This window comes from Talpa europaea (genome assembly GCF_964194135.1).
Source record: "Talpa europaea genome assembly, chromosome: 2".
In the NCBI taxonomy this organism is placed as follows: domain Eukaryota; kingdom Metazoa; phylum Chordata; class Mammalia; order Eulipotyphla; family Talpidae; genus Talpa; species Talpa europaea.
This window is the reverse complement of record NC_140068.1, coordinates 89,615,817-89,686,060: the sequence shown is the minus strand read 5'-3', so window position 1 is coordinate 89,686,060 and position 70,244 is coordinate 89,615,817. Positions and strand designations below refer to the sequence as shown.

The 70,244-nt window shown below is 53.7% G+C and overlaps 1 protein-coding gene across 8 annotated transcripts; it reads left to right on the top strand.

Moving 5' to 3' along the window:
• Positions 1-26,556: 26,556 nt before the first annotated feature.
• Positions 26,557-57,365, top strand: FOXP4 (forkhead box P4; the record flags this gene model as incomplete). 8 transcript variants are annotated; one of them, XM_084228236.1, is made up of 16 exons in its annotated part: positions 26,557-26,763; positions 38,773-38,868; positions 44,793-44,915; positions 45,478-45,558; positions 47,049-47,196; positions 47,287-47,500; positions 47,777-47,881; positions 48,637-48,724; positions 49,691-49,774; positions 49,883-50,090; positions 50,173-50,249; positions 51,028-51,129; positions 54,479-54,600; positions 56,008-56,074; positions 56,557-56,726; positions 57,218-57,365. In XM_084228236.1, the coding sequence occupies 16 exons, from the start codon at positions 26,557-26,559 to the stop codon at positions 57,363-57,365; spliced, it is 2,040 nt and encodes a 679-aa protein (XP_084084362.1). The 8 variants fall into 8 exon arrangements, with proteins under 8 accessions (XP_084084362.1, XP_084084364.1, XP_084084361.1 ...); XM_084228238.1 differs by having other exon boundaries at positions 45,472-45,558; positions 47,290-47,500; positions 49,919-50,090; XM_084228235.1 differs by having other exon boundaries at positions 45,472-45,558; positions 47,290-47,500.
• Between the last annotated feature and the right edge of the window lie 12,879 nt (positions 57,366-70,244).

Here is a 70,244-nt window from a genome sequence, read left to right as displayed (position 1 = left end):
TTCCTGTCTCTCACCTCGGTTCCCCTGCTTTTATGGGGGTTACTAAGTCCAAAGAAGTCTGGTAACAGCTCTTTATATAATGCAAAAGCTTAGAGGGATTCCTAAGCCCCCAAATCCACCCTCTCCTTGTACCCCTCACTCAGTGCTCTCGTTTCTATCACTCTGAGTGGATTTCACCTTTTCCATTTGTCCTATGCCCTATAGCCGTTCATCACTTCTCTTTTTGTCTGAGATCCAGAGACTGGTTCCCATAGCCAGTGGCCTTCAGGGAAGCAGGGAGGGCTTCATGGCCTGGAAACACCTCCCACTTCTAGCCAATGACCCCTGATCAGCCCTGCTCCTCACCTCTTATTTCTCAAGGCAAGAAACCAAGGAGAATAACTTGGAATCAGATCTCTGGGATGGCAGGGGGCAGGGAAAGTCTTCAGATGCCACAGAGTAGAGCAATGAAGTGAACACTGATGTGCAACAAGCTGGAGTGTGAACAGAAGCACTTTGCTGATATAAGTGTGGAAGCTTGCACAAGTTTCAGCCTCTCTGAGCTTCAATGTTGCCATTTACAAAATGAGGATAGCAGGTAGGGGACCCCTAATTTGGGTCCCCCCAGGTGTAGGTCCTGAGACAAAGATTCTAGCACACATGGTTGTTTAGGGGGTAAAGGAAGAATCTGTAGAGAGGCGGGGAAGTAAGTCAAGGGAAGGAAGAGGCAATGAAGGGTGGGACCAAGCCTGATACCAGTGTGGGTTCATGCCAGCTGGGAAACCAGGATGTGCACTGAAGCACCATTATCCCCCTAGAGTGGCAGGGGTGGGGGCATTTATACACTGACCCCCATCTCATGGGTGGAGGGCTCTCCTAGCAGGGGCCTGTTCCCTGGCACTTCTGGCCTCTCGCACAGTGCCAGCATGGTTCCCACACCCAGAGGCGGGACTCAGGAAGGACAGGCAGGCACTGGTGATTGGAAACCTTAGGGATATAAGTGGTCAGCGTGAGGGCAAGCAGACGGGGCACCAATAGCATCTGTTAATCCCACTTCAGTGGGCTGTTGGGAGGGGAAATGCGGAATCATAGCTTGCATGGAAACACAGCCTGATCCACAGTTGCTTCTTCTCTAGTCAAGATCCAACTTCAGCCTTTAGAAGCCTGGCTTCAGGGACTTCTTACTGTACAACAACTGTGAGGGGCCAGAGGGCTGAGGGTCAAGAGCACAAGGGACTGAAGGGCACAAAGAAAAAGGGGGTGCAGGAGAAATGGAGGTGGATCCTGGCATTTGGGCCAGGATGAAATGGGACTCAGACCATGGTGTGGAAGTCGCAGAAAAACACATGCTCCCCACTCCATGGGGCCAGCCGATGACACAGGTAATGGGGACTCACATAGACTCTCCTCTGTCTTTATAGCCGTTCCCCATACATCACCTCTGCCATTTAGAGCTCTGCCTTCTCTAATAAAAACAAAACAAAATATTAGGACCATGTGGGTATCAGAGAGAGATATGAAAAGTGCCTGGCAGACAGTAGACACTTACTAGGCGGCAGATATTTTAGTTGTGAGCTACCTTGTCTTTGATTTTCCTCTTTCACATCCACCTCACCCTCCAGTGGGAGTGACTGAGACCCCAACCCCCAGGACTTCCAGGTTCCACAGAGGAAAGAATTCGCCCTGCTAAGCACAGAGTTCCAAAGGCACCCCTAGCGAACAAGCAGAAAGGGAGCAGGGAGGAATGATAGGAACAATGCAGAGCACAGCCCACTGGAGGACACCACGGCCAGCTGCCGCCTTGTCTCACTTTCTGTCTAAGACCTCCCTTGATCCCCAACTCTTTCCCTCTAATCACTGAAGACACAAGTTACTGCATATGTTCTCCAGCCCCAGCTGATATCTGCAGGGGACCCTGGGGACTGGTGACTGACTATCAAACCATAATCAAATCGAACCAAGGCACATTTATCGTGCATCTACTGTACAAAGCACATTAAGCTGGGTGCACCGGGAAATCACAAAATGAATGAAATCATGGTGCCTGACCTTAGGAATTCACCATCTAGTTGGAGGAGAGAGGAGGCATAAATGGCTAGACTGTTCACAAACAAGATACTGTGTTTAAAGTTACTGGGCGCTTATTAAGTAAGTTGCCACCAATACACTGTAACACCAACATGAGCCTAAAGAAGAGAAAGGTGGAAGTGGGCGGGGCTTGTCAAGAGTGATGATAGTCACCCCAATCTACGCAGGGCTGCACTGGGAACACCACCACGGCACCACTCCTCACCATCTCTCTGCCAGACCCTCATCTTTCTCCCCATTCTGCAGCCCAAGCAACAGAGATGAAGTCCCTTGTTTTAGGAGTTCAGGCTAAAAAGTCACAGAGAATTAGGATTTAAATCCCAGTGTCTTTATAAGGGAGGATGGTATGGGAGTAGCCCTTGAAGGGAGAAAAAATTAAAGGAAAGGAGAGGGTTCTTTTCTCTGACCATTGCTGGGCCTTTCCTTGGTCCTTTGCCCACCCCAGGGGGAATGGCTGGATGCAAAGCATAAGAGAGGGGAAGGGCTCTGGGTCTGCTCTCCTGGCCCATGCCTGTGTGTCCTGCTCTCTCCCTGCATGCAAACCCCACCACAGAGGGGGTTTTGAGCCCAAAGACACTTATTCTAATTGATGGAAAATTGTCCACCGCTTGTCAGGTTATTTTTCACTTCCTGATCCTTAATGACTGATTTTCCACCAATCAGCCTGGAGTCCCGGGCCCACCGGCCCGTGAACAAGGCCTGGGTCTCCAAAAGTGCCTGCAGAGGGCTCTGCAAACTTCTCCCAGGGTTCAGGCACCCAGCCAGCCTGGCACCAAGAGGGCAGCCCTGACCCACCCTCAGTCCTGGGTGCCCTTCCCTTCACAGCACCCGGGACAGCTTCCCACATGGCATGGTCGTCTACTCAGGACAATATGGTAAGCTGATAAGCCTCCCCAGGGTTAGGAGCCCCCCTTAAAAAGGGGGGAGTCTGGAGAATGCCTTGAAGGTTCCTGGCACAGTTCATTAAGATATCAACCCTTAATGAAATATTTCTTTGTTTAAGTCGTCATTTATCTTGGGGAACAGGGGCCTTCGTGGCAAAGGAAAAGGCCCCCTTCCAGCTCTCCTCTACTTCCACCCCGCATAGCCCCTGGGTCTTTCTGAGTTAGAAAGATCGGGATGCAGGGTGGGGAGAAACAGTTGTGATATGGGGGATGGGGGGACAGATTCCAGAATGGAAGATCCACAGGGGGAAAGAGGGACAACTTGACTGAGCAGGAGGCAAAGTAGGAGAGAGAAAGAGAAGGCCCAAGGTGGGGGGTGGGGTGGAGGGGTGGGGGGGTGGAGGGGCAGGCAGGGACGGGAGCCCACCACAGCTTGAGCACAATGGCCCACTGCAGCCAGAAGTGACCCGATTGTCCATGGAGGGGAAGCTGTGACCAGATACCCAGCACACTGACCATAGGATGCTGGATCTCAGGTGGCCTTTTCATTTAATGACCAGGAGAGATACATGGAGCAAATCCAAAGTAAACTCAGCAACCTGAAGTTGAGTAAAAAACACCACCAACAAAAAGTAAAAGCAAGTAGCAGGATGCCTTTTATTTAAAATTTCAGGATATTGAGCAATCCCAACTGATTAAGAGTATAAAATTTACTTGGGAAGGGCCTCCCTGGTGGCACAAGGGGTTAAGATGCAACCTATGAAGCTATCTGCAGCCACTGCAATACAAGTTCAATCCCTGGCCAGGGAGATACCCACATGGCACAGCAGACTTCTCCTGCCTCGCCCGCTGCTCCCCTCAGCAGTGTGTTTCAGCCCATCTGCCTGTTCTGTTCCCCACTCTGTCTCTGGTGAATCCTCTCACCCCCTCCCCCACACCTCTGGCCTATACACCAGTTCTTGTATGCATAAATAAATCTTAAAAAAAAAAACTTACTTGGGGAAGGCCTCCCTGGTGGCGCAGGTGTTAAAGACACAGTGCTATCAAGCTATCACCAGCCATTGCAGCATGAATTTAATCCCAGCCAGGGAGGTGACCCACATGGCAAAGCAGGACCTTTCCTCTCTCACGGCTGCTCCCCTCAGCAGTGTATTTCAGTAGATCCGCCTGTTCTGTTCCCCACTCTGTCTCTGGTGAATCCTCTCACCACCCACACCTCTGGCCTACGCCCCAGTTCTTGTATGTAAAATAAATAAATCTTAAAAAAAAACAAAAAAACTTACTTGGGGAGGCTGTTTCCTAACTTCAGGATGCTGGTCACCTCTGACAAGGCAGGGATGGAGAAAGGGAAAAGATACAGAAAGACCTCAGTATCAGTAACTATTTTTCAGCATAAAGAAAGATGCACTAATCATTAGTGTACTTCACTGCAATAAATTTTCTCCAAGAGAACACACCCATACAACCAAATTCCAAAACATTCCCAGACCCCCCAGGAACTCCTAGTTCCCCTCCCAGTCATGCCCCCACCCAAAGGAGCCTCTCCTCTGAGCTCTAAGACCAACAATTAGTTGAAGCAATTTTTGAGTTTCAGATAAATGGAACCATACTGTGAGTTTTCTTTTGTGCCAGACTTTCAGGTTCATCACCCTGTCTGTGAGATTTCCCCCTGTTGCTATGTACCCCGATGGTTTGCTCACCACCATTGCCCAGAACTAGACCATATATGAGAACACCAGAATTTATTCCACAGTTAATAGCTCTTATGAATAGTGCTGCGAAGAACATTCTAGTGTATGCCTTTCCTGAACACATATATGTAAGCAGTTTTGTTGGTATATATTAAGCAGTATTATGCTGGTAAAACATTTTTTAAAGGAGTTTCTTTAGGTGGGGGGAGTAAGGTTCAAGGCAATGAATGGAAACGTAAAACATGTGGGCCTACTTGTGTTGGGATCATGCAAGCAAGGAGATGAATATTTCTGGAATCAGAACCCCCCTCTCCAAGTGTCAGACCAGTAGTAGGAATAAGTCCACCCCCTAGTCCTTGCTGCATCTCCTACCAGCTGTGTGACCTGGCACCAGTTGCCTACCCTCTCTGAGACTTGAGCTCCTCATCTCTAAAATGCCAAGAGCCACCTGCCTGGGGTAATGAAGTTGAAGAGCATGAGTCAAGTCCTGGCACACAGCAGGCATTTGATAAGCATCAACTACAGAGGAGGAAACTGCAGTTTTGTGAGGTTGGTATGCCTCATACTTGGTGAGGAAACTGGGGTTCACAAAAGGGGAAAGCAGCATTTATGGAAAGCATTCAATGTTTAGGTCACCAAGCTAAGTAATTTTCCCATGCTTTTTCATGCTATCCCCCCAACTTCCCCAGGAAGTATTCTCCCAATTTTGTAGATAATGAAACTGAGGTTCAAACCTCATGTAACGTGTCCAGTTCATATTGGTGGTAAGTGACAGAGATTGAAGTTCAATCCAAGGCTGCCTCCCTCCTGCCCTGGGCTTGTAACTGTGGTCTCCCTAGTAGTGGCAGCCCCTGGGCCATGGTTCCTGCCACAGCCAGACTCACTAGTCTAGCCCCTGTGAAGGAACAAGGACAGATGAAGGACTCCCCTGCCCATTTTCAGTCACTCTGCCTTGAGAGCCAATGGCAACTCTTGGAACCTTCTCACAGAGCTCTTACACCAGAAGAAGTGTAGCTTTGATTTGGGGATATCTGCTCTTTATCTTTCTTTGGGGAGGTCTTGTTTTCTGCACTAAAATACCCTTCAGGTGAGGACAAGACATGATCTACAAGGATGCTGGGAACTGAGTTGGCTTTGAAATGAAGGGTAGCCATTTGGGCAAGGGAGCCCAGGAGAGAGAGGTCTGGAGGGCTGCAGCAGGAAGGTGACTGGGAAGGGATTCATTGGGTAGGAGAGGCAGCCATAAAAGACTGGAACAGCCCAGGGGAACCCATTCCACCTCCCTCTTGCAGAAATCCCCTCTTCCGGTTCAAAAATCCTTAGATCTTACCCCACCCTGAGCCTCCATTAGAAGGGTAGGAAGGGGACCTATGGGCCATGGGCATGGCTAAGCAGGACCTGCCAACTGCAGACCTGGCCTACACCAGTCCAAACACCCTGACCCCTGCCATGGCTAGCTCTCCATAGGAGAAAATAAAATCCCACCAGCATAGGCATCCTTTCTCTCAAAATGTACTCTAGGAGCTTCTTTCCTGTTCTCACTGAAGTGGCTCAGGTTGGAGTCATGCTTTGTCACTTACCAGCCTGAGCAGGAGACTTCATCTTTCTGTGCCTCAGTTTCCTCTTCTGTGAAATGGAGATAAGAGTATGCTCTGCCTCATTGGGTTATTGCAAAGATGAAATGAGTCCTATGCCCAGCACACTGGATGACTCAAATGTCAGCTATTGTTTTATTCTTAGTGCCACTGCTATGGCTATACCAGAAAGGACACTGTGGTATCCAAACAAATGGCACTGTGTCCCCCTAAGCCCCCATAATCACATACCAAGATATGGGACAGGCTTCAGCAGGACCTAGTAGGCCTGTCACACTTGCCCAGTAGGGCACACACAGGATCTGGGCCTGGACAGGCATCACTAACATTCCAGTGACTTCTGGCTATCTGCACCCTCAGGAAGGGAAATGAATAAGTGATGCGCAGTTCAAGAGGGTTCTCCTCGCCAGAAAACCTTTCTTCCAAGCAATCCTCTCTCCCAGGTGACTACATGGACTCACCCTAAGCACCAATTCCTGAAGGACACCCACCTCACATTATACATTAGGAGTCTGCCAGTCTCCACCTGTCTCAGGTGAGTTGGGCCAGGAGAGACTTCAAGAGCCACCGCCTTCCCGCCCTCATCCGGAACAGCAGGGCCTTCCGAGGGTCATGGCCACTCCTTGAGGATCCTTGAGGGCACCACAACACAGAGGCACAGGTGGGAGACAGTTGGGGTGGACGGTCTCGGAGGGTTTATTCAGATTTCCAGAGATCTCTCAGTGGAGCGTCTGCCTACCCAGACATAGCCCTCCCGACGGAACCTGGGCCTTTCCTCTTCTGGACTTCCCCTCCCAACCCAAACACACACCGCAGCTGCCACCACAGTCCTCCAGTCCCCGCCCCCCCACCCCAACCGCGCGCAAAAGACATCGAGTTTTGTTTACAATCGAATCTATCCGCTTAATAGTCTCGACTTTGCATTTCGCTTTGCCCGCGTGGATCCGGTTCTGGTCCCTTCTTCACTGGTTCGCAAAGCACTTTAAGGGAAATTCCCCTTCCGGAGAGGAAGGCAGCGCGCGCCCCAGGGACAGTTCACAAAGCCCCAGAGGAGCCTTCCCACCTCCCCCACCTCGCTTCAGCATGCCCACCCCCACTCCCACGCAGTGGGGAGCTGCAGAGGCGCGAGGACGGCCCCGGGCGGGACACCGGCTCCGGGCTCCGGGCCCCCGGCCACTCCCCGAGCCGAGCGCAGCCCGCCGGGAACCAATGAACCGTGTGGGAGCAGGGCTTGGCCGTACCTCCAGACTCCAGGGAAAAGCTGGGGTTTGCAACGCGCGCCGTAGGATCCCCGAGGTGGGGTGAATCCCGGGGGGTCCCTCCACCTCCCTCCCCCCTTTTCAGGTCGGCAGCCCCAAGCCCCCACTTTTCTCCCCCCTAAAGTTTGGTCCACGTGGTCTTCTCTCGCTCAAGCCGGCGCCTCGCGCGGCGAAAGCGGCTGCACCTGCTTTAGGCGAATTATGGTAGCGCTAGAAGTTGGGCGCCCTCCCTCCGCCGCCCGCTCGCCCGCCCGCTCCCTCCTCCCGCGTCCCCGGCGCTCCCTCCTTCCCCGCCCCCTCCCCCGCCCGCGCGCCCCGCCCGCGCGCCGCCCGCGCGCAGCCACTCGCAGCCCGGCTCAGTCGCAGCCCCTCGGAGTCCGGAGCCGGCCGCCCCTGCGGGCCGGACTGCGCGGCCGGCGGCCGGGACGGAGCCCCCAGCCCGCCGGGAGGGCGCGGCGCAGGCGGCGGCGGCGCGGCGGGGAGGAGCCCGGGCCGGAACCAGGGCTGGGCCGGGGGCGGGGACGCCGGGGTCCCGGAGCCCCGGAGCCGGAGCGAGCGAGCGAGCGTCGCGGGAGGACGGGGACGCCGGAGCGCGGCGGGAGCGAGTCGGGCGCCCACAAAGTGCGATGCCCCGCCGGGGCTAGGGCGAGCGGCGGCCGGCGCGGCGCGGCGCGCGGGGAGCACGCCCGGGAGTGCGCGGCGCCGGGCGGCGCAGAGGGGCAGCCCCACGGGCGGCGGCGGGCCGGGCTGCGCCCCGAAGGAGCCTCATGCCCCGCGCGGGCTGACGGGCCGGAGCCCGCGCGGAGCGGCCGGGCCGGACAGGTAGGTGGCGGGCCGAGCCCGGGGACGCGGGTGGGGGCTGGGCCGGCGGCCAGACCAACTCCCTCGCTCGCGCACTCGCGCCCTGCGCCCTGGCTCACTTTGTGTTTGCAAACTGCCCGCCGGAGACGCGCCGGGCGCCGGGAGGAGCCGGGCCCAGGCCGGCGCACTTTGTTCCAGCAGGGCCGGCCGCGGCGCCCTGACCCCGCGCGGCCGCGCCACCCCGCCCCCGGCCCGGGCCCCCGCGGCCGGCGCGGCCTGGGGAACAGGTGGGGGCTCCGGTGCGGCGCGGCGCGGGGGTGGGGGGGCGGCGGTCCGCCGGGGTGGGGGGGCTGGAAAGGCTTTGGAGGCCCGCCCTTCCCCAAGAATCCGAGCCCCGCCCCCTCCCGGCCTGGCCGCAGGGAATGGGGTGCAAGGGGGCGCGACACCCCCCACGGCGCCCCGAGTCAGACAAAGAATACTCGGCGCGGAGTTTTCTGAACTGGGGAGGGAAGTGATGAAGTTGGCTCCCCCAGCCCCCGTCTGTCCAGGATCCCCCAAGACGAGCTGGGGACAGATGGGGGCACCGCGGTCCCACCCGGCGCGGCGCGTCCCCCCGGGTGTGCGGGGGACTCGTTTTGTTGGGGTCGCACCTCGGCGGCTCGAGGCCAGTCAGCCGTATCCCCCGTCCTTGGTCAGCTTGGAGAGAGCGAGCGGAAAACTTCTTGGGGACTTAAGAGCGTCTGAAACCTGCGCCTGTGGGTTTGTTTTTTTTTTGTGTGTGTGTGGGGTTTTTTGTTGTTGGTGTGTGTGTTTTGCTTGTGTGCCTGGTTGGTTGGTTGGTTGGGTTTTTTTTTGTTTTTTGTTTTTGTTTTTGTTTTTTTGCGCCGGCGCTGGAGGTTGGGGGGGGACTGATCTGGCCGATACCTTTATTCATCCCCTTTGGGTAAAGTCCCTGTCCTGTGAGGGGAAAAGGGAGGGCGGCAGCAGGGCGCGGATGCCACCTGGGAAGAGCGCCCTGGAGTGACGAAGCAGGACACCCCCGCCTCAGATTGAGGATTCTAGTGTCTCCTCTAGACAGACCCCCAAAGACACTTGGAGCCGTGACCACCCCGGCGACGCGCCCCATCAACGCCGAACAAACTTCCGGATGCCCTGAGCGAAGTGGGGTTCAGGCTACCCCGCCAAAAGACGGTGTGATTTCGCCGGACGCGGATTCTGAAGCAGAGGCCCTTAGGGCCGCGGAATCCATCTCTCCTCCAACCCGGGCCACCTAGTGCACCCAGCCGCACCGCGCCAGGACTCTCTAGGCTGCGGGAAGAGAGTATGGGAAGGCGAAGACCTGGAGCCCCTAGAACACCCGCTCGCCTCTTTGCACCCCGGGCCTTTCTTGCCTGTTTCATAGCGCCTTTTCGTAGCACTTTCGGCGCCTGGGGTTAAGGTCTCCGGAGAGTCCCGCTTGTCTGCACCTCAGCGCCGAATTCTCTCTACAGGTTGACCACCCGGCCTGAAGCGGGAGTGGAGGAGGGGGGCCTGGCCTGTAGGAGCAAACCCAAATCCGACGCGGTCATCCCAGCGGTTCTGAGAAAGCCCAGGAACATTTTGGCCAATGCGGGTTTTTACTTGAACTTCTGCGTCTTCGTGCCCTGTTTTAAAGCACCCGCCTGGATTGTCCCACAAGTACTGTGTTGGCTCTGGGATTGAGTGCAACTCGAGAAGGGGCAGTTAGGGTGGAACAAGAGACTGACCCTAGTTCCCAGTTTTCCACTAGAAAAAGCAGCACGGTGGTCTACACTGCCGGGCCTCCAGCTGCGGGAGGGTCTGCCAGCAGGAGCACAGCGGGTGATGAGACCCACACCCAGAGAATTTGAACCCAGAAACCCATTTTCTGCGGAGAATGGCCCTGTTGGTGCCGGGCGTTTCAATTCCAGAGGCTGCTGTTGAGCCAGCGGGTCGGTGCAGTGGCAGAAGGCCTGGCCGGCCATCCCTAGCTGCCCAAAGGGGAGCGGCTGGCCTTGGAGGGCTGCAGCCCCAGACAGCTCTACCTAACACAGCCGAAAACCCGCTTCAGAGAAGGGGAAGTCTGCGGGCGGCTTGGGTCTTTTTTTTTTTTTTTGAGAAACTTATTCTTGCCAGGCAGGCTGTTGGGAGGGTCTTAGAATATGCCGCCGGCACCTGGACAGCTTGCTTGTTCATTTCAGGGCTCTTAGATCTGAGCTTCTCAAAAGCAGGGCTGTGCCTTGGAGGGCTCCCCATCTTGTGTTGTCCCACTCTTGTCACTGGAGCAAGGTGGAATGCAGTGAAGGGTCCCTCTGGGCCCCCTTTCTCCCCCCCCCCCACACCCAAGACCCCAGTAAGATCTGAATCTCTCCACCTTGGCTCTCTGACCACTATCTTGCCCTGGCCCAGCCTTGGCACCAAGTTGAAGGAGACTCTGGGAGTCTGAGTGGGGTTTTCTGTCCTCTTTCCAATCCTATGCAGCTTTCCCAGGAATTAGAGTTGGGGAGACCCTAAGTCCTGAGGAGAGAAAGTGCTGACATCAATGCTGGGGAGAGGGGGGTCAGGCAGGGCAGGTGGGCCCAACTTGCAAAAGGATTTGCCTCTCTTTTTGCCCTAGACACCCCTACCCTACATCCTTTCCTTAACTTTGGCCAGAAGTTTCCTTTCTAACTCTCTGGAAGGTAGATCCCTTCTTGCCAGGAATGTGCATATCCTGCCTGGGGGGTTGGGGGGCCTCTACTCTAAACACACCTCTTCCTTAAATAGGTGAAAGCAGGGGGACTATGGGGGGCAGGGGGGTTTCTTTTGATCCATTAACTCTCCAAATGTTTGCTGAACCCTTATTCTGAGCAGGTCCCAGACTGAGTACCCATGCAATGAAAGTTGGGGTCTTCTCTAGACCCCACATTGCCAGGATAGGAGAGACATATAAGGGAGTGGAGGGTGGGAGCTGCATGTCCAATTAAGAGGACAGATGTGAGGTACAAGGGAGGGCAGGGTAATCTCCAGAAGAAGCCTTCCTGTCTCCATCACCCCTGGCCTAGCTGTACCCTCCTACCCCATACTCTAAATCCCCGCCACCCCACTGCCTTGGTGGTTTTCTGTTCCTCCATCTGAAATGCAAGCTTCTCCACAATCATCCCAGTGAATCATAGTATCTATACTTTTCTAATAGCCCAAACTCTGCAAAAATAGTTTCTTCCATTCAAAGAATTCCGCAGTTTCTCTTCACAAACTTAGAACTGTCCTGGCTTCCCCAGACCAAGGCAGAGCAGGTACTATTTTTGACAAAATTCTGAGGTTCCACCAGCTGAAATGGCTTTCTCGAACTTAGTTCCAGAACTGTGGAACCCAGGACAAGGGAACCTGATCCTCCCAGGGGCAGAACATGGGTCAGAGCAGAAAAGGCTTTGGAGCTTGCCAGTAGTGATGGAACTCTGGGAAACTTAATTTAGCTCTTGGAGCCTCAGTTTTCTTATGTGTCAAGTAGGTCAGTAATACCCATCTTACAGAGGCGGTTTGGGAGTTGAATGGCAGAGCAGGACCCAGTACAGTGCCTGGCACATGCAGTGCTGACCAAGAGGTGGCTTTTACCATTAAAGTCCCAGCACTGACAGGCCACATGTTGGACTTGTTACTAGAAATGCTGTGGTATTAACCTCCATTTTATGAGCTGGGAAGGTGAAGACCAGAGAGAAGCAACTTGTCTGAGGTTACCCAGCTAGTTAGTGGTAGAGCTGGGACTAAAATGTGGGCCTCCTAACTCCCAGTGTAACCAGCAGGGCATGAGCCTTTGCTGGTGGGGAGGGGGCAAGGAGCGGGGGAGGGAGGACCCACCAGCCTCCTCCCCCTCCCTACTTCTTAGACTCTGATCTGGACCACCCCTCTGCCTTCCAGTGACAAGGCTGTGTCTTCTCTTCCTGTCTTCCCTGTAACACTGGGTTCCAAACCCGGTGTTTTTCGCCTTCACAGGACCGTGGAATGTCCGATCCACCCCCAACCCTTCAAAGGTGCTCATGGAAACAACTATAAATGGGAGGGGTAATTCCCCAGAATGAGAGGGAAAATGGTTGGCACCGTGTCTCTCCAAAAAGGGAGATTTCTAGGGTTTGGAACCTGAGTCTACACAGCCTTACAGAAGACAAGTTCGGCTGCCAGTCTCAGCTCAATTTGGGACCTCTCCCTGGATGGATCATCTCAAAGAAGCAAAAAGGAAATTTCCCTTGAGCGTGAAGTTGCTGGCTCTTTCAACATCGCCTTCCCAGATCCTCGATGGAAATGCATACCTTTGCCCACTACCAATTCTGCCAGGCCGGAACCCGCTTTACTCCAAACCTTATGGCTGCAGTGGTCTTGTGAGATGGTGCTCAGTGAGCTCTGAGTGGAGCCTTGTCCGAGGCACGCCTGCCTGAGCTAGGAATTGAGAGTTCCCAGAACAAAGGTGCACGTTTGAACAGGGCCACAGGGCACTGGGCCTCCAGGGAGCCAGCCAGGCCCTTGACTGCTGTCTCAGGATTCCGCCTCCTCCTGGGGTCTTTGCAGGGCTTTGCCTTGTTTGTGTGCAGCCCTGCACCTTTCCTGGCCAACCCTGGCCATAGACACGTGACCTATGACCCGAATCCCAGAAGCTGTGCCCACCTCCAGGCCCCTTTCTGCTCAGCTGGAACCTGCGGGTGAGTGGGGTCGTTGGTGGTGCAGGACATTGTCTTTCCACTTTTGGGTTTGGTTCTGATGGTACCTGACCCAGGCTGCCATGCCATTGGGGGAGGGGACCAGATGGAGTGATTTTTTTCCACCCGGTAACAAAGTGTGGTATACAAAATAGTGATGCGATGCTCTGGCATTTGTCCAGAGTGGGAGGGAGGCCCCGAGAGTTAGCCATGATTCCCGCCAGGGAAGAAGGGACAAATGCTGGCTACCTAGGGCAGGGTGGCTCAGAAAATGAAGACCCGGACCCTTCCTCGTCTCAGTTCCACAAGCATGGGGAGTGTTTGCCGTGTGCATTGGGCCTGTGAGGGTCAAGGTGAAGAGGTTTTAAGAGGCGGCTTGCTTGCAACTTGGAAAATCAGAAGTGGAGCAAGTGCCTGAGCTCTTTGGGATAGAAACTAGTGACTAAAGGTGCCCTCTAGCCCTGAGGCTCCCCAGTCAGTTCAGGATGCCCCAGAGAGCCCTTGGGGAGATGTGCTGTGAGAAAGGGAAGTGGGGGATGGGCAGATAAGGCCCACTCTGTGGGCTTCCTTGGATTTGGTGTCCCAGTTCTACAGCTCATACTTTGAGGAGATCCAGGTGGAAAGAAGTTGGTCCAAAAGAGGATATAGCCCTGTATGTCTTCCTTGAGGGGTTCCCTGGGCAGATGTGCATCTGCACCCTGGAAGAAAAGGGTGGATTTGTAGGAGACCCAGGGAATAGCACCTGCTGTAAGCGCTTGGGGAGCGAAGCTCGGTGCTTGGAGAAGCGCCCTAGCTTCTGCAGCCCTGAGTGTATGCTGCGTAAGCAGAGGTGCTTTCAAAGGAAGGGTCAGTTCAGGGAAAGTCGGATGGGATCCTGTGTGCTGAGGGTGTCCTTGGGAGAACCTCCCCTTTAGGAAGCCTCCAGGATTTCCCTAGAGATGCTGGGCTAGCTGTTTTCCCACCCCATTCTGAGTAGCCACCCCTGCCAGCGTCTGTCCAAGCCTCCAGGAGCGCATCAGTGCAATTTGCTGGAAGTTCCTTGGTCTCTGAGACCTGCGCGCAGCTCAGAGGTTGCAGCTTTGGGTGTTTGTGGCCCTACCCCAGAGAGTGGCGAAAGTGAAGAGTGGGGGGGGGGGGGCGGGCAGTGGATGCTGGGCTTGCTGGTCTCAGTCAGCCCTCTGCCTGGGGGTCCAGAGAATGCTGGAAGAAGGGGCTGCTTGGCTTGGGCAGTGCAGCCTCTGTCTTTTAGCCACAGGGAGGGCCACCCACACCCCTGGCTGCACTGCTCACGCTTGGGTCTGATGCTGCAGGTGTCGGTCGCAAACAAGGGCCAGACTGTGAGGGGGCCCCATTATACTGTTACTAGTCCTAGATTCCTTCTATGACTTAGGTATGACTGACTTCACTCTGGACCTCGGTCTTCTCAACTCACTATCCTGGTTTCCTCTTCTTGTCGCTGCCTGTCAGCACAAAGTCTGAGCACTTGCCCCTTTGTTCTGCTGCGTAGGAAGTCTGCTGACTCCACTGGGCCTTCCCTAAAGGGGCGCTCTGGAGCACCGGGCAGGCTACCCTGCTACCTAGCAAGTCTCCCCAATTAGGCCGCTGAGCCTGATTAAAAGGGGGCGCTGCCTGCCCCCTCCGCAGATCCCCATCGAGGAGATTTCCCTTCATCAGAATCTCACATCCTCAAGAAATTAATTTGATGCCTCTTGTTATCAATTAATTGAATCTCGTTGGGAGAGAGAGCTCAGCCAGGCAGGCTGCGCTTGGCCCTTGTGCACTGCTGTTCCACCCTCCCCCTCACACTAGGACAGCCTCACCCCCTTCCCCATTTCTTTCTCTGCCTTGCTTTTTATTTCATATATTTTCCAAAGTAGAACCACTGCTGTGGGCCCTTGGATGGATACCTGTAGACTGGCTGGGCACTGCCTGGGATTCACCCTTTCTGAGCCGGGGTGGGGGTGGAGGCTTCCTCTCCCCTGGACCCATTTGACCCCTCCTTAAATCAACAAAACCTTATCCCTTGGGAATTTGGTCCTGACCCTGACCTGTGTGCTCTAGGGGCTGCTGGTTAGAAACTTGGAGAGGACAACTGGGGGAGGGAAGGCTAGAGACAGGCTTCTAGGAACCTCCCCCATGCTACACACACACACACACACACACACACACACACACACACACACGTTGGGGGAGGGAGACCCTGAAAGACCAGGCTAGGGACCTCCCAGCCATCAGGTCTTTTTCCTTATGAAAGCACATCTTTTAGCCCCTGACAGGACTGATCCATGAAGTGTAGGGGGCAGAGGTGTGTGGTTAGCTGCCCAACAGTCAGAGAGGTCAGGCATCTGCAGAAACAAGTCCTCAGTATTTCCAAGTACACTTGGAAGCCCATACTCTATCTCCTGTGTGGAGAAGGAATGTTCTAGAAGATATCCCCTATCTGGGAGAGGATTGTGGCAGGTACAAGGCAGGACAGGTGGTCAACAGACCCTAAGTAGCGAACTGTGCTTTGCTATTTCACACACCACCTTATTCTAATCCTCACGGCAACCCTGAGAGATTCTCCAGGTAGTGATAATTGTTACTCTCAATTGACAGGTGAGGGACGCAGGCCCAGAGAGATGAGATAACTTGCCCAGCATCACACAGCTCACTGCAGCCTCCCTCTCTGGAAAGCTGCCCATCAGGGCTGAGGTCACAACTTGATTAACTTCATCCTTTATGAGTTTCGTTGACACGCTAAGTTTGTTACAATGGTAGATTTCACATAAATATTATTCTCATCTCGACTTTTGAGAAACCCAAACCCTGCATTTCTGGGTGGTAAGGACAGACTGGGATTGGATGGCCTCCACGTCTCACCTGGCCTCCTAGGGGACCAGCCCGGCCCCTGCTGGCATTTTGGTTAGCAGCACCATCAGGGAGATTTCCCCTGTGCTCAGTATTCTTCAAGAGAAAGCTGGAATTTGGGGAACCTGGGATCTGGGAGACTCTGCAGAGAAGACCTTTACGTGCACCCTGACAGAGAACTGGACAGAAGTCACTTTTCTGGAACTTAATGTTTTTACAGGGAGAGGAATGCTGAATATTGAATATTTAGATATGCTTGTGTTTTGGGATGCCCTTAAGTTGGTGCTGGAGGTCCCTGGGAAAACCATACCTGGATATCATCGGGAGACCGGAAGGGAACAGGACAGACTGGGTAGAGACAGGGCCCCAAGGAGGGCCAGATCCAGTGGCCTTGCTGGCTGGAGCCCCTCCTGGGCCCACAGGAGCCCCCTGGCGCCATGTGCACTACCAGAACCAGACTCCAGATGGCCACTCAGGCCCTGGGTGGGTCGCCCCCACCCCTTAACCAGCAGGCCCCCCACGTAAGATGTCGCTATTTAATTAGCCATCTCTGATTAACCAAACTTGGCATTCGGCTCCTCTTGCCCTCATCTTTCCCAGCTCCGAATCAATGGCTTTGATATGCTAATTAGGGAGTAATTTAATTTCAAAAGGCCGCAATTAACAAGGGTGTTGTGGACATGCTGTAGTTAAGCGGAGTAATCTAATTTGCATTAGTAACAAGCAGGGACTAATTAGAAGCTTAATTAGACACTTAGATGGCTCTTATGTTTACTTTCTTAATGAGATGGAGTGGGATCTTTGGTTCTCTTTTTCCTTTTCCTTTTTTTTTCTTATTGTTGATTCTTCCTTTTGGTCTATGAAGGGAGTGTGAGGGAGGCCACCTTGCTAGGGCCTAGTGGGAGCATTATGGGCTCTGGGCCAATGAAAAGTGAACTGGGGGTGGTGGCCTTGGTGAGGAAAGGTTCGGAACCCAGGGAAATTCCAGAGAGCGCACCCCCCGGGGCCTTGCCACCTCTTTGGTGGAAGTGCGGGGGAGAGCACAGTTTTGGGATTCAGAAGAACCATCCGGTTTCATTTTGGCTCAGCCTCTTAGCAGCCAGCTGACCTTGTCAAGTCACTAGGCATCTTGGAAATGTGGTGCCTTCATCTGTCAGTCAGTGCCAGGTTGTGTGGAAAAGAGGAGAGGGGGACAGGTTATGGGAAAGGACTTTCAAGAACTCTCTGAGTGGAATGGTTGTAATTAAGAATAAAATAATTCACACACGTTGTGCCCAGGCTTCCCTTCCTTATTACTCTGCTCAGAAGTCACTTCCTACAGGAAGCCTTCCCACAGTACCCCCACTCTCTAATGCCTGCCTTCCCCGTCTACTTAACGTATATTTGAAAAGTTGTATATGTCCAAGTTTAGAATACTTGGAAGACTTTTTAAATTATCCATGTCTGGGTTCCACTCCTCAGAGAGTCCAATTTAATTGTTTTAGGGCAGGACCTAGGCTTGAGTATTTTTTCAGATGTTTGTGTTTGCCTGTGTATCTTTCTTCTCTGAGTTGTAAGCTGCCCTCCCAGAGCAAGACTATGTTCCATTCACCTCAGGAGCCAAGACCCCAGTACAGCCCCCACCTCCCCATCCCCACACCCGTGTTCAGTAGTAGTTAGTTCAGATTTGACAGGGTCTGAACTGTTGAATTTTGAATGCCTTATGTGGGATCTGAGAATCTTCTGGAGAAGGAGCTGAGAAGGTAGTGGGAAAATCACTAAAAAGGTAGAGGACTTGTGAGTCTTCTGGGATGTGAGCCACATTGCTGAAGGAAAGGCAAATTTGGTACAAGTTTTATGGACGTCAGTTAGGTAGGGATAAATGTATCTTAGCCTTAAAAATAGCAATTCCATCTTCTAAACATGCATCCTAAGAATGTAGAAATGTTGAGTATTCTGTTCACATAAGGGTGTTTATTGCAGAGTCATAGTAAAAAATAGGTAATAGTCTGGATGTCCAACTCTAGGGGATTGGCTAAATCAGTTCTGGAGCATGCAACCCATTCAAGGAACTATTGACCACTAAAGACTGTTGCTTAAAATATTTGATGTCATATGGAAATGGTTATGATAGTAAGTGGTGGATGGAAAAATAGGAAAATTCAAACCATGTTCAAATTATGACCCCAGTTTCACTTTTTAAATGTTTATATGCCAAGAGAGTGAAAATGGACTGACTGGAAGAGGGCTATCCCAAAAGGCCAGCTCTCCGGGTGATAGGTTTATAGGATCTGTTTTTTGCCTTTGTACTTCTTTTTCTTCAAAATGTACCAAGAGGAGAGGTCTGCTACTTTTATGACTATTTGAAACTTACGAAAGAACCTGGACAGACAGCCCTGGATGGTGGCTCACCTTCCAAATGCTGGGCTTGCGGCAACCTCAGGAGTGCGTGTCCTCACCCTGCCACTTGCACTGACCTCCTGGGCCCTGCTTTTTTGTGCTAAGGAAGGCTTTGAGTGATCCCTAAAGGTGTGATGGGACAGATGGCTTCAGGATGTCATTTGAGGGGGATCTCTGGCCGAGGGAGGAGTGGGCAGGAGTGGGAGTAGGAAAGAAACCTAGAGCACCATCCTCTGAGGCACCATAGGGAGAGTCCCAGGTACAGGGAGGGTGGAGAGAAGTGAAGCTTTTTTTCTGAAACTCCCAGAGCCCCTATCTACTTGGGGGTAAGAGACTGCTGGCCCACTAGAGAGCCAGGCACTCATGTGACTCAAATCACCCTACTCTGGTTTGGGAACTCTTTTTTGGAGGGGTGACCCTTTGGGAGCAATAAAACATTCTAACCCCCAAGTGCTAATCTGAGGGACGGATAAAGGGGTGGGATCAATTTTATAGACCACTCAGAGTCGGGTTGTAGCAGGACTTTCTGGACTTTGATAATTAAGCTAACTACCCTTTTCTGAACAGCTTCTCTGTGCAATGCATCTTATTTGATAAGGCCACCCAGAAAGGAAGTTCTGTTGTACTAACCCCATATGACAGATAAGGAAACCGAGGCTCAGACTGCTAACCTCACTGCCTAGCATTACAAAAGTATGAAGAGACCGGAGAAGGGTCTTCGGGTAGGATGGCAAAGGAGTGACCAGCTAAGGAAGGCTGCCCAGATCCCTTCTCACATCTGGCAACCTGAAGCCAGCAGGCCTCTGGGGCCTGAGCTGAATGGGAAGGAAGGTCCCTGGACCTCTGGATGACGGATAGGAAACCATCCCACAGTATTTGTAGTGCCAGTGCTGATTGCTATGGAAAGCCCTCTGCTTTATGTCCCTGGCAAATAAGACATAAGAGCAGGATAGCTTAGAAGAAAGATCTATCGGGCTTCCTTAGGCTCTGTTCTATGTTGTACTCACATGTGTTTTTTTTTTTTTAATATACCCTAGAAAAGTATCCATTTCAAGGACTTAGGGACCTCTGCTTAAAAAAAAAAAAAAGAGAAAAGGTGCTGTGAATTGGGGGATTTGCATGTTTCTCCTATATTTAATGTATACTTTGGCCAGCCCCCCCATTTGATAAGTTTAGTTTATTTACGCTTATTTATTTGTGTCCTTCTTTATTGCCTGCCTCCCCTCATGAGAATATAAGCTCAAGGGAACAGGGCCTGTGCCAGTTTTGCTCAGGTCTGCGTACACGGAGCTTGGTACACAGTAGGTGCTTAAATATTTGTTGAACCAATGGATGGATGAAGGGTCATTAGTAGTAAAATATGCTTCTGCCCAGCCATTCATGGAGGAAGATGACTGACTTTGTTCTTGGCCAAAGTTCTCCTGGCTAAACTGTCAACATAAATAAGTGAATTTTTTAGAAATGAAGATTCTTAGGCCCATTCCAGACCTACTGAATCAGAAACTCTGGGCCTAGGGCACAGCAATGTTTTAATAAGCTCTCTAAGGTGATTGTCATGCCCTCAAGTTTGAGTTCCCCGGCTTAAGGTTTGGGTCCATTTAGTTTCCCTGCCCCATGATGATATTATATTTATATTTATATTTTTTAATTTCACTCTGCTTCCTTATCTTTCTTGGAAGTTGATAGGGGTATACATTATAAATGGACAGCTACGTCTAGTCCAGTCCCCCACCCCCCACCCCCGCCCCGCCCCGCCCCGCCCTGCCCTCCTTATACAGAGGAGAAAGGCAAGGCGGGGAGGGGTTAACTTGTCCCAGGTCACCCAGTAAGTTGGTGAAAGGTCTGGAGCTGCGCGCCAGGTTTCCCAAGAGCCGCATGGCTGTCTTCTTACTTCCACACGAACCACCACCATTGCTTTTGGGTATGGCTGACAACCCGCAGTCTTGGTGCTCTCTTAAGGCCATGGGGGGGTGGCGGGGGTGGCGGGGGTGGGGGGTCCCCTCTTCGTTGTGCGCATGCACCGTGCGCCCCGCGCTCCAGGACTGCAGGACCCGCGGGCCGCTTGCCTTGAGAACGCTGGGGGCTGCTCCGCCCCTTCCCTCCCTTTCTCCCTCGCGGGTAAACTCCGGGCATCCATCAGTCTGTTAATTGCACTAATTAGAGATCGTGGAGGTGTTAATTGGAAAACCCTGGTATTGTGCCTGTTTGGGGAAGAAAACGTCAATAAAAATTAATTGATGAGTTGGCAGGGCGAGCGGCGCGGGTTCGCGGCGAGGCGCAGAGTGTCGTGGCAAATGTTACGGCTCAGATTAAGTGATTGTTAATTAAAAAGCTACGGTAATTAATACTCCCTACACCATATGGGTTCGTGAAAAGGCACAAAAGGTTTCTCAGCGTGTGGGGCTCCCAGTCTCTTCCCTCCCCACAAGCACCCCAGCCTACGGGGTCCTCCCTTTAGCAGGGAGGTGAATTCTTCACTCTCCGAAGGGGGCAGAGCAGACTCAGAGTTCTTAGGCATCCGTCATGGCTCCCCGGCCAGGGTTCTTCTAAGGGCCAGGAGCCTCGAGGGATGTGGGAGCCTCAAGTGGCCCATAGACGCCCCCAGAGTGGAAGAGGCAGCTGTGGCTTTGATCCAGTGCCCACTCGCCCTTCCTTCCTTCAGATGGTGGTCTCTGCCTGGAGCTAGAGGACCTGCTCAAAGGTGCCCTGGCTTCCCAAGGGGAACCCTTAGAAATGCGAGCCTTGGTCCTGCCTAAGGGCAGGACTGGGGCTCTAGACAGAAATCCTAGATGGTCTAAAATATCTGTCTTCAGGGGTGTTCTCCCTGGCTCCCCACTGTTAGCAGGCAGATCCAGGGGTACCCCAGGACCCCTAAACTTGCACTCTCTAAAGGGATTCTGCCATCAAGCTGCACAAAGACAAAGCATACTCTTAGTGTGCATGGAGAGGGAGGAAGAGAAAGGATAGAGTTTCCCAATGAAACACCCAAAGTTACCCATTCCCTCTTGGGTAAATGCCCAGCCAGACAAACAGGGGTGGCTCAAAGTGGGGCCACTGAGGCCTGAAAGGTTGCCAAGAGTCTAACGCACCTTCGGGCAGGAGAGGGGTGAGGGGGGGAACATAAGAAAAGGGGCAAAGGGGCCAGGCAAGTCTGGGATGAAAGGCGCAAGATCAAAGTACAAATCAAGGTAACTGCTGCCATGTCAGCCTCCCCACGGGTCTCTCACTGACCTCTCTTCCACGTGTCTCTGCATGCCCTGACTCTCTGTCTCCTTCCATGTCCCCCAAGTCCCTGGTACAAGTCCAAAGCTGAGAAGCAAGGGTGCCCTCTTACACGCTCCTTCACATGTCTCTCAGCTCCTAGCTGGTGCCCCTCCTGTGGCCCCCCACGTGTTCTAGATCTTCACCTGGCCACTCAGCTCTGCCCCTTGGATGGCGCAGAGAACCTGGACTTCCCCTTTTATGGAGATTCCTCTGTGATACCAACACATGGTAGGAGATGGCCTGGGCCAGCAGGGGTAGATGATGAGAACCTTAATTTTACCAAATTCTAGAAAGACCTTCTCATTTCGCCTTCCTTCCTTGTGTGGAGGAAGAAAGCAGTCCAGTGATGTGGGCAAGGGGCAGTGATTTGCTCAGGATCACACAGCTGGTCTCAGAGCTGCTCCCCCTCTCTTCCACAGGCGTGTCTCTGCTCTTTGCTAAGGAAGTGGGTGCCTGGGGAGTGTGTGGAATAGACCTAAGGGTGGGAATGAAGGGAGGAGAGGATTCTTGCAGGGTGCACCCCCAGTACTAGAGCAGGCAGCAGGTCTACACTGGGAGAGTCCTTTGGGAAAGGGACCACAGCTGTGACTCAAATGGACTCTCAGCAGATCCCATCAGCCACTGTGGCTACATGTCCACGCACTAGACTTGGGAATTTTATCCCTGGACCTTCCAAGTCACAAGAGACTTTCAAGACAACTGCTCCTTGTAGAGATGGAGAAAATGAAGTCCAGAAATGGAGGAAGGTGAAGGATTCACAACTGGTTTGTGACTGAGCCCAGGCCATCTGCCCTCTGCCCTAGGCAGGAGTGCCAGTTCCAATGAACACCCCACACCTCACCCCTTGTAGATACAGGACCTTTATATGGAGGCCTGCCTCCAGCACCCCACCCCATCCTGGCCAGTCCCTATCCAGCTAGCCCCAGGTACCCAAAGCCTGCTTCCCCACAGTGCAGGGAGCTCCCCAGTGCCCTTGAAACACCTAGCAGTGAGGCGGGAAGCTGCTGGTGTGCTTATCCTTGAAGGGCAGGTGTCCCAGGGCAGAGGAGAGGGTACAGAGATCTCCTGGGAGCACTGCCATGCAGGTTTGGGTGGGTGTTGGTGAGTGGATGGAAGCATGGAAAGAGGTGAAAGTCCCGGGAAGGGGCAGAGCATGCCACATGGGAATTAATGTCATTCATGCACCCTGCGGAAATGAAAATGCATATAATCTCAAGCATGCAAATGAGAGGCTTGCTTCACCCTGTTTAATATGAATGATCAGTCCTTGAATAGCTATTACACACCACATTGCGGCAATTATGTTGTTCTGTACCCCCCCTCAATAAAGACAGAAAAGGACACCTCTGTTTGCATCTTCCTTCCTTTTTTCTTCCTTTTCCCAAACTTGTCTGATCTGCAACTTTATGGGTTTGTGTGTATGTGTGTGTGAGACAGAGAGAAGAGGGAGCTCTCCCTTACCCTGAGGAAGTAACTGCTGAATTCCCTTTCCTTTCTCTGGTGCACACACAACCCCCCCTGAGGCTCTGGTCTTTGTCCCCTGGGGCCCAGGAGTTCTCAGATCTCAGAGAAGCTAGACTTGGAATCAAGGCAGCTGCTCTCCACCCCCAGCAGGGCCAGGGTTGGGGAGAGGGAGAGGAGAGTGGGCCCCTGATATCTTCCCCTCCCCCTCAAATAGCAGTGGCAAGACCTCAGTGGAAGAAGCAGAGGGATCTGGGTGGGTGGTTGGGGTGGGCGGGCGGTGCGGTACCCTGTGCTCTGGTGGGTGGAGGATGGTGCCCACCCCATCCATCATTTGGCAGCCACTGGCCCTCGGGCTGACACGGCCATTAAGGCCCAAGACTGAGTGCTCAATCTCTTCCAAACCGTCGCCCCCAGCTTCACCCTTACCCCTGGCCTAACTCCTCTCCCAGAACCCAGGAGTGAGAGAGCCAGCTGGGGGAGTTAAGGGGAGCCCTTGGGAACATACAGAAAAATACACAAGCGTGGACACTCTAGCAGTCAGGGTCCCCACACAGAGGCCACACAGAGCCACTGGGTCAGAGACAAAGAGTGAGAGGGGCCACATGTGGCTCCCCAGGACCCCAGCCCTCTATCCGCGCACTCCTTCCTTCTCTACTAATAGTAGGGACAAAACCAGCAGTGATCTAGTAGAGTAAGCCAGAAAGAGTGTTTCCAGAGAGAGAGAATTTGGGAACGGGAAAGAGATGTTCTTGGGAGCTGCTGCTATGGGGAAGGAACTAGGGAGATCTTCCAGTTTCCAGGAGTTTCTCTAATATGCTACCTATGAGGCCCTTATCTGCCACTGGGACGAGGTGACCATGGGGTTGCGGGCCTGCCTCGGCCAAAAGGGGACTGAGACAGAAGAAGGAACACTCAGCTTTGGCCCAGTGACCTCTGTGTTATGTGGGCTGAGACTGGCCTCTCTACACCTCAGGGCTTCACCCTCACCTGTAGGCCAGGCGGAGGAGGTGCTGACTATCGCTCTGCCTGGTGGGTGGTTTGTATGTGCTGTTTATTTACTCCTCACAGGACTATTAGGAGACTGGGGTTAATTCTACAGACAAGGAAACTGAGGCTCAGGGAGTTGACTGTGTGTCAAGTGTCAGTGGTGAACACGGTCCTTGTCCTGTTTGAAATTCATGTTCCTCTCAGGAGGCTGTGGCTTAAGAGGATAGTTTGGGGTCACCCCTGACTTTGAGAACCACAACTGCTCAGTTCCCCCATCTGCATCACAGTCTGTGTCCACCCCCCTGAGATACTGCCACGACTCTGGGAGGATCAGAGACTCTGGGAGGATCAGACCGCTTTCTTCTTACCATCCTGCACCATCCAAGATGTTTTCTCTCTCTCTCTCTCTCTCTCTCTCTCTCTCTCTCTCTCTCTCTCTCCCTCCCTCCTTCCCTCTCTCTCTCTCTCTCTCTCTCTCTCTCTCTCTGCCATGGGGGTGGGGAGGACATGAGGGGCACAGGATTTCTGGCCTTGACTCTGCTTTGGGTTTGGGTTAAAGCCCCTAATTCTGAATCCTCAGTTTTCCCTTCTGTAAAGTGAGCGTAACAGTAACCATCTCACAGTTTTTAAAACTGAAGTAACACTGATTTATAACGTCACAAGGTATACGTGTTACGTGATGACTGCCCCGGAAGTCCAGCTCAGTCCTCCATCGTATAATGGAACCCTTTTAACTGATTCTCTCATCTACCCGCTTCCTTTCTGGTAACCACTGTTCTTAAAGTCTGAGAGTTTATATTTTGTTTTATTCCTTTAAAAAAAATTTTAATTGAAGTGACATTGCATTACAACATGAGTGTGGGGGGGTGTCATTATAAATCAATGCACATACCATGTGGAGGTCCAGTTCTGCATTCACACAGTTAACCCCTTATATTTGCCTCACTGCCCTCTTAACCCCTTCCCTTCTGGTACTGATGGAGGATAAGGATAGAAAAACTAGAAAGGAGGTGCCACAGGATCAGAAACCTGGCTCACAATGCCAAGAGCTGGAGGTGGGGTAGAAGGGATTAACACAGCCATTAACCCAGCCATAGGAACTGAGATCCTTCTGTGCAAAGGCCTAGATCACAAAGCACAAGACCCCTGCAGGTATCAGACTGCAGTAGGTGGTGACAGGAGTGCAGACCTGAAAGTGAAGATATGCAGATTGAGGGCCATTGTAGAAATCTGGCCCCTTTCAAATTCTACATAGTTTGTTCAAAATCAAGAACAAGCCACTCCTAGAAGGAGTGAGTCCCTCCCAGAGAGGAAGACTGTGTCCTTGCAATCTCGGCACTGGCAGGGGGCAACAGCCCTTCTGCCCACCTGTGCCAATGCAGGTGCTCCTTTTTGCCACTCTCTCTCCCTCCACAGGGCAGCGGCCTTCTTTCCTGCCTGTGACCTGTACCAAGCAGGGACTTCTCACTGACCTCCCTCAGCGGAGGCAGCTCTCCTCAAGGCCGCCCACCTGCAACCATGCAGGCCTTCTCAGCAAGCCTGTCCCTTTGGGGCAGCCCTTCCTGCCCCCTTTTTAATAAACCTGTCCTTTTGGATATAACTAACGTCTCTGTGTTGTGGAGAAACTCACTGGTGCTGGTGAAAGGGGAGCTCTGGCGAAACCTTATCCAGAATGAACCCAGCAACTCCAAAAACATCAGTACCACTAATTCCCACATACGAGTAAAACTGTGGTGTTTGTCTTTCTCAGTCTGACTTCGTATCACTTAACATAATGTCCTCGAGGTCTGTCCATGTTGTCTCGAGTGCCAGGACTTCATGTTATTTTATTGTAGCTGGGTAGTAGTCCATTGTGTCTATACCACATGTCCTTTATCCACTCACCCCACATCGGCTTTGGGCATTTACATTTTTCTCTCTCAAAGCTCTTGTGAGATGAAATCACAGTGCCTGAAAAGACAGTAAACATCAACTGTCTACTTTTGGCCAGGGACTGGGCTGAGGGTTTTAAGGGGAAGGTCAGAGTAGGGGGGCGTGTAGCTGCCTGCATGCACAGGGCCTTGCCCAGCTGAGTGTCTTGCTCCCAGCATGTGCTGGGCAAATGGCAGCCATTTTTGCTGTGGAAAAAAAGCATTGATTGGAGCCTTTCCGTGTCCTGAGGAGGGAGACCCTTTAAGAAGGCCCTGCCTTGGGGGACACCAGAGTCAACATGAAGTTCATTACAGGTGTTTAGGGGAGTACTAGTGAGGTCCCAATAAATAGCTTACCTGTTTTCAAGTCCTTTCAATATCCCTCCTCTCCTCTTCCCAAAGCCCTGGCCTAGAAGAGGCCAGAACCAGAACAGGCTTCGGATGCAGAGGGCAGGCTGAAGGCATCTGCTCCTCCCCTGGAGGAAGTGTGGGAGGGGGGCAATTGTGTGGCCTTGGCTTCAGTTTGCAACAGCCCCTTACCCCCTGGCCTAGGAAAGGGTTACATTAGGAAAGAGGTCCCTGAAACTGCGTAAAAGAAGTTGAGGAAAAGGTGCCCGGGACGGAGGGTGGGGGGGGTGCCTTGAGGGGCATCAGTTGCTGCCCTTCCTGCCCTCCCAGCCTCGTGCCTCAGCCCCTCCCCTGTGTTTCTCCTCCCCTTCAAGGTCCCGCTAGAGCGACATGATGGTGGAATCTGCCTCGGAGACAATCAGGTCGGCTCCATCTGGTCAGAACGGAGTGGGCAGCCTCTCGGGGCAGGCTGATGGCGGCGGTGGGGCTGGAGCTACCGGCACAGCTGGAGGCAGTGCTGGCAGAGACGCGGCTGCAGGCGCAGACAGCAACGGTGAGATGAGCCCTGCGGAGCTGCTGCACTTCCAGCAGCAACAGGTAGGAACTGGCGCCCCTCCCCGGCCAGCGGGTCTCTTCCCACTCCATCCGGATGTGCTGGTCCCACTGTGCATCCTCACTTGAACATTCTTGAATGTCCAGCCTATAGGGATTTCATCTGTGCCCTCCCAATCTAGTGGCCACCCTAAAACTGGGGGAGAGCCCTGCTTTCAAGAAGGAGAACTAGAACTGAGTGGGTGAAGGAGAGCTGAGATCTTGGAGTTTAGGACAGTCCCAGAAATGCCCTGGGCAGCAGGCTTGAAGGTGTGTGTCTTGGGTGGGTGGTTGCTTGTATTCTCTTGTACACCAGCCAGGTTAACAGGATTGGGAGAGGGAGGCCTGCTTGCACACAGGAGTAGCTTTACTTTGTATTGTAAACCTTTTCCCACCTCTCTCTGGGCCCCCGACCCAAGCTGCGAATAGATGAAACTTTCAGGTACTAGTGGCCAACGCAGTTGGGAAAAGGAAGCCCTTTGTTTTTAGGGCTCAGACTGGGAATCCCTGTCTATATTCCCTCTCCTTCTCCCTCCTCATCTCCACCATTCTCCTCCAGAACTGCAGAGTTTGGGAGTTCAGGAAAGACCAGCCTCTCTGTAAGGATTGAGAAGCCCGAGGGCGGGGAGCCTGATTGGGTGATGACAGGGGCCCAGGTCTTGGCCCCACCCAGAGAAAAGGGAGAATCTGTGCTTGACAAGTTCAAAAAACCGGCCCATCCAGCCCTGGCCTTCGGATTCTTCTCTTATTTGACTCTGTTTCTCACATCACTGACAGTGGCTGGGTTCTGCTGAGGAGAGGGAAAAAGTAGGGTCCTGCACAGTCCTCCCTATCCCTGTCTCATGCTCACAGAGGCATTTCCCACATTGCCCTCATAGCTCTGGTCTCCCAACTTCACTCTGGGCTCCTCCCTCCATAGCCCCAAAGGGGACGTTTCCCACCACAGTCCTTGGAGCTAGAAGTCAGACTAGAAGCAGGACTGTCAGAAGCCCGGCACTCTGCACTGCATTGGTCAGCCTTCATTAACAGGAATTGAACCTAATTCCAGGAGTCCCTAGAGGCTGGTTAAGTCTCAGCCAGCTGCTTGCCAATGGTGTGACCTTGGCCAAGTCATGGGCCTCACTGAGCTTTGGCCTTCTTGGTGCTAAAAGTACAGGGTTGTGGGGCCTCCCTGGTGGTGCAGGGTTGAAAACACAGCGCTATCAAGCTATCAGCAGCCACTGCAGCATGAGTCCGATCTCTAGCCAGGGAGCTAACCCACATGGCGCAGCAGACCTCTCCTTTCTCTTCCGCTGCTCCCCTTAGCAGTGTATTTCAGTAGAAATGCCTGTTTTGATCCCACCTCTGTCTCTGGTGAATCCTTTTACCCCTCCCCCCCCCCCGCACTTCTGGCCTGTACCCCAGTTCTTATATGCATAAATACATAAAAATTTTAAAAAATAAATGAAAGTACAGGGTTGTTAGGATCGGGTGCAATTTGGGTCTGGAATCTCTGTATATACTGACTGGTTGATGTAGACATGAACAGAACTTCCAACTTTAAAATTCACCTTCTCTTGCAAATGGTGGAGACTGAAACAGGAAGGGCTTGAGTCCTGTCCTCAGGGAGATGATCTTTGGGAATTTGCTGGCATCTCCCAAGCTTTTCTAAGCATTGCTGTCTCTGGAGAAGAGACCTTCGGAGTCTATACAGACTGTCTACCGAGGACAGAAGGTCAAAAGGCAAAAATCCTACCTTTTCTCAAAATAATAACAAAACACACCCCACCAGAAATCTCCAAGGCCACCCATTTTGTATGGCCTACGCTTCCCCAGCCACACCTCTGTGTAGACAGAGCTATGAAAAATTTTGAAATGGGTGTAGGGGTTGCATGGAGGGAAATAAAAAGAGAAGAGTGATATAGATGTCTGGTTAACTGGGGAGATGTGTGGGGCAGAGAGAGACAGAACTGTCTGAGCTGATCAGGTTTCTCCGCCCTGCATGCACACAGCGTGTTTTACCGTCTATATTCCACATTCCAGTTATTCCTGTTTGTTTTGGGGAATATCCCAAAGTCCTGGAAAATCCTATATCTGTTTCACAAATAAACTGGGGTGGAGAGCTGGAGGCCTGCAGAGGACTGTTTTATCCATTTGGGCTCACTATGGGCGTAGTGCCCAGGGCCAAGGAAAATATTTGAGACTTAAGAAAGGTTTTGTTGGCGCCAAACTCTGAAAAGAACCCTGCAAAATTAAAATTACAAAATTGTCAATTAAAATGAAATAGTCTGTGGACCATCCTTCCACCCCCAATATACGAATGAAGCTGTGGGGTCACACTTCATGGTATCCCCATCAAGAAATGTTCCTGACCATTTGTAGGGTAGGGCAAGTATAGGCCAGAGAGCCTGGTCCAACGGGTTCCTCCTCCCTCTCAACCCCAACCAGGAAGTCCTTCGAGGACAAACAAATACCTTGCATCTGTTCGGTGCTTTGGTTTGTTCACATATGCTGTGTCATTTAATCTCCTCCCCATCCCTGGGAGGTAGACATTTCTATTTTGCAGGTGAGGGGCCAGCCAGAGAGACCAGTGACTTGTCCAGGTGACATGGAAAGGCTGCAGCTGGACCTCCAGTCTCCTAGTTCCTAGGTCAGGGCTCAACGCAGCCTCCTTTTGCCCTAATCACATTCACACAGTCCCCTATGGGAAATGGACAGAGCAAGGCCTAGGACATAGTAGGTGCTAAATAAACATCTGTTGGTGAGTGAATGAGAACACTCCATTCTCAACCTAAAGGGGCTCTTAAAACAGACAAAAGCTACACTGCCTGCTGGCCCTAAGCAGCCACTCTGGAGAAAGGAGATGGGGGCGGGTCTGCTGGCTGTGAACTCCTCCTCCTCCTCCTCATGCCTTCTTGGGTTACTCAGGCCCCTCTCCCTTTGTCTGTCTGTCTGTCTGCCTGTCCGCCCTGTCCCTCTGCTCTGGGTAAACAACCCTAGAAATGCAATCTTGGCCTTTGGGAGTAATGAGTTGACAGAGGGGAGCAAGAGATAAACAGGGCGAGTCAGAAGTCAGGCCGGTGACAGGACTTTCGGCTGAAACAAACAGTGCTGAAGAGGGCAGCCACGTCACTTTGGAACAAGAGCAGGCGCCCGTTTCCATGCAACAGCAGGCCCTGAGCTTGTTTAAACAGAGGTGGGGGTGGGGGTGACATGGCTGACTAGAGAGAGAGGGTCCTTGGCCAGCTGCCCCATTTCACCATTCAGCACCCCAGCTTCTGACTCCCTCCTCCCAACCCCCTCATTGTGAGGGAGGGAGGTACACCACCTCCACGCTGTCCTTGGGGCTTTCACTGGGGCTTTCTCTCTACCCTGAGGAAAGGCTCTGGAGAATAGTAGGCCTTGGAGCATGCTGCACTCAGCAGACATGCATTGAGCCTTATTTTGCACAGGGTATCCTGCTGGCCAGCTGGAGTTGTGGTCCCCAGCTGCTGGTAAAGAATACCCTGGGCCCAGTAGACATGCCAGCTGCCCCCCAGGCCCATCCTTCACCACGGCAAGGTCTACTTCCTTATTGCCCCCTCCCACTCATTTCCCCTCTGTGATGGCCATTTTCCCTCCGAAAGTTGCCTTGCATTTTATCCTAGCCTGAGTTCCCAGTGTGTGGGCTTCCCCCAGGGACTCCATGGATATCCCACGGGCTTTCAGTGCCGGGCAATGAGGGCTGGGAGAAGCGTGTGCCAGCTTTGGGAGGTAGAGGACATGGCAAGACCTTGGGGCCAGGCATGGGGGCAGGGCAGGCAGAACTGCTGGCGGCATTAAGAGGCATCCAGGGCCTCTGGAGCGCGCATTCCCATTGTCCTTTGGTTTCAGGGGTGACAGGTCAGTGAGGGTCACAGGAGGGTTGCCTAGCGGCTGGGAACTCCCACTGCAGTTGCCATGGCAATGGGGCCAAATCCCACCCTGTTCACATCCTGTGAGGAGATTCAAAAGGGTGGGGGGGGGGGCTCTGCACATTAATGGATTTTTACCTCACCCCCCTCCAAAGAAATGGGGGGGGGGGAGTCCGGGAGTCTGGTGGAGGGGGAGAAGAAGAATGGAAGAGATTTCTGTTTTCCTCCCCCATCTGGCTCTCCTCTGCCCAAGCTACTTGGTGATGGGGGGCGGTGGCGGGGGGGGGGGGAGTGGAAAGGGGAGGTTTCAGAGGTAAAATGGTCCATGCACCCCTTTCACATGCTGTCAACAGTTGTCTGTTATCTCTGGTCCCACACCTTCTGGATTCTTCTGTCGAAGAGCCCCTTTCTAGGAGGTGCTGGGGGCCTAGAGAGAGAGTTGGGTCTTCCTACTTCCATCAGTGAAGTCCCTGACTTCAGCCACTGCAGGGTAGTATTTAGAAAGTGCTCCTCCCTCCTCTGGGAGCCAATTGGGTGGGTGAGCCCTGGGGCAGGGGAGCAAGGTGACCCAGGTGGGGTTGAGGGATCAGGTTGTGTTGGGAGAGGACCTTAACCCCCCATTTTTGTACCTCTCCTGGGCCACTAAGCCAAAGACTGTTTGCCTCCTAGTCCAACAAAAAAGAAAGTTCCCCTGGAGGGGGAGCTGTGCCAAGGGAGAGCGGGCAGAAGGTAGAGGAGAGGGCCAGCGGCATGAAAGGGACCCCAGACTTGTTTTCTTGGTACTTGGAAGGAGCTAACCGTTTACTGACTTCTCTGGCAAGGAATTCTGAGGCCAGCCCTTTTCCTTCCCCCTCACAACCCATTTTATGCCCACTTTCTTGTCCTTACTGATTAGGATTTGGGGGGACAAGAGGAGAGGAGGGAGGCAAGGGTGTTTTTCTTCTGCGGATAAAGGATTTAGCACAAAGGATTGACGTAAGAAGGTGGCATCCGAGGGCCACCCCATCAGGGCAGAACTCAGCCTGGAACCTCAGTGGCTGAGCTACTTTTTCTCCTTCATTGTGAGAAATCCCAGTGGGAGTCCTTCGAAGGGAATTTCATGCCCACCAATTGCATCCCACACTCAAGATCACCTGCAGAAGTGGCTAGTGGCGGGGGGGCAGGAAGCTCTGACCCTGACCCTGGAGTAGACCTACTTCCACTTCTGATGTCTACAGGCCCAGTAGAGAGCAGGGAAGCACCCCTGGGGGACCTACAGTGGACCCCCACCACCACTTGCAATCCTACCCTGCTCTATTTTAGCTCCCTCCTAGCCATCCTGCTTCCAGGTTCTCTGAACCCCTAGGCATTACCTCTCCCAGCCCCCTCCATGGAGCTGATTTGGGCCTAGAGAGGCCAGAGGGGCTAGGGCTACACCCTAATATTAGCGAGGTGCTGCTACTGGGGGCACAGGGAACAGAGAAAACGAAGAAGCAGCAGCTCTTCCTTTTCAGCTCTGCCAGGTCATTTGTTAACTCCTCTTCCGTGGGCGAGAGGTGGGTTCCTTGTGGAACGGAGGCATTTTTTGACACTTGGTGGGGAACAGGTCCCAAACAGAGCCGTGCACCCTCTATGTGAGTCTCCCACCCACGTGGGCCTGTCTGTATCTGTGCATTGCTGGTTTTCATTTTAATGGTTCTAATTTGAGAATGCGCCGATGTCATTTTTACGAGGTTGGTGTAAAAAAAATTTACAGCCTTTTCCAAAAAGCTTTTTTTTTTTTTTTCCCGAGGAAAAAAGGTGTAGAATCACTTCGGGGTTTTTATGGTCTGCTCTCACCCACCCTCCTTACCCCCCTTCTCTGTGTAATTTCATTTTTATGTCTCTTTGCTGGAGGACAAAGCCTGGCTGGTGGAGAACCTGATGTCCCTGGGTCAGTACCCTCAGTGGTTGGAGCCGCTGACCTCACCCTTCTCTCTTCACCCCTTCCCTCCAATCTCTGCTCGGAGCCAGGAGTATATGGAGAAAATTTGCCTGTTGAATTCAAATCAATAAGTACTTCCTGGGTACCTATGTTTACTAACTGTGAGTTAGGTATCTATTCTCAGAGATTATGCCACTGCTGCAGATCGCTCAAAGATTTGTCTTCAAGGGTAGAATAAAGTAAAAAAATTCATTGTTCCTTGGTTAGCTGGCTTCCCATACCCTGGGACTTCTCTCAAGCCTCACACTGGCCTTTTCTTTTTTTTCTTTTCTTTTTAAAGATTTATTTATTTATTTATACAAGCACTGGGAACAGTCAGAAGCGCGGGAGGGTGAGAGAATTCACCAGAGCAGGGAACAGAACAGGCAGACTGACGAAATACACTGCTGAGGGGAGCAGCGGGAGTGGCAGGAGAGGTCTGCCGCGCCATGTGGGACCCTCACCGGCAGCCGGGGATCGAACCGGCGCTGCAGAGGCTGCGGGCAGTTTCGCAGCCCAGCGCTCAACCGCCTGCTCTTCCAGGGAGGCCCTCACACTGGCCTTTTCTGTTGGATCTTGTCCTCTCATCCTAAATGTCTCCCCAGGAGGTCTCCCTTGGCCATACAGCCTAAGTAGCCAGTGGCCTCCCACCCATGGTCTCTGCAGAGCCCCCCATCCTCTCAGAGCTGGCCCCTCTCTGTGTCACAGAGCTGTCTCTCCCATTACTGGGGGGCCCTCTTAAAGCAGATCCACAGGTCCCCCATATCTAGTGCAAGTGTCCTTCGGGGCTTCTGAAATACTTCACAGATTACTGAGACGTGAGCAGTCATGCCTTGTATGATCCTGGGGTACAGGTGATGGGACTTTTTTGGGGGTGCTTTTCAGGTTGGGATGGGCCAGCATCCCTCACTTACCTTCCTTACCCTGAATCTAGCCAATACCCAATTAAAATCAGTCAGCAAGACAATTTAGACCCAGTTTTGTCAGAATTAGCTAGATGCTGACAAAATTTGGTGGTTGCTTGTTTTGGCTGTCCCTCACTACATCCAAATTAAACCCTAATGTACTCAGGGTCCTCCCTCCTGCCTGGGCAGCTCCTGGCTCCTGGTCCCTCTGCAGAGCCCCACATTGGCCGAAGGGGGTCCACTTCTGATTCTGCCACTTGTATGATTGGAGGCAAGCATCTCTACAACCTCCATTTCTCCATTGATGAAGCAAATCAATCTTTGCTGGAGATCTAGAGTAAGAAATACATCTGACTTGGAACCCCGGCACAGTTTCATGAAAAGATGCTGACACTTACCCAGGAATGCCTATGTTTTTTAGGTGTGTTTATTTATGGCTATTTTTTGACCCAGTAAGTTGATATTATGATCCACCATTAGGTCATTATAAGAATTTGAAAATTAGAAACACTAACACTGCTGCTCACCAGGTCTGTGCTCTGGGGGACTCCACTGCTCCATCCTCTCAAGTTCAGCCCTTCAAGCTTGTCTCCCTGATCACCCCATCATACACCCTCCCAGACACACAAGTAAGACTGGGACCTGGAGAAAGGACCTGCGCCTGGCCTCTGCGCAGAGGTGCCTTCCCCCTGAATTGTCAAGACAGGCATGAGGGGTGGGGATGAGAGACCCTACCATCATAAGATGTGTTTTGTTTTTTTTTTTTCCTTTTGCCCAGCAGCTCCCTATTGCCCTCAGAACTCTGGCTTCATTCCCTCCATCCCAGCTGCCCTCCCTGGATGCCATCCGTTATAAGCCATTTGTTCCTAATTGTGGAGATCCCGCTAATGACTTTTGAATGGGCAATGGGGGGAGGAGAGCTCAGCTTCATTAGCAAGACTCAGTTCTTAGTCTTGAGGGGGAGTGGGGAGGAGTGGGCTGGAAGAGTTTGGCTAGTACTGGCTGGTACTGGACAGATGACCAGGAGCTGTCTGGGAATGTGAAAGATTAATAATAGTAACAATAGCTAATGTCCATTAGGACCCCCTGGGTGCCAGTCACTGCTGGGTACTCCATGTGCACTGTCCATGTACCCTTCACAGTAGCTCTGCCAGCTAAGTACAGGCTCCTGTTTTGCAGAGGGAAAAAGGCTCCAAGAGGTAAAGTGACCCACCTAAGGTCATTTGGTATGTGGAGGGCAAACTTAGGGCTCTTACAGGGACCCTAAACCTTATCCCCCAAATCCCTGAGCTGGGCATTTGGTTTTCGGTCCAAGGGGTAGGAGGAGGAGGAAAACGAGGTTTATGAGGCCAAGTGGCTCCCAGTTTCTGTTCTTCCCTGAGTTCCTTCTCTGTCTGTCCCTCCCCCCAGTTTTCTGTGATGACTTTTCCCTGGTAAGGGAAAAATACCTAAATACCTTTTCCCACCCAAGGCTACATTTGGGTACCTCCGGGAAAGGAAACCGAGCCCCTCATTCTCCTAATGATGCTTTTCTTGGTCTTTTTTCCCCCTCTCAACCAGCTTCATCTCCCTTTGCACTCAGATGGCTGAAAGCACACAGGCCCTGGGGGGAGGTGGATTCACTTGGTTTACTTGCCCATGCGTGAGGTCTTCACAGCCCCTCAGTGGGGTGCAGGGAGACTGGGCAGACCCAGGTGTCTGGACTCCACCCCCAGCTGTGGACCTTGAGCCTCAGTTTTCTTGTCTGTAAGACGGAGACTGTGACACCTGCCCTGCCTAGCCCAAGATTATAAAGCTTCAATTAGACGTGTGTAGATGTGTTTTGAAAACTGCAAGGCACTGTACATATGTTAACTCCCCAGCTCCCTCAGCCTGTGCCTGCCTCCCACACTCGGCCTAGATAACATGAATTTCACCACATATCTGCTCTATGCTAGTGGCCGGGGCGTGGCCCAATGATGGATACACCGCAATGATGTTTCAAGGAGGTTACCACCTGGTGGCCATCATCACTGAAAGAGGGGCTGGATCTGTCAGAGGTGAGGGCTGTCATTTTCCCATGCCTCTCGGTGGGCAGTCCAGTGACGCATCAGGACCTAGAGCCAGCAGGCAGTGTAGCCTTTGACACCTGGTGTGTCAGAGTGGTGGGACTCTGGAAAGTCTCAGATCTTTTGGGGCATCCTGGGTGAAAGGGCTTCCATCATGCCCTTACCCAGGTGAAAGTGGTGGTAGGGAGTGGAGGGCAGAGCAGTGACAGGTCCAGGGCATCTGGAAGGGGGAGCTTGGACCAGACCCCAGGGTCTGACCATTACTCCCACCCCTGGGCAACAAATAAATTACATGAACTGACTGTGTTGTCCACTGTGGCCTGCAATCTCCAGGCACAGGGTCAGTGCACAGCAGGTGGCCCAGAATGAGTGAAGGAAGGAAAGAATGAATGAGAGAGGGCCCTGAGGAGCTTGGATCAGACCTTCATCACCTGCGGGCTTCTCCAGTCTCCCTTGCTAATACCCCCAATACAACCAGATTTTCTACGCCTGGGAATGGTTTTGAGGTCCCTGGTCCCCCTGGGTCATACATTTCACAGAAATGTAACTATACGTGTGACATACATCAAGACGTAGAATCTGTTTAGTGGTTAGTTTTGAAAGGGGGCCCATAGCAGTAATCAAAATATATATGGCCAGCATGTATGCTCTGTGGTGTAGGAGTCTCTACCAGGGACACCATCATCATCCTTGTCAACCCAGTGAACTCCAGTCAGTGCCACCTTCTCTGGGAGGCCTTCCCAGACTTCCGCGATGAGGCCGCCCTTCTGTGAGCTCTAGAGCCTGGTGCCCACCTCTTTGTCAGAATAGCATCCAAGCCGTGAGCTCCAGGGAAGCACCATGTTCTGTTTCTTTGTGCATCCCCAGCATGGACCCTGTGCACAGTAGGCACTCAGCAAATGTGAATCAGGAAGGAGTGAGTGGGGGACAGGGAGAAGCCAGAGCAGGGGACATCCTTAGCCAGGCCTTGGGACCTACCTAGCTCCCTGTCATCTGGCCTGAAGGGGTAGTCCTGGATCAGGCCAGGAGGAAAGGCCAGAGTGAGGGGAGAGGTAGGCAGGGAGGCAAAGGGCCTGTCATAGGAGGTCTCCCAGGAATGAGAATGCAAGGCCGTGTCATTTTTTTTTCCTGTAAATCTTATAATTTCATGCTCCAGGGGACCACAAAGTAAGAATGTCTGTAGGGAGTGAATTCAACTCCTGGGCCACTCCCCCCACCATGAGACTGTGGGGGCTCTTCCCCTTGCTGCTTCCCTCCCCACACCAGCGATCTGGGGTTCATCTCTCCACTCTGGGTCTCCGGAGCGGACCAGCTGCTCCTAGCCATCCTCTTACCACCTGACCTCTGACCTCTCTCTGCCTCACCCTGCCTCTACCTTTGGAAGACAGAGTATTTGCCTGGAGGGAGTCACTACACATAGGACAGATAGAAGCATGGATCCCTTCCTGGTGACCACTTCCCCACCTCCCTCTCCTCACCCCACCCCCCTGGCCACAGCCTCTCAGAGTCTCTTGTCTCAGAAAGGTCAGATTTCTACTTTCTGAAGTGAATCTCACAGAGAAGAAATCCCAGGCCATTGTCCAGCTGTGAGGTCCAGGAGAAGGGGGGCTGGGGGCTGGGGAGAGCAGGCTAATCTGAAGTCCAGGTTTGCTGTGGGACACGTTCCCATAGATACACCAGTGTGTATTTGGTTACCCTCCTAAGGTAAACCCGCTTTCAGCCTCAAGGGAGGCTTAGCTGGTCAACGAGGGCGATGAGAGGGCTGCGGAGGGGGCATGAGTGTGTGCTCGGTACACAGCAGACACTCCGCAAGTGTTTGCTGAGTGGCGAGCATGTGCGAGTGCACGAGGGCCGAAGCTCTGCCTTGGCAGTGCTTGGGGCGGGGAGGAGGGAGTCCACTCAAGGACACGGTGTGTGGACAGATGTGAGGGGCCAGAGCAGACACAGGTCCCCACATAAGTGCATCAGGCATGGGGCCGTTTTGGGGAGAGGCTGAAGGAGGCGAAGGAGGGAACCATCCAGCTCAAGAGAAGGGAAAGAATAGGCCTTAGGGAAAGTCTGCTAAATGCCAGGCATTGGTCTTGACCCCCAGGTGTTTCCGAGATGGGCCATGGCCCAGTGTTGTAGACCAGGAGATGGGACCACAGACAGAATATGGAATACTGTGCCAAGGTCACCATGCTGATAGGTGGCACTACTGGCCTATAAAGCTAGGTCTACCTGATACCAGAGCCCTTTGGGACAGGCTGCCTCCTGCTCTTGCTCCCCAGGAGGCCTTTGGGGAGCCTGGAGGCAGATGGTTTTTGTGTGCCTAGAATGTAGATTCAGTGCACATCCCTTGAATTTGAGCCCCAGATGGCCCTGAGTAGGGGGGCAGAGGTCTTGACTGACCTATGGAGAGCTTCCTGGAGAGCTTCCTCACTCTACTAACTAACCCAATTCTCACTGCCCACTCATCCACATCCCAGGACCACTCACATGTCAGAACAGCTCCTTATGTAAACTCTACACACTTTCCACTTCTACAGTGCCAGCTCAGATTCCAGACCAAATCATTATGGCCTCCAAGCCCAAACACACTCCTCAGGACTTGATGAAACTCCCCAAGCACCTTAAGACCCTGCATGTGACCCCCTGGGTTCAGAAACCACACCATGCTCAGACCCTGAGGCTGTACCCTTATCCCCAGCTCTGTGTTCTGACTTCAGGGAATGGCACGCCCTCAGCCCCATACTGGCCACCTAGTAGGGCAGGTGGCCTTGGAGTCAGACTTGCTGACCTCAAATCCTGGCAGATGGCTCCTAGCAAGTTATTTAACTTCCTGGAGACTGGGTTGACAATCCTTACCTCACAGCCTCACCAGGAAGGTTTCAATAAGATCTCGCCTGTGAAGTACAACCCTTAGCAGTAGTACCTATTGATAATACCGAGTCCACCAACTGCACTGCTTTCCTTTTTGGCCATTGGCTCTTCCATATGCTATGGGGCTGCCAGCAACCAGAGTGAGTTCCTATAGGCTCTGGTCCACAAACCCTGGTTGCTCCTCTCAGTGACACCCTCCTGCCACCTTTATCCTTGCCTCAAGCCAGGTGGACCTTGTCACCTTATAACTCACCCCCCAAGACCTTCCAGCTTTCCCTGACCACCTACCCTTCACAGCCATCAAAATCTTTCTGAACCCTGGATCCTGCTGACTCCTGACCTCCCACCCAGGCCTGGGTACCGCTGACTCAGCCCCTATCTTACAGGCTCTCCAGGTGGCCCGCCAGTTCCTGCTGCAGCAGGCCTCAGGCCTGAGCTCCCCTGGGAACAATGAGAGCAAGCAGTCGGCCTCTGCCGTGCAGGTGAGGAGGAGGGCCCTTGGCTGGCATTGGGCTGGGTCCAGGCCCCAGGTCGGAAGGGTGGGCTTGGCACAGAGGGAGGAAACAACCCAGTTGCTCTTGCCAGTCCCCACTGCCAGAAAGTGGGCATTTTTCCAGAAGGAAATGCAGTTGGTACAGGCAGAGAGCAAAGGGGCTTCCACTTTCTGTCTTCATTTGATCCCCTAGGCCTTCCTCAGCTTGGTCTTTGTCTCCGCCTGCCTGGGCTCTCAGTCTCTGTACCTGTGCCTGCGGCCTCTTCCCTGGCTCTCCCCTCAGGGTCTCTGCCCTCAAGCTCTCTCCAGGGTTTGCATTTCTCCACCTCTGTGGGTCACAGTGCCTGTCCCTCTGTTCCCCTTCCAGACCCTCTGCTCTCTGCTCTCGGTTGCTGAGGTCACCGCAACCCCCCCCCCCCCACCTTACCTTTCCCCCACCAACTCTCCAGGCTCCCCGAGCTTCCTGTCTCTTGCTGTCTCTCTGTCTCTTTTGTTTTCCTTTGGACAATCTGCCCTTTTTCCCCCCTCTCCCTTCCCCCAGCTTGCCGGCCCATCTGGCTGTCTGGGGGAGGGGAGATCTGTGGGGGGTGGGCGGGGGTAAGCCTTCTGTTTACCTTTTGTGTCACAAAGAACTTGGGAGAATTGCAGTCTGAGTCCGGGTTGGGTCACAACTGGGGCAGCCTGCTCCCCTCCCCCTCATCAGCCAAGCTTCCTCACTCCCCCCACACCTCCCGGCAGCAGCCTGGGAGGCTCAGAATTGGGGAGAGGATTAAGCTAGGCTTTGAAAGGAAGTTTATCTAAGGGAGGAAGGGTGGGCTAGATCCTGGGCCAGAAGCTGGGGGGGGGCGGGGGTTGAGGGGGCAGGTGCTGAGGAAAGGAGGGAAGTGAAGTGGAGGGTAGGAATGAGGTGCCTGGTGCTGGGAGAAGGACCCAGAGCTGGACTTTGTCCTGAGGTGGGGGCGTGGGGGGATGGGAGGCGGTGACCCCAGTGCTCTGACTTTGCAGAGTATCTGGGTTTTACGTAAAACAGGCCCATATTCTGAAAGAGCCTTGAAGAAGTTCAAGGTGCCTTAGCCCCTTGAACCTAAGTCTTAAGTACCTTAAGTCTTGAACCTAATGATACACAGTCCTTCACAGTTCGACCCGGGTGGCAGAGAGAGGGACAAAATCTGGAAAGTGAATAATGGGAAGAAGGAAAGTTCTCATGCTAGAATGTTGTACAAGTTTCTCATGTTGTATCATGTCCAGACTGGGTCTCTTCGATTACGGACCCACATGTGTACTCCCTGGGTCTGAAGTGGCCATTGGGCTACTCTTTTGAGTTCTTTGACACCAGCTTTCTAAGAACAGGGAGGGACAGACTGGGAAACAGAAATGCTCCCCCAAACCTGAAAGGGCTTGCTGACCCAAGGCAAAAAAGGAAGAAACTTATTGGTGGCTGGAGAGCTCAGGTCAGGGACCAAGGATTTTGCAGTTGGGTACGAGGCCTTGGAGATGTGAAATTGAGAAAGGCAAGGAGGCTGCGGATCCTCTCCCTCCAAACCAAAGAGGTCTCTGGATGGCTTAAAACTGAAAGTTTTGGTCCAAGGGACAGATGAAATGACCCTTTTCTCAGGTCTTCTCTCTCCTCACTTCTTCACTTCCCAATAAATTCATACTTTCATTCATTTAGCAAATACTTACCAGTACTTCATATGCAACCAAATTCTCAGAGTGTTTGTTTACCGTGGGGCATACACGAAGTGCTTTGCAAGTATCATCTCATTTCATCCTCACAATCCTATAGGGTAGATGCTGTTATTAGTACCATCTTGCAGATGAGCAAATTGAGGCTGAGAGAAGTAAACTTGTGTGCAAATTCACACAGCTAATAAGGAGGAGAGCCAGGCTTTGGAATCAAACAGCTAGCTCCAGAAGACACACTGGCTACCCTGTGACATTGCCCATGTGCTTAGCACAGTAATGAACACCAGCAGCCCCTGGGTTCAGAGCCCTGACTGGAGGTTCTCTGCCCTCAGGGAGATGGGATTCTCTGGTCTATGTCTAAACTCCCCCTGGAGCCCCAACTGTTGATCTTCATCTCCCAACCTTAGATATCTTCCTTGCCTCACATCCCAGCCTCATCATTCAAGTTTAAAATCTCCAGGAAGGTGAGACTTCTGTCCCCAAGTGGGGTCCAAGGTCTAGAAATACCTTTTTTATAAACTGTAGGCTGACAGGGATGGAGAGTGAGGGCTGGGTTTCTCCTTTGCCCTGTAGAAACATGTTCTTTGTGGACTTGGGGGTTGAGTACAAAGGGTAGGAAGCAAGATGAATGGAAGCCCCTTCCCCATGGCACCCCAGGGTTCTGGCCTGCTCCCCAAACTTGAGGCAAAATTGCCTCCCCACCTACCTCCCCGCTATGCTCACCATCCTGGTCCTAGAGCCAACATCAGAGGAGTTTGTAAAACCATATTAGACCTCCAGCTGCAGCCTAGAGGTTGCTTGGTTTGTGCTCAGGCTGGACAAGGGCTATCCTAGAAGGCAGTGCAGGTGGCTGGCAGTTTGGGCAGGGGGAACTGGGATGTGGCTTTTTAGTTCTGTCCAGCCTTTGTCTCACTTCAGCTCCCTTCAGGCCTACCCTTCTAGTATTTCTAGAAGATCTTGGTATCTTACCACCATGTTCTTGCTGCAACTCCAGCCCAGAGCTAGTCTGAGGACTTTCTTCTGTTCATTTGCAAAGGAGTTTAACCTTCACCAAGCTTTAGCCAGGCTCCCTACTCACCCAGGGACCGCAAGCTCCATAACAAAGAGGTTGAGTTTGGGTCCTTGATTCTGACACCCAATTGTATGCATCACAACCCTAAGCCCTGTAATAAACTTCCTCCCTGACAGCCCAGCACACTGTATTAATGGGTGGGGGAGGATGGGGTCCTGAGGGAGGGGCTGGAGGCAGCTGTCGGCATCCAGCCCTGGGCTCATACTGCCAGGGCTTTAGTAAGCATTTAGCTGCCCTGGCCGCTCTCCAGACAGTGACTCACGGGCCTTGCTGAGCCAACTTGCCAACAGTGCCCATCCTAACATATCCTAGCCTGGTGAGGGGTGAACTGGGACACCGGGGACTCCAACTCCATTCTCAAGAACCTCAAAGGGTGGGGTGGGGAGTGGATGGGGTCCACCAGCTCAAGAGGTCAGCATGTTGCAGACACCTCACTGACCTTTCTTGACCCCATTGGGCCACCTCAGAGACAAGTACAGCCAGGCTAATCCATCCACATCTCCAAAGTTGCCTCTCCAGCAGCTCCTCCGCCAGCTGGCAGAAACCTGCGGGGGCCAGGAGGCCTTCCAGGGCCATCTCTGCCATTCCCCTGCCTCTGAGTAGGAAAGCCCCAAGGAAGGAAAAGCCACATCCTCTCTTGCATGTCTCTCACGGTGACTCACTGCTGGTGCCTGGAAAGTTCTCCCGGGTGTCTAGTCTCAGTCTCCCAGCCGTGGACCTGGCGTGTTTCTAGTTCAGCCGTGGACCAGGCGTGTTTCCACCCTCCATGAAGTGAGGAGAAGTGGTCTGCTGCCGTGGGCCAAGTGGCCTGGCCATATTGCCCTCTGAGGCCGCGGTGCAGTGTAGGCACAAGAGTGGAGAGGGGAGAGGAAAGGAGAATAGAAAAGAGGGGGAAAGAAAATCCAGAATGTTTTAAAATGTGATTTTCTCTACATCTGTATAGAATTTCAAGGCATAAAAATCACTTTCACGTATCCCTTCTTCCACTGTGTCTTGGAGGGCAAGACTGAGGTCTAACTTCCTTAGACCTCAGTTTTCTCTTCTGTGAAATGATGCCCTCCTCCCAGGCCTGTGGGGAAGATTCAGTGAGAATACCCATAAAGCTGTGTCAGACATCTGAATAGCAATCACCAGTATCCTCTTGTGTAGTCCTGTAAAGCAGGGAGGGCAGGTATTCTGAACCCCCGTTAGCAGATGGGGAAAGTTGAGGTTGCTGATTTCAAATAAAAGTCAACGTCAGAGGCAAGAATCTAGGTCACCTGACTCAGAAATACAGGGCTCTGAGCTCAGCCTCACCATGCTGGGTACCCTGCAAGAGGAGGAGAGAAGGGAGAGTTGATCAGCCACCCACCTGCCTCTGGGGCCTCCAACAGTGGGCACGGGGACAGCTCTGCAAGGGGGGCAGTCGGTGCCATTTTCTGCCCCCAACCCAGGCCTCTCCCAGAGTGAGGACCTGGCTTTCCAGAATCTTCCTTAGGTGTAGTTGTAAAGAGGGCAGTTGGCCTTTGGGGATGCTGGTCTCATCCACCTTCAACCTCCTGGATGATTTGGTTTCCACACACACTCCTGGTTCCTTCTCAAGACCTGCTTTTGAGATGAGGGAGGCCATATAGGGCGCAGAAGCATGTCCCTGAAACCTGTAGTCAACACAGGCCTGGGTTTCAATCCCAGCTGTGCCACTTAGAGCTCCTCTTTAGAGGCCCCTTCATTCACCTGGCTTTGCCGTGTCTAAAAAGCTGGGTCGGGCTCCTCCTGGGAGATTTGCACAGAGACGGCTGGGATACAGCAGGAAAGCCGGCCGAGGACTGGGCTCAATATTCATTCCGTTCATCTGGAGAAGGTTGGGGGTGTGGGGCTTCCCCATGGCCCTGAACCCACTGCACTTCCTTGGTTGCTCTGCTGTGGGGTAATTCCCTAACTGGTACCTTAAGACAGTCCTGCCCCTGCCAGGGATCCGGAAGGCAACCATTCCTGCCCTGCACCACTGGTGGACCTAACCGGTCACATCCTGCCCAGGACAAGTCCCTGCAGGACTCACCTCCCTCCCTGGCCCAGGGCTGGCAGAGGGGCCTCTGATCTGCTGGGGAAGGCATTTCCTGGCTCAGGGGAGTGAAGGACATGTAGTAAGTGCCTGCTGTGTGCTGGGCACTAGCTCGGGCTTGGGGGTAAGAGGGGAGATTAGAGAAGACTACATGTGATTTCGGTGGCAGATGTCCCCATTGGGGCCTGTCGTGCTCACACAGGCCCCTCCCCTGGTCCTCCTTGCCTATGACTGCACAGGCCCGGGGGATTCAGGGAAGGTGGGGCTGGGAAAAGAACAGTATTACTGCTTTCCCCTGAACCTTTTACCTGTAGCTAGATTTCACTGGCCTTCTACAGAGGTCTAACCCAGGACAGAAAGCTGCTCTACTCTGAGAATTCTGCAGGTTGCATCTGAAAGGAGTCATCTGTTATCATTCAATCAGTCCCCACTTTATAGTCAAGGAAACTGACACCCAGAGAGGGCAAGTGACTTGCTAGAGTACACACACACACACACACACAGACACACACACACCCCTCTCTCACTTGGCACCAACAGCATCCCCTGGGCTTCAGCCATCTAACAGGTATGTTGTGTGTGCCATTAACAGGTATGTAGATGTGACATGGACGTGAGCAGAGACAAAGTGCAGGCTCACTCCCACCACGGGGCCACTTCCCTAGGTACAGGCTCCCCTCCCAGCCAGGCCACCTTGTAGATGGTGTTTGCAGAACAGACTAAGCAAGAGCTGGGTCTGGCCCCTGCCGGCCCTCTGCATCCCTGGGGGCCTCCTCCACAGCACTGACTTCTGAGCAGCATCACTAGGGTCCGATGTGCATGCCCTGCAGAGATGGCACATCCGCAATAATGCCAGGTTCTGAGCACTTATTGTATGGCAGGCTGTATTCTGAGTGTGAACTCTGAGAACCTTGAGAGGCAGGCACCATTGCTACTTCTGTTTCAGAGACCAGAATACAGAACAGGCAGGAGAGTCACTTGTCTGAAACTAATGGGTGATAGAATCAGAACTTGAACCCAGGCAGTCGCACTCCTGAGCCTCTCCCCCATGTTGTGGGTGGGGCCTTGGTTGCGGCCCTCCCTGAGGTGAGCAGGCTAACGCCCAATCCCACAGGTGCCAGTGTCGGTGGCCATGATGTCCCCGCAGATGCTTACTCCCCAGCAGATGCAGCAGATCCTGTCGCCCCCCCAGCTGCAGGCCTTGCTTCAGCAGCAACAGGCACTCATGCTCCAGCAGGTGAGTCTGGCCCCAGGGTAGCTGGGAAGTGAGGGAAAAGGGGGGCAGGTAGGAACTGGCCTCCCTCCTCCCACCCTGTTTACTACCAACATCACCAAGGGCCAAAGCAGTGGCAGCAACCAGAGGTGCTGTCTTGGCCGGCCTGATCTGCATTCCTCCAGGGCTGCTGGGGACGGATCAGAGGCCCAGGCCTTTCCCACAGCAGCGCCCCCTACTTCCTCCTTGTGTGCTGACCCCACCACTATCTCCAGAACCCCAAGGAAATTCATAGGACTATAACATCGTGGCACCTTGTCCTGAATGGGGACCCCCCCCAAGAGACCCCAGGGATTCAGAACTATAGGAGGAAATCTCTACTCCCTCCCCAGCCAGGCCCTGCTGGGACCCCCTTTTAGAGTAGATATCTCCCCGCCAGCCCACTCTTACCTCCAGGAGCCCAGTCATGACTGGGGAGGGTGGGGGGTGGTGGTAGTGGTGGTGGTGGTGGTGGTTCTGGGGCCAGTAGTGTCCTGGATGGGCAATCCACTCCTACCCCTGCTGTCCCCACTCCCTTCAGCTGCAGGAATATTACAAGAAGCAGCAAGAGCAGCTCCACTTACAACTCCTCACCCAACAGCAGGCTGGGAAGCAGCCACCCAAAGAGGTAAGGGTCTGGCAGGTCTGGGTGTTCCCCCACAGAGGACCCCTGCCCCACTGCCTACAGCGTAGCCTCCCCTGGCCAGGAGTTCCACAGTGGCCAGAGAGAAATGCCTGTGGGAAGAGTAGAAAAATGAGGACAAGGAGAGGGAGGGGATCTGGCAGTGTGGGGAGACGGGGAGTGGGCTCACGTCTCTCTTGCCTCATCCCATCCGCTACTCTTCTTGCCTCATGTTGTTGGACTACCGCCCTGGGAGGCTGAGCCTTGCATGCACATGTGCACAGTGCTATGTGGGTGCCAGAGGGCAGCCTTGTCCTCAGCCCTCTCCTGCCCCCTGTCTTGGTAACCCAGCCCCTCAGCCTTCCACTCTGGTCCTGAGAATCTTTCAGTCCCTCAGCAAACCACACACACCCTCCAGCCCCACCCCAGCTTCTGCCCTTTCCTGTAACATCCTGCCCAGCCCCTCCAGCTATCCCACAGTGTGCTCAGAGCTCCCCAGCCTACGCGCCCTGCCCCATGGGCCACAGAGCCTCCTGAGCTTCATATCAACCCTTCAGCCCCACCCCACATCCCAGACATGCACCTCCTTCCTGCTAGCCCAGCCACAGCCAAGTTCCAAGTTACATCTTTCCCAGAAGGCCGCCCTGCTGACCCAGTCTCCCCCTCAGTGGCCTTGTAATCAATGCATTATCTCTAGGCCGGGGAGGGGGGGGGTGGATATTGCCACCCCCCCCTTGCCCCCACCCCACCCTCCAGGCAGGCAGGCAGAGGCATCTCTGCCTCCCAAGCACCCAGGACGTGCTTGACTCCCAGAGCTCAGAAAAGACTTGCTGACAGCCTGACTTGTCAGTGCCTGTGTGAAGAACTCAGTCTGGGAGAGAGTGACCCAGTGCAGGAGTGAGCAAGTGCAGCCCCGGCAGTGGCCTGCCTGGCTAGTCCCTGAGCTTGGTCCCCATCACCAGCCGATGCTGATCTTTCAAAGTCCATGGGACTCCTTATTCTCTGTATCTAAGAGGCAGAAGAGGAGAGGAGCTTAGGGGGGGGTGGGGGGTGGGTAGGTGGCCCCACCTCAGCAGAAGGGGGGCACCCCGGGCATGTGGGAAGGGTGCCTGCCAGGCGGGAGTGGCCCCCAGAGGCTGACAGGCTCATCGATCATCCTGATGAGCGCCCCCCCAGGCGTGCGCACAGCTGCGGTGCGGGAGCTGAGGAGCGGAAGGAGGGAGGCGGGAGCAGGCTGGCGTCGTGCTGCGTGTCTGGGGCTGGCTGTGTGTGTGTGTGCGCGCGCGTGCGTGCGTGCATGCGTGTGTTTACTGCGAGGAGGCATGCAGCCCTATGGAAGCTGGGCCGGGAGCAGAGAAGCCGCAGCTGCGGACGCAGCAACGACAGCTCCAGGGACTGACAGGCCGTGGGAGGGGGTGGCCGCAGGATGGGGGCCAGATGGCACGCCTGAGGCCAACGGCACCCCTCTCTGCCCGCCCCCTCGGGCCTCCCACCAGGCACTGGGGAACAAGCAGCTGGCCTTCCAGCAGCAGCTCCTGCAAATGCAACAGTTGCAGCAGCAGCACCTGCTCAACCTGCAGAGACAAGGGCTGGTCAGCCTGCAGCCCAACCAAGCCTCTGGGCCTCTCCAGACCCTCCCGCAAGGTGAGTGGCCCTCCTCTCCTCCTGGGGGTGAGATGGGGAGGCCCCATGTGTCCTTCAGGCCCTGCCAGCCCCTTTCTCCCTTTCCCACAGCAGCCGTGTGCCCGACTGACCTGCCCCAGCTGTGGAAGGGCGAGGGTGCCCCCGGGCAGCCCGCCGAGGACAGCGTCAAGCAGGAGGGGCTGGACCTCACTGGCACGGCCACCACCGCTACCTCGTTTGCCGCCCCCCCCAAAGTCTCACCTCCCCTCTCCCACCACACCCTGCCCAACGGACAGCCCACTGTGCTCACACCTCGGAGAGACAGGTATAAGCCCAGGTTGGGAAGGGGCACTGCAGAATGGCCAAGGGCAGACCTGGACCCCAAGGGACAACAATGTGGTGGGGGCCAAATGGGAGGGTGGTGCTCAGGAACCCAGTTTATCTCTCTGGGAGCACCCAGAATTGTGTTTGGCCTTCAGGAAAACCTTATTAGGGACAACAACAAAAAAACATTATCAGCAGAGGAGCTGAGGCTGAGCTGGACTCAGGGTCACTGGGGTCTTCAGGGGCTCTGACCACCACCCTCCTCCTGCCCTCTTAGTTCTTCCCATGAGGAGGCGCCTGGCTCCCACCCCCTTTACGGACATGGAGAGTGCAAGTGGCCAGGCTGTGAGACCCTGTGTGAAGACTTGGGCCAGTTCATCAAGTAGGTGTCACTCCCTCTCCTTTCCCTTAGCCCTGCTCCCGCTGAGGCAGCCTTTCCCCACAGGGCCCCTCACCCCTCTAGCCTGCCATCCAGTCTGCCCCTTCTTGGACCTTCAGCCACCAGCTTTCCTGTCATTCTCACCCCAGGAGGGCCTATTCCTTTCTTGCCTCCCCCCCCCCATCAACTCCCTGAGCATTCCGATCCCCCCACCCCCTCCCCCAGTCTGTTCTAGGCCCAAGCCTCCCTACCCCCTTCCCAGCAAGGTGGGGGTACGAGGAGAAGCCGAGGACTCCCCCACCAGCCTTCCCTGCTCCAGCTTCCCAGCTCAGCCCCTGAGAGTGATGGCCTAGAGCCAGGGCTGCTGGACAGGCAGGGCGGGAGGTGGACAGGCGGCTGGCAGCAGGCAGCCAGCTGCCACAGCCATGCCAGGCTCTGTCACTGACTGATTAACTCTGCTGTCTCCCAGACCCTTGCAGCATCAGGGTCAAACAAATTGTTTTCACGCTTCGTCAGAGGTTTACTTAATTAGTTCATTTGCAATTAGATCTCTCTGTAGCTGGGATTTTAGCAAAGACATCAAAGAAGGCTGACGAGAAGGCGGTTTCCTCCGTTGCCCCATCTTTTTCCCACCTCTTCCCCTTCTTTGTATCTCTTGGTCTGTCTGCTTTCCAGGCTGTGGGCGGGATTAGAGGAGGGGGTGGAGGGTGGTGACAGCAGGGAAACCAACTTTCTCTTCCCCTTCCGTCCCCTGGAAGACACCTCAACACAGAGCACGCCCTGGACGACCGGAGCACAGCCCAGTGCCGGGTGCAGATGCAGGTGGTGCAACAGCTGGAGATCCAGGTGTGGCCCCCGGATGTGGGGGAGGCACGTAGGGGTCCAGACCCCTCCACAAAACTGTCTTTCTGGTTGGGACTTAGGGGGTCACGTGGAAGGATCACCTTAGGTGTTCTAGGTCCTAGTTACCATGGTCGTGAGGCAAGGACAGCTGGATCCTGAGGAATGACCAAGGTTGGGGGCCATCTCTGCTGGGAGGTCCAGGAGAGACTCTTGCTAATAACAACAAAAGTATTAACAGCTATGTAGTGAGCATTTTGTGCTGTACTCAATACTTTATATAACACGGAATCTCTAAACAACCTCATATGGCGGGTACTGTTATTATCCCCACTTTACAGGTATGGAAAACAGAGGCACAGAGGGGTGAAGTGACTTGCCTCCAGTCATACAGCTAGTGGGTGGCAGAGCTGGGATTAGCCTCTAGGCAGTCTGGCTCCCGAATTTAAGCTGGATAATGCAGAGTACTCGGGAGGCTCCGGGACAGTCCATCAAGCAGTCAATCAATATTTACCCATTTCGCTGTGGCACCTAGCAGCATGCCCTGCCTGCAAGGGTAGTTGTGAATGATCTATTGAATTTATGAATGGGGTTGAATGAATCATTCATCCACCTCTGAGTCTCCATTCAGTATGAAGACCCCTTCACACACACACACAAATGCTACTGAACTCTGGTATTGTTCAGATACAGCCTCTGCCCTCTATGGGGAGAAAAGATCCCCAAATTATAGTATCTGTGATGAGCTGGAGCCTGGGACAGTCTGGAGGAGAATCACAGAGAACTTCAGTAAACCAGGGACCCCTGGTCCTGACCTGGAGGGTCTGAGGGGTCTGAGAGGCACAAAGAGCCAAGGCCTTCCCAGAACATGGACAGAGGGAGCCAGGATGAGAGTGGTGATGGGGATTCCAGTGGGGGTGTGTGTGTGTGGAGGAGGCAGAAGACCCATTGCTCAATCCTGGCTCTCCACAGCTTGCGAAGGAGAGTGAGAGGCTGCAGGCCATGATGGCCCATCTGCACATGCGGCCCTCTGAGCCCAAGCCCTTCAGCCAGCCGGTGAGTGACTCAGCCCTGCCAGCCTCCCACAGCTCCTCCACGTTTCCCTGGACCCGAGGGACCCCCACGCTTCGGGGCTGGTCTCAGTACCCACCCCATTGCTCACAGCTGAACCCGATCCCTGGCTCCTCCCCATTCTCCAAGGTGACCATCTCTGCAGCAGACTCATTCCCGGATGGCCTGGTGCACCCCCCCACCTCAGCCGCTGCCCCTGTCACCCCCCTCCGGCCCCCTGGCCTTGGCTCTGCCTCCCTGCACAGTGGGGGCCCTGCCCGCAGGAGGAGCAGTGACAAATTCTGCTCCCCCATCTCCTCAGGTAAGGGCTGCAGGGGAGGGGCATTTTTTCCCTAAGGTACCGCCGCCAATCTGGCTATCTCATCCTCTGCTGTCTCCCTTAGAGCTGGCCCAGAATCATGAGTTCTACAAGAACGCTGATGTCAGGCCCCCCTTCACCTACGCCTCCCTCATCCGCCAGGTGAGCACAGGTGGTGGGGGGAGGGGCTGGGGAATGGCACAGGCTGCATCACCCAGCCTGCAGGGCCTGGGCCGGAGATGTGACTTCCCCCTCACACCTGTCTAATCCGCGCCCACGTGTGCTTCCTTCTCAGCGATAGGGCCTCTCCTGCAGGCTCCAGCTCAGTCAGCCTGCTGGTCACTCGGACGTGTCTCTGGGGACACACTATTTTTTGCTATTCACACCCACTATGACATTCATTTTCTCATCCCTGTTACCCACACTCCCATGAAACTATTTTCTGATAGACTGTGGCCACCCTTAGTCTCCTCCTTCTTCTCCCTCCCTCCCAACAGCCCCCTCTGTTCCTGCCCGTGTGTCTGTAATCCTCTTGTCCTTAATGCCCGGGTCACATTCACATGAACATGCATTTACACATATCCTCTCTGATGGTCCCACACACACACATACACACACTCACACATATTCTTGTACACATACTCCCCATTTCATGCTTAGGCCCTTTGCCAAAATCAGGATAAATTCCAACACCCTGGACATCTCTCTCCCCAAAAATACTGCTTTCCTTCCTTCTACAGGGCAGGGGCACTGAAGCTGTCTTCTCTCCAGAAGACACCATGTGCTGCCTGATCACATGCTTAACCTTTGAGGCTTGGGTGTCATCTGTCTTCAGGGGAGTTAGGGACCAGGCAGAAGAAAGAGATCCTGGCAGAGAGAGCACAGGCCTGTGAACCTTCAAGGCCCATACTGAGGGACTCTGCTTCTTCCCTGCCCACAGGCCATTCTGGAAACCCCTGACAGGCAGCTGACCCTGAATGAGATCTATAACTGGTTCACCAGGATGTTTGCTTATTTCCGGAGAAACACTGCCACCTGGAAGGTGAGGCATGCCCCTGCCAGCTGGCCCAGGGCCCCAGTCACCCTTGGAGACCAAACCTGCCTAACCCTTGGGGAGGCAGCTATATAGAAGTGGCCCCACCAGGACTCCGGCTGGGTCATGGGCCCCTCCACCCCACGCCTTCTGCCCCTCCTGTCATCTCGGCACCACTATTTCACAGGGGCTGTGGAATGTCTGCTAACCATCTCTCAGTGTCCCCCTTCCTTCCAGCCTTGTGCTGCCCTCTTTCTGGAAAGAAACCCTATTCTTCTTAGGGGTGCTCCCCCAAGGGCCCCAAAGGCTCCAGCCTCCAGCATTCAGTGTGTGGGAGCCAAGAGGGAGGGAGGCTGGGTCATATTCACAGGAGACCCTAAGGGTCCAGATACCTGGGCTAAAAGCCCGTGTTCTGAAGATGGGGGTAGATATGTGCATGGACCGAGAGACCATGGACTAAACACAGGCACAAACAGGCACTCACTCTCCCCAGCTCTGCCATCAGCAACAGGCAGATAATTGTCTCCATCCAATTAGTCATTTTCAACATCTTCAGCCACAAGAGTTTTCCTAGGGGACCAGAGGCAGGCAAGGGAGGGACACTAGGAAAATGGAACACGGAAATGTGGGCTGGGACACTAGACCATTTTTTTTTTTTAATTATAGCTAAGATAGTATGTGAAAGAGATTGGTGAAAATATTAGGGTGTGTGCAGCAGGGTAGGAAGAGATATCTATATTGGGAGGGGTAGAAGGAAGTTGGGAGTGTTGGCAGCCCAGGGGAGGTTGCACACCGCAGGAGGCCCTAGCGCAGACCTTCATTAGATCCCTGGCTCTTGAGTCCCCCTGCTGGTTCAGTGAAGAATTTGCAGCTAAATAAACTATCCCCAGCCCTGGCTACCGCCACCACCGCCAAATCCCACCAGGTTTCAACAAGTGTCGCTAAGGTCCTCTCCCCACCTGTGCCTGGTACTGGGTGGGGTCTGCACAGGGCCCAGTCTTTTCTCTCCCAGGAGTATGCTTAATGCAGTAGGAGGGAGTACTCCATGACCTTCCCTATCCCCGAACCCAATTCCCAAAGCTTGAGAGAGGCTGCCAGCCTGGGACACCAGCTCTCATTGGCTGTGAGTGATGTCATTTCTTGCCAATCACAGTCCTGCACACTCTGAGACAAGACCACCTGGTCCAGTCTCCAACCTCTCGGCCAGTTCAGTTCCCAGGTTTTATAAATGGTGAGAGTCCTGCACAAACATTAGGTATCATTATATTTATCATGCAGTGCTTCACTTGAATGTTGCATATAACACCTTATTTTTAGGGGTAACCATGCAGGGCTTCCGTCTGATCACTTGTACCCCTTGGGGGCAGAGTCCCACTCCACCTTCCCTTCCTGCTCTCCAAACTGTCTTAGCCCACTGTAACTTTTGCTTCTCTCTGTTCTTGAGATCAGGAAGAACTGGTTTAGGTGACGTCCTTCAGTCCCTTGACTATCACCACGCCACTCCCTATACCCCCTCAGCCTCTGGACTGCCTATGGCTGCCCAGCCTCGGTCATCTCAGTGGCAAGCCCCCCACCCCCCCCCCCCCAGGTCTCCACCTCCGTCGTCCCCCTTCACTTAACAAGAAGCCGCTGTGAAAGATCGCATGGGTGGCCTTCCTAGTTAGCGGTGCTTCTGCTGCTGTTTCTGCCACTTAAGGTGGCCTCCGTGGGCACAGCAGAATCCATCTCAGCTCCAGATCAACTTTGGCCTTTAGCATTTTTTACAGTCAAGCTTCATACGTGTTACTCGGGAAACATACCCCGTCTACACCCTGTCTACATGCCTTCTGCCCCTCCTGTCATCTCGGCACCACTCTTTCAGCTTCCTTCACGCCCTCCTTCACCCTCTGTGGCCCCCATCCTGAGCTGCAGTCCACTTCAGCCCAGGGCAGGAGGGTTGGGAGCCAGCATGGGGCAGGCCAGCTGCTGTTCACCCAGGGACAGAGCTGCCATCTGCCAAGCTGATGGTCCTCGCCAGCCCTCCCCTGTGCCCGTCCTTTCCCAGGGCCCATGTTGTGGGCCAGTCCTTTTGTTTACGCAGCCCCCTCCAGACCCCTTAAATTGCCGTTAATGTTTCAGCGTAACGAATTAGTCTCTCATCACGAATCAGGCTTCGAAATGAGGGAAAAAAGCCCCGGTGAGGCCATCCTCGGAAATTGGGGTCATTCTCATTTGCAAAGCGGAGGATCGGAGCCCCGTAATGCGGGCAAATTTATTCCGAGGCAGGAGCCCCGGCGTGATTAGGCCCTTTGTAATTATCGCTCCAAGAGATTCCACTCCAGCCGCCCGCCTCCCTCGTGGATTAGCAAGCGAGTCGGAAAAATACACAGGATTTAATTAGAGGCAAATTAAAATTGGTAATGAAATCGGGCCAGTTGCAAGTGGCAAGAGTTGGAAGGGAGAGAGGGAGAGGGGATCTCCAGGGGCATGGGCTGCCCGCCCTGCCTGCTTTCTTCCCCGTTTAGAAATGTAAAGAGGAGACAAGGATGGGGACAGGGGGGGAGGCTGAGGGAGGACAGGTAACAGGGACGGGGACAGCTAGGGGCTGGGAACAAGGGGAGGGAAGCTGAGAGGAGAGTACAGGGACAGGACTGAGGGGCATGGGGGGAGGTGGATGAGAGCCCCAGCCCAGGCTCCCAGGAGGGGAACTGGGCCAAGCACCCCCACCCTCACCCAAGTGTCCTATAAACCACATGACCTCAATTCCTGAAGTTATCCTGCGGGAGGGGGTGGGAGTGACAAGGTGACATTTCCTCTCCTCCTCCTGCCTCGCAGCTGCTAAGCCCACACTCTTCTGGTTTCTTTCTTTCAGCAAGTACATATTAGGCCTCTACTGTATACTCTCAGTAAGCTCTCTGTTCTAAGCCACGGCTTCCACACTCCCAGGGGTGTTGGCAGGTGCAGTGAGGGTTTATGTGCTCTTTCTAAAACTTTTGAAAGCTTCATGGAAAACTGCATGCACCTGAGATGTGGCATGTTGGGCTCACCAAAGTGCCAGGGCTTGCCCGTGGTCTCATGCTGATCAGAAGCCCCAAGTAGCGACTATATGTGTCTTTGATTCATGGTGATGGAAAAACATTACTACTAACTAGGTATCTGTTAGTTGATAGACAGTATTGTCCGACTGTGGCAGGAGAAGGGGGTTAGATAGTGGGTGACCTTGGGTGGTAGAAGGCGCTGGCAGCCCCCGGCCCCGAAGTCAGGAGAGGGCCTTCCTCCTCAGGGTGGCTTGCCGGCCTGCCCTGGGCCAGGGCCGGTAGGACATGGACTTTCCCTTTGTACTACCTCTGAGCATCTGCTCTCACCCCTGTACCCTCAGAACGCCGTGCGGCACAACCTCAGCCTGCACAAATGCTTTGTGCGCGTGGAAAATGTCAAGGGCGCCGTGTGGACAGTGGACGAACGGGAGTATCAGAAGCGGAGACCGCCAAAGATGACGGGGTATGTGGGCCCAGATCTGGTAGGGTGCACCCCCTGGTGTGGGCTGGGTGGGGCGCACTCTGTAGGCACTCCAGGGAGCCCTGTGCACCAGATCCTCTCACTTTGGGGGTTGAGTAGAGAGAACAGCGCAGGAGACCAGGGGGGACTGGAATCTGGAAGTGACATATGATTGGTAGGTGGACATTTTTGTCTTGATCTGCCCTTACCTCTGACTGAGGGAAGTGAGGGTGGGACCTGGTAACAGAGAGACAGACGCCGGAAGCAGCCTGGCCGGACCTGGCACATGACTGCCGAGGGGGTGCTGGTGAGGGGACTGCCCTCCCCAAAGCCACCTCCTCCTCCTCACAGAAAGAGCAGGCCTCAATCTGGGCCCCATCTCCTGGTTTTACAGGCAGACGAGGCCCAGAGAAGGCAGGGTCTGAAGGGGTCGCATGGCAGTGGCCGCAGAGCTGGGGCTTTGACTCCTGTCTTTGGTGTTCTCTCAGCCATGCAGCACTTTCAGTGTAAACTGAGGAAGCCGAGAGAGGGTTAAAACCTCTTCTTCTGCTTCCCCTTCTGGCACCAGTGGCCTTATCCCCACACCAAACACCCCCTCCCAGGCCACCATTCTTGCCTGTGCGTTCTGGGTCAGAGGCTCTTGGGGAGGGCAAGACAGATCTCTGGGAGTGTCTGTCCTTCTAAGACTTCTTCCAAAACAAGCGTCTGTCCTTCCCCAGAGAGTTGTGGGGTTGGAATAGGATTGGGCCCTGGAAAAAAGAAGGCAGGCCATCCCAGCGCCCCACGTGCCAGACACAGTGCTCGGTGTCTTCAGCCTCATTACCAACTTGGGACAGATGACCTCTCCGCCATAGCTGTGTGACGCTGGGCCAGGTCCTCAGCCTCTATACACTGGGGGTAATCACTGGGGAAGAGGCACAGCTTGAGCCATTGCCTTTTCTCAGCCAGCTCCAACTTTCTGTGTAGAAAAGTCTTTTGGATGGAGCATGTGGGCACAGGCTGGCACAGGGCTTATGAGATACCCCCAAAGTCAGGATGAAGAAAGTGTGACACGTAAGATCTGGGACTGTCAAGGCTCAGACCCTGCCAAACACTAGAAGACCTAGACCAGAGAGAAGTGGGGTTGGTGTGACATAGAGACACTGGGGGTTCCCAGCTCCCTCTCTCAAACTCTCAGCACTAGACACAGTGCAGCACCTCTGCCAGCCTCAGTGCCTCCCCTGTGAAAGGGCCCGGTCATCGTGAGCATGGAGCACGCACCAGGGCACAGGACTCAGCAAGCAGTGGACAGTCCTTCTCTGGCCTCCCCAGAAAATGAAGGGACAGTCCCTGACACAGAGCAGGCCCTCAGGGGCAGGAGTGAGTGACGAGTGTGTATGAATGGACCAAACACTCCTTCTCTCTCCCCAGGAGCCCCACCCTGGTGAAGAACATGATCTCGGGACTCAGTTACGGAGCACTTAATGCCAGCTACCAGGTGACGGGCCCACACACTGACCTGTAGAAGAGACCTTCCCCACCTGCCCCTGCAGAGGACCCACCTATGGGAGGAGGGGAATGGGAAACAGGGTGTAGACCAGTCTGGGTGCCGGAACCCCAGCCCTCGGTCCCAGTCACTCGGGGCCCAGCCCCACTTCTGGCTTCAAGGCTGGGTTCTGGTGGGGCAGGGCAGAGGGCAAGGAGGTTGGCATAACTGATGGCGCCCCCTTGCCTGGGGGTCCTCTGTCTCCTGGGGAGAGGGATAAGTGAGGCCCAGGTTCCCAGGAAAGCTGCGAGGCCAGAGGTCAGAGTCAGCTCTGGCCTTGGGAAGGGTGCTGTGTTCAAGGCCGAGTCTGCACACGGTGGCCAAGATCAATGTGTCTCCGGGGCCCGCACATACACTGGAGACCCACTAGGGTTGGAGAAAGGCCCACACCTGCCTGGGGAGCCCACTGACAGGGCCTAACACTGTGCCTGCAGGCCGCCCTGGCCGAGAGCAGCTTCCCCCTCCTCAACAGCCCTGGCATGCTGAACCCCGGCTCCGCCAGCAGCCTCCTGCCCCTCAGCCATGACGACGTGGGTGCCCCCGTGGAGCCACTGCCCAGCAATGGCAGCAGCAGCCCCCCTCGCCTCTCCCCACCCCAGTACAGGTGAGCTCGCAGCATGACCTGCCCCAGTGCCCTGAGGGAGGAGCAATCTCCCGTTGCAGGTGGGATCCCCATCTTGTCACCGCTCCACGGCCCACTCCCCAGCACCTGGTCCTCGCGTCCTCCTCAGTGTGCTCTCCCCGCTCTCTGCACGCCTCTCCTGTCTTCACCTTCGCTCACCTCCCCCTCCCTTCCTATGCTCCTCTCTCCCCCTTCTTTTTATTTCCCCCCATTCTCCTTCCTCTCCCCTTTTTTCCCCACTTACTCTCCCTCCTTTCCCACCCGAGGCCACCTCTATCCCATAGCCCCCTTCCCTTTGAAGAAAACCCTGAGGGAGATCAGACCCAAGACTTGCAAGCCTCAGTGGCTCTGGGATGATGGCTCCTAGAACGGAGAGCTATGGATACCCTACTGTGCCCCCAAAATTCTAGATGAGAGTTTTGGAGGGACAGGGGTAAGCTCCCAAGGTGCCCACACCATTCCTTCTGTCGCAGCCACCAGGTACAGGTGAAAGAGGAGCCAGCTGAGGCGGAGGAAGACAGGCGGCCAGGCCCCTCCCTGGGCCCCCCCAACCCTAGCACCACGGGGCCTCCAGAAGACAGGGAGCTGGAGGAGGAGCTGCCTGGAGAGGAACTGTCCTAAGGGCCTCCGGGGGCTGGCAGGGCTGGGGTGAGACCCCGCCTTCAGGAACCCAGGCCCCACCTACCCCCACTCCACAGTCCTGTCCAAACCTCAAGGCACTTCTAGGACTCTGATAGGGGGCTGGGCCAGCGACTCCTAACGTGACCTGACTGACAGGCCTGGGGAGGGGGCTTGGGGAGGGTCCCACACCCAAGGGGACACTGAATGCCTGGTCTGGGACCATATGAGGACTTGGAGGGGCCCAGACCCCTCCTGAGAACCTCCCCTACATCTGAATTCCGCCTTCCCCCAACCACCAGCAGCAGCAGCAGGGCCCTCCTCCCCTACCAGCTCTCCCCGGCAGGGCCCCTCAGCACCATGGAGACCCGCAGGCGGGGCTAAGCCACCCCTCTCAAACCCAGGGCCCCTCGCACCTGGCCCTGGCTGTGTTTTCTGGCCAGAGGCCCCCACTTCCCTAATTTGTGCTCCCTTCTACCTTCTTTTCCGTACTGTGAAGAAATAACTCCATCCCCAACTCCTGCCCCTTCCCTGGCCTCGGTGGGGGAACTGAGGTTTCAGACCATCCCCTGAAGAAAACAGGTCTGAGGGCTGCACCCACCCAAACTCATAGCTGGGGTGGGACGAATGGCATGTCCTGGGGGGCCATGGGAGTAGGACCAGGCCTCAGCCCCTCCCCACCTGAGCCAAGGCTGTACCCACCCAAACTCATCGCTGGGGTAGGACAAATGGCATGCCCTGGGGGCCCATGGGAGTAAGACCAGGCCTCAGCCCCTCCCCACCTGAGCCAGGACCTTGGCTACACTAGGCCTCCCTCCATCCCCATTTGCTGGGGGCTCCTCCTGCGGCCCCCACACCAGGGAGCACAGGAAGAGTCTGGCACACCCTCCTCCACAGAGAGGCCCGTGCCAGGTAGACTTTAGAGGTGGAGCCGCTGAAGGGGCCCAGCTACCCTGGAGGCTGGAATTGGGGCCAGAAGTGGTTCCAGGAGGAAGCAGCTGCCTCGGTTGCCCAGAAAGGCCAGGCTGACTCTGGGCTTGAGGGTCAGGGGGGATTAATATGGTGGCTAATGTCACCCTACAGGCCACCCCTGCCCCCAACCTACAGGTCCCCCATCTCCCTCCCTCAGCACCCCTTCCCTGTCACCCCAGTTAAACGGATGACCAAAGACCTTTCTTATGCCGGAAGCAAAAACCAAAACTTTTTGTTGGCTTTTTCCTTTGTCGCCTCCCTCACCCCCTGCTCTTCCTGTCCCCCACCCCGTCCCCAGGCTGGAAGCCCTCCCTCCACTTAAGTTATTGTTTTAAACCAAAGTTTACAGTGTCTGTTGGTGGCCAAGACCCTCTCTCCACCCCTCCTCCACCCCACCCTGAGGACCCTGGGACTCAGTAGAGACTGGGGGCCCTGCTCCTCTCCCCTTCAGCTCTTGCCTAGCCAGGGGGAAGGAAGGAGGGCAGAGGGAAGGAGGGGACAGCTGTCAGCACCCCACAGTGGGCAGTGGGCACGTGAGCCCTAGAGCCCACCCTGGGCTGCTTCCTGGGGGCTCTCCAGACCCCTCTCTAGGACCAAGTCCCCCCATCATGCTGGGAGTTGGATTCCGGCGAAGAAGCTGGAAGAAAATGAGACTCCACAGACCCCCTATGGGGGACCCCAATTTAAGGGCAAGGACTGGGTGTGTTGGTTACTCGGGACACCCAGACCAGGTCCCTTTGCTGAGAAGACTCCTTGGACTCTTTTCCAAGAAACCCCCACATACACCTCTTCACAAGCCACCCCTCCCAGAGGCAGGGGGCCCCTGCCCCCTCCCCATGTACTCCCCACCTGTGTTCCGTCTGACCAGCACAGAAATATTAAACGTCCTCTATTCACTGGGCCCTGCGTGTGTCACCAAGTGGTGGAGGGCGGGGTCGGGGGGTGAGTGGAAAGGTTGTTCTGGGGAGCTGGGGCCAGGAGGCAGCAGCTGGACATGGGAGGGGGTGGGGGTGCTCCCTAGGGTGCTTTTCTTGTAGTGTATGGGTGGCTGGCTTCAACACCTGAGGGCTTGTGCTGGAGAGCCTGCAGCCTCCACGTCTCTGGCCTAGTCCTCCCAATGGTTCCTTTCTGCTCCTCCCTTCCCCCTCCACCCCTCATATTGGTATTCTCTGGTATGTTTCTTCAAACTGGGTCTCTCCATTCTCTCTTCTCCCAAAGTCACCACTCCTTGCCCCAGTTCCTTTTGGCTTTGGAATCCAGGTTCCTGCCAGTGTTTTCAGCAGAGTGGATTTCCTCCAGCGATGGAGAAGATGGCTGCTGCCAGGCCCTTTTACCTGGGCCTCCGCCTGTGCAGACACCCCTCAGCCCCAGGGCCTTCTGGGCCAACATTCCATGTCCTCGTGGGGTCTACCTAGTTAGGCCTGTGTGTGTGCATGTAGAGGGGGGAGTATGAGGAAAAGAGGAAGGTGTTGAGAAAACAGCAGAACTAGAATAAGTCACCCCCAAATCACCTTTCCTATACTCCACAGACTTTTCCTATAACCAAGTTCGGGGGCAAGTGGGATTGGAAGGGGTTAAGATTTAGAGATTGAGGCTTTCTTCACTGACTTCTCCATCTCAGGCCTGTCTGGTTATTTTCTACTCCTTTTGACCATCTGTTTTCTCTCACTCTCCCTCTTATCCACTCCACCTCCTCCCCCTGCCTTAATCCTTTGGACACATGGGAGCCTGGGGTGAATTCCCTGTATACCTGGAGGGGCCCAGCCAGGTCAGGCCAGGAGTGCTCGGTCTGGAGTCTCAAAGCACCCACATCAAGCCCGCAGGCTCACCCACCAGACACTATAAAGAATTAGCACTGCTGTGTATTATAATCTGCCCCTCCCATCCCCTGTGGAGGCTGCCAGGCCCTGTACATAGAACTAGCTGCATGTAATCTGTGTGGACGGCATTCTCTACAATGCAATAAAACAATTATCCACAAATCCACTGTGGCCTCTTCCCCTGCCCCTTCTTACCCTCTGGGACCCACCAGCTCCTAGAAAGCCTCGCAGAATCCAGAGGTGTTGGCTGCCCAGCTCCCAGCCCCTTATCCCATCCCTTGAAGAGGGTCTGTTGTGTAAGCTGGGCCCAGCGGCATCCTTCCCACACTAGGGACTCCAGGGACAAGACACACCCAGCCTCACTCCAGGACAGTCCTCGCAACCTAACTTCAGTATCCCCTGTTTCCAGTAGAGTCCTTTAAAATTTCTCCCACGGGGATATGGTAACTGTCAGGCCGGTGAGTTTGGACATGGGTCAGGCGTTGGCAGATGAGAGTTCTCGCAACATGAGAAACGGGACACTGCTGTGGACCACCATCTTCTGAGTACCTTGGTCTTACGGAATTAGTAATTCCCTACCGGTCTGGCAGATCTCATGGGTCGGGTGGGGGGTGGTGGGTGGGTGGTGGTGGTGGGGTCTTCCCTCTGTTATTACCTTTCAAATATGAACCAACTCCCCACCCCCATCACACGTTGCTGTCGAGAAGTTCTACACACTGTCTGGTCTCGCCTTCCTGTCATCTGCAGCTGTTAGGAGGAGCAACTTGTTCTCGGCCTAGCATTTCTGCCCTGATAGGGAGAAAGAAGCTATCTTTGGAACCTATTCTCAGGCTAGCAAAAAAGGGGATACTACAACTGGGCCATTTGGAAGGTGGGAAGTTAGCACTCCCAGCTCTGCCCTGGGCAAAAGAACCCCCTATCCTGATATTCAGAAAGCTCTTCCGTCTCCTTACCATGAAGGGGTCACCCTTGTCCAAGGACTTGCCAACGGCCAGTAGAGGGCGCTTTAGACAGTGGTCCTTCAGCGGGGCATGCTGAGTGGGGTGTGGGCCGCAGGGACTCAGCTTCCTGTGGGAACAACAACCAACCACCCCCCAGCCCCCCTCCACCCCCCCCCCCCAGAGATCAGTCTCTAGAGCAGGACAGGAAAGGATCCACTCTGCTTTTCTGGGAGCTTCCCAGACCCCTGACCTCTCACCTGAGAAACATCCTGGGCAAAAACAGCAGGCAGGACAGACGAGAAGAAAGAGACCCAGACGGAAGACCTCTGGGGCCTAGTACATCGGGGACAAGGAATTTTTATCGGTGGTGATGATGAACGTAATGAACTCTCCCGTGTACCAGACGCTGCTGCGGAAGCGTTACATCCATGTAATCCTCACAACAACTCTGAGTTAGAAATGATTCTTACCCCATTTCATAGATGGGGAGACAGACACAGGGGAGGACAGCAGTAAGCAGAGGAAGCATTAAGAATGAGCAGCCTGGCTTACGCAGGACGGCAGGAGACTCGCTGGCTTAGTGGCTTCCTAGGAAAACTACTATGACTCCCCCATCCTTCCTGGAGACACCCCAGGGGGAAACTGAGGTACACAGTGCCTCAAAGCCAGGAATTAGGCGCTGACTGCAGAATTCCCCAGCAGCCAGCTGTTCATTTCTAGGCAAAATGAAGTAAGCTGGGAATAGTTACTGAGAAGCAGAAGAAATGAGAAAGAAGGCTGAAACACCCTGTAAAAATAATCAAATGGGAGCCTTTTCACAGAACAGGGAGTCAGCGAGGAGACAAAGAGGGCTTTGTCTGGGTGGGGAATTCACAGTGACCGCACACACCACGCGCGGGGGCGCGCAGACAGACCCCCACTCCCACCCCCGCGGCACACACCTGATGCGTGCAGCGACTCAGGTGGTTTACACCAGAGGTCTCGTCCATCTTAAAAGCCGCCAATTAGCCTGTGGACACCGGGCAAGGGACACTTGCCAAATGGCTATCACGTGGCTTCCCGTCACACAGGCTAGGGACCCCACGCCTGCCGTCTGCCTCCACCCCAGGATCAAAAGTTTAGAAAAACAGCCCCTCCTGAGAAGGTGGTCACGGTAGCAGCCAAGGCTGAAAGGCCCTCTGTCCTAGCCAGCAGGGGCCGGGGTGGGGTGGGGTGGGGAGTGGGGTGGGGGCGGTGGAGGGCCTCCCTGTTTCAAAGACGGGCTGAACTGATGGGGCTGGTGGAGTCGGCTGGGCACGAGGGTGCTGGAAGCTTCCAGCCCAGACTGGCCTTTTGGGGGCTAGTGCCACAACACTCTCAGACCTGGGACTGTGCAGCAGCCCCACCAGGAAACAGATGGTGATTGGCTGCCAGGGAGTAAACAGCCCAGTGAGGGCTGAAATCCTGCGCCTGCTAAAGGCCAGCTCTATGGCCTTGGGAAAGCTTCTCAACCTCTCTGGACTTCCTTTTCCTCATCTGTACATTAGGGTGAGGTGATCATCATTGACTGAGAGGATTAGTGACCTAAAAAGGTGTCTGTACGTAATAGACTCTCAGCACATTATAGCAGTTAATCAAATGTAGTCTTGGATGCTGATTACCATCGAGGTCTGGGGGTCAGAGTGCTCTGGAGGGCTTACTGGAAGAGAGGTTGAAGCTGGGGAGGGGAAATGGGTAGGAAGAGGGGAGAAGAGAGAAGAGACCTGCAGAGGGGCTGAGGTGAAGCTCGGGGAAGGTTATTGTGGATGAAAACAGAACCTAAGGGAGGCAGGAGGGCCCCCCGTCATTGCCAGCCCACGTTTACACCGTCAGCACTGGCCTGGGCCTTGGCAACTGGCTTTCAGTGCACTTGCCTACTTTTTTTTTTTCCCCCCAAAGATTTATTTATTTATTTATTTATTTATTTATTTATTTATTTATACAGGCACTGGGTACAGTCAGAAGCGCGGGAGGGTGAGAGAATTCACCAGAGCCAGAGCGGGGAGCAGAGCAGGCAGAAGGACCGAAGGACACTGCTGAGGGGAGCAGCGGGCGGCAGGAGAGGTCTACGGCCATGTGGGTCCCTCCTCCTGTGGCCGGGGAGCAGCCGGGGATCGAACTGGCGCTGCAGAGGCTGCGGGCAGCTTCGCAACCCGGCGCTCAACTGCTGCGCCACCGGGGAGGCCAGCACTTGCCTATTTTTAAGGGCTGCTAAGGACCCTTGACTATAAGAAGATGAAGGGGCGCCTTGACAGGACCCATGCACGCCAAGCCCACATTTGATACCCAGGAAGCGCAGGCGCTGCTGACACGGGGTGTGGACAGTGTCATTGAGGAGTTTACGCCCAGAGGGGGCAGTCTTGTACTTAAATAAACAGCGAGCAGGCTTAGCGGGCTATATATCATGTGGGAGGTTCCAAGGGCACCAGCTATGACCTTCAGTGGTGTTCCAAGCAGGCTTCTGGGAGAAGATAAGGCTTGGGAGGAGCCTGGGAGGAAAGAGAAGACGGGAATGAGTGGCAGTGACGGAGAAGGCAGGGCACAACTGGTGGGACTTTGGGGGAGAGCTAGGAGGACCAGAGAGGGTGCAGGTGGGGGGTGGAGGGTGCTGCAGAAGTGAGAACCAGACTCTGGAGGGGATGCAAAGGGCATGCTAGGGATGCAAACTGGGGGCTGGGGTCCAAGGGCCAGGGGAGGATTTGGAGGAGTTAGGTGTGGATGTCAGAATCGGGGAGAAAGGAGCCATGAGAATAGGCTCAGTGCAACATTGGGGCTGTGGGGGCCAGTTAGCCGGCTACTGAGGTCATGCGAAGGGTGACGGGAAGAAGTTCCAAACAGGAAGGTTGCCTTGGAGAATTAGGACCGAGACGAGTGGCAGATGGGCCTGAGCGGCTGCATGATAAGAGAGGGCCAGAATGCCTCTGCTGGGTGGCCCCCGCGTCTACAGGAGACGAAAAGCAGCTATGGCACATTTGAACATTATGCAGCAGAGAAAAGGAGTGGACAAGAGCTACTTGTATGGGCAGGGGAAATTTGTCCCCCCCCACAAAAAAAAAAGCAAGTGGGGTCCTCCCCGGTGGCGCAGCGGTTGAGCGCTGGGTTACGAAGCTGCCCGCAGCCTCTGCAGTGCCGGTTCGATCCCCAGCTGCTTCCCAGCCACCGGAGGAGGGTCCCGCATGGCACACAGACCTCTCCTGCCGCCCGCTGCTCCCCTCAGCAGTGTACTTCGGTCCTTCTGCCTGCTCTGCTCCCCGCTCTGGCTCTGGTGAATTCTCTCACCCTCCCGCGCTTCTGACTGTACCCAGTGCTTGTATAAATAAATAAATAAATAAAAATAAACCTTTAAAAAAAAAAAAGCAAGTGGGAGAAAAATAAACAGCATTGGCATTCATATAATGCTTGAAGCACCCGTCACAGTGCTGTCTATATCACTTACCAAACATTGGAAGAATTCGTAGGGGTGTAAATAGGAAGTTTGGGGTCTCAGCCATCATTGCGGGAGGGATAGTCAAGAAACTTCAAGACTGTGGATGCCACTACATGTGACTCTGGAAGCACTGCAGTCCATCCTACTGTCCCCTCCACCGTTGGTGTGGCTGGAATATTTCATTTCAAAACAAAAGAGGAATCATTCCAAGGTGGGGTGTGTCTCACAGGGCGAATTCTCATCCTTCCGCCCTCTCCATCTCAGGGCAGAGCCAAGGTCAAATGTCAGACTGGGCTTGCCGGGGAGCAGGGCATCGAGTTGTCCGGGCACAGGGGCTGGAGAGATGGGCCTTAGGGAAGCACATCTGGTCTTGGAGCAAGAGGCATGGCTGGGAAGTTAGTGGGCGACGGCAGAGGGTCTGCAGTGCTGGGGCAGTCAGGCTCAGGGCCTGCAGGTTCTGGGAGCTGCTGCCGCCACCCCCACCACGTGGTCTCTGATACCCTGGGCAGAACAGATCCCAAGGAGTCAGTGCGTGGAGTGGAAATGGGGGCATAGATGTGATCTCCTGAGATGAGTTCAGCAGCAAAGAAAGAGAAGACGAGAGAGAGACAGCCATGGAATGTCAAGAAAAGGTTTTATTAATTTTTTCAGCTGTAATGTTTTTGTGTATTTTTGTATTGTGGGGGCATAAGAGGTTCAGGTTGTTTCTCCTACGAGTGTGTGTGGTGTGCGCGCCCGCCTCCATCAGACTGGGCATTCTCGTATCTCCTTCCTCACGCTCTCCCCCAGACTAACTGAGCTGCTCAGGAAGAGGGGTGAGGCCCTCTTCTGAGAGGGAAGTCTGGAAACAGTCTTGGAAACTTGTGCCTGGAGGGCAGGGAATCCCACCCAGGAGCTGAGGCCCAGGTCTGTCTGGGCCTTATGATGCTCAGGGGAGAGCAGGCTGACTCGCAAGACAGACAGACTCACCCTGACAGAAGCACTGCAGGAAGGAGCTCCGGAAGCCAGGGACGAGGCAAGGAGGGCAGAACTGGTCAGCCCCGACAGTGAAGAAGTGTCTCTGGGCCTTCACCCTGGAGACCTACCCACCTACCTTCCTGTCCGCCATTACTTGCCACCCCACACCCCACCAAGCCACCCCTCCCACCACACGGCTTCTCTTTTCCCACCATCTTACTCCTTCTTCTTCCTCCTCTTGCTCCAGCTTCCCAAAGAAGATTTGGCCCCATCAACTGTTCCCAGAAGCCCTGTCACACCCACACACCTCGCTGTCTGCCAGGCCTGCCCCTGGCCCAGCAAGGGCTTCCTATGTTCTGCACCAGAGTCACCCCAGCCTGGCCCTGTGATCTTCCCCTATCCCAGAACAGTCAGTTGAGAAGTCTTCACCGAGCACCTACTGTGTGCCCAAGCTGATGGGGACTGAGGACTGTGGCAAGTCACAGAGGGCACCGGTCCTGCCCTTAGGGGGCTGGCAGAGCAGTTGGGGAATGAATACTGATAAGTAAAGGAAGTAAAATAATAAGTCAAGATTAGGCAACCGCAGAAGAATGTACTCTCGCCTTTCTCTGTAATTAATCCTTGACACAAAGAATATCCTTCTAATGACAGCCAAGGGGTTTAATTATTAAAAAATTATTCTTATAAAATTGTTGCTAATATGGTGGCAATGAAGACAGCAGTATAGAAAAGGGTCATCATAGAGAAATAATGACGTAAAACTATAAAGTCATCCATACATTCAACACAGAATACAACTTACTGCGGGCCTCCCTAGTGGCGCTGCAGTTGAGCGCTAGGTTGCGAAGTTGCCCGCAGCCTCCACAGCGCCGGTTCGATCCCTGGCCACCGGCGAGGGTCCAGGGTCCCACATGGCACGCAGACCTCTCCTGCCATGCCTGCTGCTCCCATCAGCAGTGTATTTCGTCAGTCTGTCTGTTCTGCTCCCTGCTCTGGCTCTGGTGAATTCTCTCACCCTCCTGCACTTCTGACTGTACCCAGTGCTTGTATAAATAAATAATCTTTAAAAAAAAAAAAACTTACTGGGCCTCCCCAGGTGGCGCAGAGGTTGAGCGCTGGGCTGTGAGGCTGCTCACAGCCTCTGCAGCGCCAGTTCAATTCCCGGCCACCAGCGAGGGTCCCACAAAAAAAAAAAAAAATACTGCGTAGGAGGCCCATGCTGAGCCCTAAGAGTAGAGGATAAAAAGAATAGTTCTTCCCTCCCCTCAAAGAACCCCAAGGAGAAACAGATGCAAACACAGAAAAATGGCCATACAACAGCCACCTGAGCCTGGCACTCAGGAGAGGGTGTGAGAAGCTCCCTGGGTAACTTGGGGAGCCTCTAGTCAGGGACAGCTTTTGAACTGACGTGATGGAGGGGACAGGGTGAGAGAGGGTCTGGTTGGCGTTGAGGTGCCCGACAGCAATGGCAGGAGAATCAGGCCTTCCAAGCAGAGTGGAGTCATATTACAGAAACTTGCCTGCCCAACTCTGAAATTAGGACTTTTTACTCTAGACAAAATATTTTTGAGCAATGAATGACATGACCATGGCAGTTTTTTCTTTTTTAAAGATTTATTTATTTATGCATACAAGAGCTGGGCTATAGGCCAGAGATGTGTGGGGTGAGAGGATTCATCAGAGACAGAGAGGGGAACAGAACAGGCAGACTGACGAAACACACTGCTGAAGGGAGCAGCGGGCGAGACAGAATAGGTTTGCTTAGCCATGTGGGTAGCTCCCTGGCCGGCCGGGGATCAAACTCGGGCTGCTGAGGCTTCAGATTGCTTCATTGTGCGGTGCTTAACCCCTTGCACCACCAGGGAGACCCCAGTTTGTTTTTTTAAAGACATTTTGTAGGTTAGATGGGTAAGGGGTAGCTCAAAGGTCATCACTCAAAGGCCATCACCAGGCCAGTCCATTCAGGCAGGGAGTGAGAGAGCAGATTATTATTATTATTATTATAATACATGCAAATAAAATGCCTCAACTATAGAGATGGGACTTTTGTTTAAAGATATAGACCCATTGGAGGAAAAAAAAAACAACTAGGAAAGAACAACAGCAACAAGGTTTAGAAGCTGGAGACAAAATGTAGAGAAATCTGAGTTCTGAGCCAGTAGTGGTGAGAGGCAGCCCACCCTACATTAGGGACCTCCCCCACCCAAGGCCCAGGGTACAGTCCACAGGGGGTGGACTCCAAAAGTGAAGGTAAGGTGGAAGGGAAGTGGTTGGCAGGGCTTGGGGATGGAGGAGAAATGAATAGGCAGAACATGGGTTTTTCAGGGCAGTGAGGCTGCTCTGTATGATAGGGTGGACAGATCTTATACATTGTATTGTATAATATTATCATTGTATTGTTATTATACACTGTATTGTCCAAATTCACAGAATGTACAACACCAAGAGTGCAGCCTAATGACAACTAAGGACTTGAGCGGCAGTGATGTGCCAGTGCCGGTTCCTCAGTTATCACAAATGTGCCACTCTGGTGAGGAATGTTAATAGTAAGAGAGGCCGTATGTGGGGAGTGGGTCGAGTGTACATGGGACCCAGTACTTTCCACGCAAAGCTGCTGTGAACCTAAAACTACTCCTAAAAAATAAAGTTTATTAAAAATAAGTGAACCAGGGCTTCCCTCGTGGTGCAGTGGGTTGAGCGCAGTGCTATGAAGCTGTCCACAGGTTCTGCAGTGCGGGTTCAATTCCTGGCCTGCCAGGGAGATACCCACATGGTACGGCAGACCTCTCCTGTCTCACCCACTGCTCCCCTCAGCAGTGTATTACAGCAGATCCTCTTGTACTGCTCCCCTCTCTGTCTCTGGTGAATCCTCTCACCCCCTGCTAATCTGGCCTACATCCCAGTTCTTCAACTAACTAAATAAATCTTTTAAAAAGACAAATAATAGGGCCTCCCTGGCCCTATTAAGACGCAACCTATGAAGCTATCCACAGCCACTGAAGCATGAGTTCAATCCCCCGGTTGGCCAGGGAGCTACCCACATGGCGCAGCAGACCTCTCCTGTCTCACCTACCTGCTCCCCTCAGCAGTGTATTTCAGTCAGTCTGCCTGTTCTGCTCCCCACTCTGTCTCTGGTGAATCCTCTCATCCCCACACCTCTGGCCTGTGCCCCAGTTCTTGTATGCATAAATGAATACATCTTTAAAAAAATTAAAAATGATAAATAAATAAACTTTTAAAAAAAGGAGTAGTTAGTCCTCCAGAGCCCCCGGGGTCTGAGCAAGCCAGTCCCTGCCCTTCCCTTCCCATTGCAGGTATTGGGTGATGTATTTCTGGAGTGAGAAAAGAAGCAGGTCTAGGACCGTGGGACAATGACATAGTTGAGGCAGGGCACCATGGGAGAATAAAGTGAGATTCTGCTATCCCAAGCTAAAGGCCAGGGGCAGCAAAGGCCCACCCATGGGTCCAGAATTGTTAGAGTCCCATCCTTCAACAGAAATCCAAGAATCAACAGATGTATGAGGAGAGCATCTAACATGAAAAAACACAGCTGTGCAGCTGGAAGGAACTTCTTTTTAAAAATCAGTTATTGTCAGAGAAACATGATATCACACCCATGAAAAGAGAATAAGATGTTCTAAAAGTGAACATAAACTCCAAAAATGAGGCCTCAAAATTATAAATAAATGAAAACTAAACAGGAAAGCTAAAGTTTAAGAGATTGTCCCCAAACTACAAACAGAAAAAGGAAAACAGGAGAAAAAAGACAATGAAATAAGAGGACCCATTCAGGAGAAAAAAATATCTACATAACAGGAGATGTAGAAAGAAACAGAGGAGAGAAATTCCTTAAAAAGTAATTCAAGGGCCTCCCTGATGGCATAACAGGTTAAGATACAACCTATGAAGCTATCCTCAGTCACTGCAGCATGAGTTCGATCCCTGGCCAGGGAGCTACCCACATGGCACAGCAGACCTCTCCTGACTTGCCCACTGCCACCCTCAGCAGTGTAGTTAAGTCAATCTGCCTGTTCTGCTCCCCACTCTGTCTCTGGTGAATCCCCTCCACCTCCCCACACCACTGGCCAGTACCCCAGTTCTTGTATACATAAATAAATAAATCTTTAAAATATCTATATCTATGTGTGTGTGTGTGTGTGTGTGTGTGTGTATATATATATATATATATATATATATATATATATATATATACCTTTCTCCTCATCAAAGCATATAATCATGAACTTTCAGAACCGGGAGACAAGGTAAAGATCCTACAAACTTCTAGAGAGAGAAACAAGTCCCATGAAAGGATCAGGAGTCAAAACAGCATTGGGTGTTCTACAACGCTGTCGTAGAAAATAATGGAGCGTTCATTGTCTTTGAAGTTCTGAGAGAAAATTATTTCCAACCTAAAATTCCATACCCTGACAAAGTAGTAATTAAGTATAGTGTCTAACAGAATGTTGAGACAAGCAAATTCTCCACAAAATGAAACTTCCATTCTCCATTTCTCACAGAACTTCCCCCAAAAACAAGAAAAAGGAAGCACAGGTTCAATAGAAGAGAGAGGTTAGGGACCCTGACCAGGAGCTGAGAGACACCAGGGGTTCTGGAAGAGATCTCTTCAAGAAGATGAAGCTCATAGAATGCCCAACACTTGACTATATGATGAGACCAACACAGAATTTTAGGGGTTGAATCACTAATCTGTAAAGAAAACCAAGGAAACAAAAAGAGCAGCTAA